The sequence below is a fragment of the Hippopotamus amphibius genome, chromosome 15 (genome assembly GCF_030028045.1).
Source record: "Hippopotamus amphibius kiboko isolate mHipAmp2 chromosome 15, mHipAmp2.hap2, whole genome shotgun sequence".
Taxonomy (NCBI): domain Eukaryota; kingdom Metazoa; phylum Chordata; class Mammalia; order Artiodactyla; family Hippopotamidae; genus Hippopotamus; species Hippopotamus amphibius.
The window spans coordinates 64220-132521 of NC_080200.1; the positions used below are offsets into that span (position 1 = coordinate 64220).

General features: G+C 58.6%; 3 protein-coding genes and 1 pseudogene across 26 annotated transcripts; 1 reads left to right on the forward strand and 3 right to left on the reverse strand.

Annotated features, from left to right (window-relative positions):
- Positions 1-6064: 6064 nt before the first annotated feature.
- PLPP2 (phospholipid phosphatase 2) lies at positions 6065-12180 on the reverse strand. Of its 11 annotated transcripts, none has more exons than XM_057709697.1 (7): positions 12032-12166; positions 9704-9765; positions 9114-9265; positions 8662-8936; positions 7189-7246; positions 6793-6969; positions 6065-6544 (listed from the first exon to the last, which is right to left on the reverse strand). In XM_057709697.1, the coding sequence occupies exons 3-7, from the start codon at positions 9147-9149 to the stop codon at positions 6392-6394; spliced, it is 699 nt and encodes a 232-aa protein (XP_057565680.1). In that variant the 5' UTR covers positions 9150-9265; positions 9704-9765; positions 12032-12166; the 3' UTR covers positions 6065-6391. The 11 variants fall into 11 exon arrangements, with proteins under 11 accessions (XP_057565680.1, XP_057565672.1, XP_057565670.1 ...); XM_057709689.1 differs by having other exon boundaries at positions 8716-8936; positions 12073-12098; XM_057709687.1 differs by having other exon boundaries at positions 12073-12098.
- A 4097-nt stretch (positions 12181-16277) lies between these two features.
- MIER2 (MIER family member 2) lies at positions 16278-42278 on the reverse strand. Of its 7 annotated transcripts, none has more exons than XM_057709051.1 (14): positions 42244-42278; positions 34994-35084; positions 34144-34286; positions 31158-31283; positions 30638-30761; positions 30022-30113; positions 29701-29770; positions 22286-22437; positions 22047-22128; positions 21886-21980; positions 20178-20218; positions 19981-20102; positions 18995-19427; positions 16278-18563 (listed from the first exon to the last, which is right to left on the reverse strand). In XM_057709051.1, the coding sequence occupies exons 1-14, from the start codon at positions 42250-42252 to the stop codon at positions 18542-18544; spliced, it is 1602 nt and encodes a 533-aa protein (XP_057565034.1). In that variant the 5' UTR covers positions 42253-42278; the 3' UTR covers positions 16278-18541. The 7 variants fall into 7 exon arrangements, with proteins under 7 accessions (XP_057565034.1, XP_057565032.1, XP_057565030.1 ...); XM_057709049.1 differs by having other exon boundaries at positions 20178-20302; XM_057709047.1 differs by adding an exon at positions 18767-18799 and having other exon boundaries at positions 20178-20302; positions 21886-22128.
- Positions 24906-26669, forward strand: LOC130836528 (60S ribosomal protein L26-like; annotated as a pseudogene).
- Positions 42279-48870: 6592 nt separating the features above from the next.
- On the reverse strand, positions 48871-58655 carry SPMAP2 (sperm microtubule associated protein 2). Of its 8 annotated transcripts, none has more exons than XM_057710455.1 (8): positions 58200-58655; positions 57218-57315; positions 57022-57093; positions 56520-56581; positions 55781-55850; positions 54850-54967; positions 52456-52615; positions 48871-49165 (listed from the first exon to the last, which is right to left on the reverse strand). In XM_057710455.1, exons 1-8 carry the CDS (start codon positions 58610-58612, stop codon positions 49034-49036), a joined length of 1125 nt encoding a protein of 374 aa, XP_057566438.1. In that variant the 5' UTR covers positions 58613-58655; the 3' UTR covers positions 48871-49033. The 8 variants fall into 8 exon arrangements, with proteins under 8 accessions (XP_057566438.1, XP_057566432.1, XP_057566430.1 ...); XM_057710449.1 differs by having other exon boundaries at positions 54850-55099; XM_057710447.1 differs by having other exon boundaries at positions 54850-55178.
- Positions 58656-68302: the final 9647 nt, after the last annotated feature.

Sequence of the window (68302 nt, forward strand, 5' to 3'; positions counted from 1 at the left end):
CAATGTGAGATTAATTTAGAAATTAAAGCCACAAATTTAAAACTTTCCCTTTTTTCAAAGCTTAAAATTTAGTCAGTATTCAACAATTAAAATCACCACAAATCTAGTAAAATCCTACAAAGTGTTAGGTACTTAGCTTACAGCTGAGGACCATAAAGTAAATAAAATATGATTCCTTCCCTCAAGAATAATCCCAAATCTATGGACTGGTCAACAGCCACACACACACATCACATCCCATGAACGCCAACAGTCTGGCTTCTAACAACTCACCATGTGCAGAAAAAGAAGTCAGTTTCCTTGCTGTTTTCCGATAGGCTAGGAAGTATTAGAATCCAACTGAGTTTACGACAGAATAGTACAGATACTATAGCACAGGGAACTATACCCAATATTTTGTAATAACCTATAAGGGGACAGAATCTGAAAAGGAATATGTGTGTGTGTGTGTGTGTGTGTGTGTGTGTGTGTGTGTGTGTGTAACTGACTCGAAACTAACACAATATTGTAAATCAACTATACTTCAATAAAAAATATATTTTTAATTTAAAAAAATGAGTATCACAGAGGTATTCTCTCGATTGCCTCCTTGGGAAAGAAAATGGCCATGCTTTGTTCCTTCCCGCTCAGGTCACCTAAGGTCCCTGTGGTCTTCTGCTGAGCGTCAAGGGTCGGGTGCCACGTGTGACCCAGGTGGCCTCCAGGAGTGCTCCTCTGGCCTCAGGCGTGGTGGCGCTGCTGCTGCACCGTGGCTGGGCCTGGGCGGGGCTGCTGGTCTGTGATGATGTGAGAGGTGAGTTCTCTGGAGGCCAAGAGAAGACACGCACAGGGGAGATCTGTGCACCCTTAAAGGGTGGATGCCTGTTGTCAAGTGATTCCAGCCTTTTTCCGACTGGAAATTCTTACTGAATACCCTAGATTCACCCAAAAATGTAGCTATCAATTGTATACACTGGGCTACGTGGATCCCAAAAGATCACACTGATAAAAATAAGGCCAACACAAAGATCCTGGAGCATGTTTATGGCAGATACGGGAAGTCAGCAGGCTGGCAGACCTAGGAGCTGTCCACCTTCTGAAAATACACTGAAAGAGGCTTGAGGAAAATCACAGGTTTTAAAAACCGCAGTAGAGCAGCACCGCCCGGCCACCCCGCAGCCACAAGAGGAGCTCGACGGCTGCCAGTGCTGGGGGGGCCGGACACGCGCTGATCTCCGGGAAGAGCGCGCAGGCCACACGGCCTCAGGCGGTGACCCTCCGCAAAGTCCCTGCCGACGGCCTGCGCACGGTCAGACAGACGCGAGCGTGAAGCCTGCCGCCGGGAACCGCGGAGCACAGCGTCTCCGTTAGGCTTTATGCTGTTACAGCTTAAACAGGGATTCGCTTGGTGAATAAGGAGTGAATACATTGTTTTTCAACTTCGGAAGATTTACTTAGGCAGAGCTTTCCTGTTTCGAATTAATGTAAAATCTTTCAAAATACAGTACAGAGAGTGACATAATGGATACCTGCACACAAACAGGCAGACCTCACAATCACTAAATGTTGCCACATTTTCATCCCATGTTTGTATTGTGAAATATTGTCGGTCACAGCCCTTACAGAATTTCACATCTGTACCCTTCAGCATGCACCTTGTAAAAAAGCAAGCAGGACTTTCTACAAAACCACAGCACCGCACTGCACAGGAATTCCTGCGTACGGTTCAATACTCAGTCAGGAGGGGTTTTCAGAAGCTGGTTAGCATTGGAAGGTGGGGGAACGTGGGGCGTCGAGAACAGGCCATGAGAAATTATGTTTACCTAGCTACGAATCTAGGAGTCTCCCACGAGAATCAGCTCAAGGAATACCACCCCCGCCCCCTCCACATAAAGAGAAAGGACTATTTGTGTCACAGAACCATAAGGAGTGTAAACCTCAAATTACACGAGACTTTCTTTGCAGCTCTGCCTGGGTGTATCAACATGTCTTAACCTGCACTGTGACCACACACTGATGCTCGAATGTGGAAGAATTACTGAACCTGAAACACTGCACTTTTGCTTTTCTCATCAGACACAGAGCAGTGTGTGCAGCGTCCTATACTCAAGCAGTAAGAGAGGACGCTGCCCTCCAACGGCCGTGACCTGCCCGGCTTCTGTGGACCCTCTGGGGATGGCTCTCTCCTCTGCTCTCACGCTGTGGTCCTTGGGGTCTTTGTTAAGCCCAAGACTCTCCCAGAGTCAAGGCCAAGAACCAGACTCTCAGCTACATCCTCATCTCCCTCTTGTTATGCCTCCTCTGCTCCTTACTCTTCACTGGCCGTCCCAGCACAGCCACCCGCACCCTCCAGCAGCCCACATCTGGCACGGCGTTTACTGGGCTGTTTCCATTGTTTGGGCCAAAACCACATCTGTGGCCTCGACTTTCACGGTCATTGCTCCTGAGAGGAGAGTTGGTTGGTGTCGGGGCACCTGACTTCACCCTTCTCATCTACTCCCCAATCCACCAGACTCTCCGTGGAATCTGGCTGGGAACCCCTCCCCTCTTCACTGACACAGGCGTGACTCCAAGCCTAGATGCGTCCTCCTCACATGCAACCAGGGCTCGGTCACTATCTCCTACTGGGTCCTGGGACACCTGGGCTCTCCGCCCTGCGGAGCTTCACTGGGGCTCTCCTGGCCCGGAACCTGCCCAGAACCTTCAAGGGAACCAAGCTCCTGACCCTCAGCACCCTGGTGACGTGCACCACAGCCCAAAGGGAAGGTCATCGTGGCCATGAAGGTCTTCTCCATCTTGGTCTCCAGTGCAGGCACCAGGCTGCACTGCTAAGACCAGACGGGAACACCCTGTGTGATAGGGAATAAGAAGGTCCTGGGTGCAGAGAAAGCGTAAACAGACACTTGAAGCTACATCACCCACTTTGCACAGAGAGCTGACGAAAGATGAGCCTTCCTACTTACACTCCAGTTGGACGGGTAAGCTCTGCGTGTCCTGCAAGTTTCGGGGACCCCAGCCATCAGCAATCGGGTCCAGAAGCTTCAGTCACCTCGGACGCCTTCCTGGCACACGGAGTCCATCCCCTATTGTCTGGGCCGCTTCCCGACCCCCTGCTCCAGCCTGGGCCCTGGCTTCCCTCTACTTCCCGTTCTCCGTTTTTCCCAATTACAAAAGTTTTCCCCACACTAAGGTTGTTTTTTTTTTTAACTTTTTATTTTTTTATTTTTTACAATAAACTGCATATATTTAGAGTGTACAATTTGGTATCCCAATCTCCCAATTCATTCCCCCCCAACCCTCCCCGCTTTCCCCACTTGGTGTCCATGTTTGTTCTCTACACCTGTGTCTCTATTTCTGCCTTGCAGACCAGTTGATTTGTACCACTTTTCTATAGTCCACATGTATGTGTTAATATACGATATTTGTTTTTCTCTTTCTGACTCACTTCACTCTGTATGACAGTCTCTAGGTCCATCCGTGTCTCTAAAAATGTCCCAGTTTTATTGCTTTTTACAGCTGAGTAATATTCCATTGTATGTATGTACCACATCTTCTTTATCCATTCATCTGTTGATGGACATTTAGGTTGCTTCCATGTCCTGGCTATTGTAAGTAGTGCTGCAGTGAACACTGGGGTGCATGTGTCTTTTTGAATGATGGTGTTCTCTGGGTATATGCCCAGCAGTGGGATTGCTGGGTCACATGGTAGTTCCATTTTTAGTTTTGCAAGGAACCTCCATCCTGTTCTCCATAGTGGCTGTATCAATTTACATTCCCACCAGCAGTGCAAGAGCGTTCCCTTTTCTCCACATCCTCTGCAGCATTTACTGTGTGTAGATTTTCTGATGATGCCCATTCTAACCGGTGTGAGGTGATACCTCATTGTCGTTTCGATTTGCATTTCTCTAATAATGAGTGATGTTGAGCAGCTTGTCATGTGCCTCTTGGGCATCCGTATGTCTTCTTTGGAGAAATGCCTATTTAGGTCTTCTGCCCATTTTTTGATTGGGTTGTTTGGTTTTTTTGATATTGAGCTGGATGAACTGTTTATATATTTTGGAGATTAATCCTTTGTCTGTTGATTCGTTTGCAAATATTTTCTCCCATTCGGAGGATTGTCTTTTCGTCTTGCTTATAGTTTCCTTTGCTGTGCAGAAGCTGTGAAGCTTCATTAGGTCCCACTTATTTATTTTTGTTTTTATTCCCATTATTCTAGGGGATGGATCAAAAAAGATCTTGCTGTTATTTACGTCAAAGAGTGTTCTTGCTATGTTTTCCTCTAGCAGTTTTATAGTGTCTGGCCTTACATTTAGGTCTTTTATCCATTTGGAGTTTATTTTTGTGTATGGTGTTAGGAAGTGTTCTAATTTCATTCTTTTACATGTAGCTGTCCAGTTTTCCCAGCACCACTCATTGAAGAGGCTGCCTTTTCTCCATTGTATATCCTTGGCTCCTTTGTCATAGACTAGTTGACCATAGTTTATCTCTGGGCTTTCTATCCTGTTCCGTTGATCTATCTTTCTGTTTTTGTGCCAGTACCACACTGTCTTGATCACTGTAGCCTTGTAGTATAGCCTGAAGTCGGGAAGCCTGATTCCACCAACTCCGTCTTTCCTTCTCAAGATTGCTTTGGTTATTCGGGGTCTTTTGCGTTTCCATACAAATCGTAAAATTTCTTGTTCTTGTTCTGTGAAAAATGCCATTGGTAATTTCATCGGGATTGCATTGAATCTGTAAATTGCTTTTGGTAATGTAGTCATTTTCACAATGTTGATTCTTCCAATCCAAGAACATGGTATGTCCCTCCATCTGTCTGTGTCGTCTTTGATTTCTTTCATGAGTGTCTTATAGTTTTCTGAGTACAGGTCTTTTACCTCCTTGGTTAGGTTTACTCCTAGGTATTTTATTCTTTTTGTTGCAATGGTGAATGGGATTGTTTCCTTAATTTCTCTTTCTGATCTTTCATTGTTGGTGTATAGAAATGCAAGAGATTTCTGTGTGTTAATTGTGTATCCTGCAACTTTACCAAATTCATTGATTAGCTCAAGCAGTTTTCTGGTGGCATCTTTAGGATTTTCTATGTATAGTATCATGTCATCTGCAAACAGTGACAGTCCCACACTAAGGTTTTGAACCTTTTTCCCTCTTTAAGGTTTGTTGATGGCCTTATCTGTGCTGCTTGCTTGACATTCACTTCTGTGGATGATGAGTAAGGGGTTCCCATTCCAGGGCAGAGGACATGGGGGCCCGTTTCTGAAGCCCCATGTGCACAGGGCCCCTGTAACTGGGTGGGGGGGGAGGTTGGTACTGGGGGAGTTTCAGCTTCAGTGAGTCCTCCAGGCACACAGGGAGCAGACAGGTGCAGGTGGGCACTGCTGAGATGGGACGATCTGAGGGCAGAGTCCTGGTCATTCGAGGGGAGGGACCCTGAGGCCTGGTGCAGGGAGGGTATATCCCTGGGCAGAAAGGGGACAAGGAGCCCACTCCAGGCTGAAACCCACGTGTGATCTTTCAGACTCAACAGCAGCCACTGAAAGGCTCCACCTGGCAGAGCCCAAGGGAGCTGCCCTCTCACTGGACCTGGCACAGCTCTGCACACAGCCAGTCTCTGGGGGTGCTGGTAAGGACCCAGCTCCTGCTCTTACCCACATCTGAACTGCTGCCCAAGCCCTTACATATGGGGCCTGCACAGGGACCCTCGCCAGAGGCCTCCTCGCCGGGAGGAGGGAAGAGCTGTAAAGACATGTCTCCCCCTGGCCTGGACTCATGGCTCTCCCAGCCTCCCCGGCCCCAGGGGCCAAACAACGCAGGCGTCGTGTGTTCAGGGCTCTCTCTGCAGGGTGACCCTCCGCTGCTCGTGCAGGTCCACCTGACGCCCAGCCTCAGCGCCAGGCCACGTGAGAGTGGAACGGGCAGATGGACTTTCCTCTGCTTACCTCCCGCCCACGTGACCAGAGCAGCAACCCAGACGTGGCTGACTCACCCAGCTACCCCCACACCTGAGCTCAGCTGAGCCCCTGACGAGAGGCGTCTCCCCCTCTGCTGTAGGAACAGTCCTCAGAACGGCCACAAGGAAAATAGGTGCTGAGAACATTTGTCAAGCAAATGCCCTATTTTACTAAAAATCCACACACACGTTACGTTTTACAAAAACTGCATCCATCGGGCTGTCTCGGTCCCTTCCCTAACCCAACAAGACAGTGTCCTGAAGAAAGGCCCCCTCACACGCCAGGGCTGCCCCAGGCACCCCCAGCTCCCTGGCCCAGTGCACAGAGGTGAGGTCAGCGGAAGCCACGCCAGGATCCAGCCTGGGGCCTGTGCGGGGCCCTCGCCACCATCCTAGTTGAGGGACTTGCCGGGACCACAGACACACTGCCCACAGCCCGCGCCCCAGCCGGACGCGGCTCAGGCCTCAGGAGGAGGCGACGGGGTACCCGCAGTGGTTGTGGCTGGCCTCGCCCAGGGTCAGGGTCAGGGACAGGCTGGGCTTCCGTTCCAGCTCCTCCTCCTCCTCCGGGCAGCGCTGCGGGGGCCGGGCTTTGAAGAAGTCGGAGATGTATCGGACCTGCCGGAGCAGAGGGAGGCAGGAGCTGACCGGGCGGGGAGGGGACGGCACAGGGGAGGACAGGGCAGGGAGGGGCAGGGGAACCCAGGAGGGGAGGGGAGGCGGCGGCAACGAGCGCAGCAGAGGGGGGACCTTCGGGGAAGGAGGAGAGAGGGGGCGGGGGTCCTGGAGAGGCAGAGAGCTGGCAGGAGGGTCCCGGGGGGGGGGGGTCTCTGATCAGGGCAGGGGGTCGGGGCCCGGGAGCTCACAGTGAGGCCGGCCACCAGTGCCCCCTGCAGCAGGCCAACGAGAACGTCACTCCAGTGGTGCTTGTGGTCAGACACGCGGGTGTAGCCCACGTAGAGGGCAAAGGCCACCAGGAAGAACTGCACGGTGGGCCGCAGCAGCCGTGCCCACTTCCAGCACAGCCGGGCCTGCACGTAGAGCTGCGGGCCGAGAGCAGCATCAGCACGGAGCCTGCCAGGCCCGCGCCTGCCTGACGCTGAGGCCAGGAGCCCGGAACCCACAGACCCAGGGCCTCCAGTTTTCATCAACGCACCCGAAGCCCATCCCCCACCCCCTGCACCCACCCCGCTCCACTGAGGCCCAGGGAAGGGCCCTGGCCACAGCCGCACAGCCAGCAAGTCACGGGGAAACAGACTCACCGCCAAGAACACCATGCAGTACATTCCAAAGGAGGAGTGTCCAGAGTAGAAAGACAACCTGAGAAAGGACAGGGCAGCAGCTTTCAGGAGGGCAGCCCCGCGGGCCCGCACTCGGCACCGCCGCCCGCAAACACCCCGGCCCCGGGCCCGTCCCGCCACGCCTCCCAGAGCCAGGGAGGGTTTCTGTAGGGACACAGCCAGCGCAGGCCACCGTCAACGCTCCCCTTTCCGTTCTTCTGACAACGTGATACAAAGTCTCATGGTCTTTAAAGCCTCCCCACAGAAATGCTGCAGGCCCTGGACCCAGAACCCAGGGCAGACAACGGTCCAGCCACCAGCTTCACTCTCACGGTGTTGCTTTTTTTTTTTTTTTTTTAAACTTATTTATTTGTTGGCTGTGCTGGGTCTTCGTTGCTGCACACAGGCGCTCTCTGGGTGCGGTGAGTGGGGACTGCTCTTTGTTGTGATGTGCAGGTTCCTCACTGCTGTGGCTTCTCTTGTTGCAGAGCTCAGGCTCTAGGCGTGGGGGCTTCAAAAGCTGCGGCACACGGGCTCAATAGGTGTGGCTCACGGGCTCCAGAGCACAGGTTCAGTAGTTGTGGCGCACTGGCTTCGTGGCTCCGCAGCATGTGGGAACTTCCGGGGGCAGGGATCTTTCAACAAGCTATTGGGGACGTCCCTGGTGGCGCAGTGGTTAAGAATCCGTCTGCCAATGCAGGGGACATGGGTTTGATCCCTGGTCCAGGAAGATCCCACATGCCATGGAGCAACTAAGCCCGTGCGCCACAACTACTGAGCCTGTGCTCTAGAGCCTGTGAGCCACACCTACTGAGTCCACGCACCACAACTACTGAAGCCCGCGCGCCCAGAGCCCGTGCTCTGCAACAAGGGAAGCCACCAAAATGAGGAGCCCGCGCACCACAATGAAGAGCAGCCCCCGCTCACCGCAGCTAGAGAAAGCCTGGGCACAGCCACAAAGACCCAATGCAGCCAGTATATAAATAAACTTATTTAAAAAAAAAAAAGAATATTCTGGAATAAGATAGTGTGGCTGGTTGCATAACACGAGGAACGTACTAAAAAACCAACAAATTGTACATACTAAGATGGTTAAATTGGTGAACTTTATGCTTTGTGAACTTTAATTTTTAAAGAAGGAAATAAGGACATCAATTAAATGCAAAACTCACCAGCAGAGATGGTGAGAGGACAGAGCAGAAGCGCGAGGATGGGCCCCGAAACGCAGGGGAGGTGAGCCATGCTGCCTGACACCCCTGGCCCCACCTCACCTCCCTGCCTGCAGGACGCGGGCCCACGGGCACCTCCAGGCCTGGCTCCCCCTGTTCTCTGCCCAGCGTGGGGCCTCTGTGCTTCCTGGACCCGACACCCCATCCCTCCACATCCAGCTCCCGAGGGCCCTTCTCCGGCCCCCACTCTCCTCCCCGGGCGGGGTGTCTGCGGCCGGGCGCCCACCTGGACTCGGTGACATTAGCAGGGCTCCCCCTGCACACCTCCACCTGCACATACACCGAGCAGTTGACGCGGCTCCAGTCAGGGTCACACACGGCCAGGAAGTTGGGCCGCAGCCGGCCGGTCATGTACTTGGCCAGGTCTGTCAGCGACTGGCTGACTGCAGCCCCGAACAGGAACGTCCCCAGAACCTTGTAGAGGGCGGCCAGGTAGTTGTTGAAGTCGGAGTGGGAGTAGAGGCGGTCTGTGTACACCAGGTAGGCCTCCCCGGCCGACACCTGCGGGGAGCAGCGGGGGGCTTCGAGGCCGCTGGAAGGGGTCAGGGTTCCCGGCCTCCCTGAGGTCACTGGGGATCCGGGGCCTCCAAGGAGGCCCCCTTCCCCACAAACAGCACCCCGGACAGGGCTCAACCCGCCGGCGGCCCCGCCCCGCCCTCCACGCCCCTCCTGCCTTACGAGGACGACGGTGGCTGCGGTGATGACCCCGGCCATGAGCCCGTTGGTGATGGTGTCTGGACGGTAGGGGTACCGGATGGAGTCATCCCCGCAGTAGAACCCTCGCCGGTACGGGGTGTTCACGAGTGTGAGGAGGACGAAAGGCAGAGAGGCTGGGGTGGGAGAGAGGAGCCGGTGGCCACACGGTTCCCCCGCGCTCCCAGCTGAGCGCCGGGCCACGCAGATGAGCCCGCGCCCCCGCCCGGCGCCTGGACACCGGCCTCGGCTGCCCGCTGGGGCTCCTCACCTCTGTGCCCACCCGACGGCTAGGAGGAGCCCTTCTCGTGGCAAACGGGAGGTCGCTGCCCCCACTGAACCCCACTCGTCCCCCCGCCCCCCCCCCAAACACGGCCCACCCCCTCCCCTCCCTCGCTTCCCTCCAGCCTCCTCTCTGCCCTTCGCCCAGAGCCTGCAGGCAGCCACCCAGGGCCCCTGCTCAGGTCCTCCTCGCTGCCCAGAACATCTCTGACGAACTCCCACCCGCTCTCCTGGCCGCCCCGCTCCTGGGATTCCTCTCACAGCAGGAAACGTCCGTCCTTCATGGTTCTTGCCTGGGTGCAGCTGTGCAGTCACGGTGTGACACCCGAATGACTCCCTGGGCACACACACCGCCCTGTGAGCACCGGGGGGGACCTGTCGTGTTCAAGGCTGAGTCTCTGGGGCCTGCCCGGGGCCCGGCCAAGGCCAGTGCTCCACGGGAGTCTGTGACGAGGAGGACGCCCTGCTTGCTGTTCCACGGCCGGCCAGCGATCAGGAACACACGACATCCACACCCCATTCCTGAGCAGGCCACAGGTGACCCGCCAGGCCCAGCCCAGGCCCTGGGAGCTCCGTCCAAAGGTGCTTTCAGGAGCCACACGTCATGACCGGCCCCGCCTGGCACGGCCGCAGCCCTGGCGTCCGGGGCCCCGCAGCCAAGGGTGACCGAGGGCGGCTGGGGCACAGGGCACCCTGCCCCCCAGGGTGGGTGCACAGAGACAAACCCAGGCAGGGTGCCCTTTGGCCTCGGCAGGGCAGGTGACACGAGGAAGAGGGTGTGGCTGCGCTGGGCCTGCATCCCAGAGCAGCGGGCAGGCAGCGCCAACTGCTCCCAATGGCCAAATTCAAGGGCCCCGGGACCGCCCCGCGCTGGCGCTGCTACAGGGAAAGAGGCGATGAAGGACGCAGAGGTCTGCCTCGTGCAGCAGCGAGCAGCCAGAAACAACAATAACAGGCACGCAGAGGCCTGGCATCGGGGAGGTGGCTTTCAGCAGGGTGTCGGGAAGGCCACACAGGGAAGGCGGCTTAAAGGAAGACGTTCAGGGGAGATCTGGGGAAGAGCACCCCCCCCCAGAGGGGTGGCCAGAGGTGGCCCTGAACCTGGAGAGCAGAGCGCTGGGGAGAGGGGCTGGCGGCAGGGGTGGGGGGGCTGCCTAGAAGAGGCTGAGAAACCAAGTCGAGCCCTATCCCCACAGCCTGAGCAGGGGAGGGGCTCCCACAGGGGCCTGGGCAGCCAGCCTGCCCCCCAACTCCTGTCCCCCAGGCCTTTACCCGAAGGGTCGGACGCTGCCGATCAGAACTGCAGCTGGGCTCTCCCCGGCCGCTGTGGCTCAGACGTCCCCCTCGGCAGACACCGCCAGAGCCTCCCTGCCTCTGCGTCAAGCCCTGGTCTCGGCCCCCGGTGTTTTCCCCAGGGCTCTTGTCACCATCTAAAACTGACCTGTTCGTCTACGGAAGCTTCTAGACTGGGAGCTGGTTCTGCCTGGGCCCCCAACACCTGGCACCTGGCACCTGGCAGTGGCACCCAACCTAACCTCAGCTCCGCAGCCCCCCCCACCCGCTACTGTGTGACCTCCACTGGGCAGCTGAACACTGCTGGGTCCAAGCTGGGGAGCACACCAGCACCTCCCTCACGGGCTGACGGCAGAAATCCTGGCACAGAGCAAGCACCGCACGCGTGCTTACACAAACAAGTGCTCGGGAAACGATGTCCAGGGTTGGCAGACGCCCCCTGGAGACCTCCATCTGCCCCCTGGCCCAGCCCCAAAGGGGTCTCTTCTGGGACCAGGGAGGAGCGCCTGGCCTCTGCCTGCAGCCTGGGCGCACCCCTCCTTCGCCGGAGGAGGAGCGGGAGCCCGGCTGGGGGGAGGCCACTCCAGGCTGGAGGGGCCCCTCCCTGCACCTGGGGCAGAATTCCGGGGCCATTGTCCTCGCAGCCCCGGAGCAAACACAGAGCCTTTGTCTCCAGGCCCCTGGAGGAGGCGGGGAGGCGGCCTCGGGCGGCCACCTCCCCCCGCCTGGCCCGCAAACCCGCCGGACAGGTTTGGAGGTTTGGTCCGCGCCGCCCCGAGGCCCCCAGTTCCACAACAGCCCGGGGCGCGGTGCAGCTCCCGACTCCCCTGCGCGCGAGCGAGGAGACGGCTGGCCGCAGGTTCGAATCCCACCACGGCCCGCGCGCCCCCGGCCGGGGCTCCGCCCTCTCAGCGCCCGCCGGACCGGCCGGCCCCGGCGCGGGGTGGAGGCCTCCCGGGGCGACCCGCCGCCGCCCGCGTGAATCAGCGGCCGGGCCGGGCCGCGCAGGGCGAGAGGGGGAGGCGCGAGCGGCCCCCCGCGGCGACGTCCTGCTGCCGCGGGCGGGGGACCCCGACCCCCTCGCACCCGGGATGCGCGGGGGAAACTGAGGCCTGCGAGGGCGCGCGCGGGGGCACGCGGGGCGGGGGCGCGCAGGTCGAGCCGCCGCCCGAGGGTCCGCCCCGCGCCACCCCCACCTCGGGGGGCCTCCGAGAGGCGGGGGCGCCGCGGCCCCCAGCCCGTCCGACCACACTCGGCGGGGCCGGGGATGGGCCCGCCTGGGCAAGAACCGCCCCCCCCCCACGCCCCCGGGTCCCCGCGGCTCTTACCGACCAGCACGCACAGCACGTCGAGCAGCACGAAGACCCACCTCCGCTCCATGCCGCCCCCGCCCCGGGCCGCGCCCCCGACCCCCGGCGCCCGTCCCGGCGCGTCCCGTCGCGTCCCGGCCCGGCCGCGGGGTCACATGGCCGCGCAGCCCGGCCCCACCCGGGAGGGGCGGGCAGGGCGGGGGAGCGGCGCGCGGGGCGGAGCCGCGAGGGAGGGGGGCGGGCTCCGGCCCCGCCCCGCCGGGCGCGCGCGGAGGGGGGGCGTGGGGGCGCGCGGGGTGGGGTCGGTACCTGACCCGCGGCGGGGATGCGGGGGCCGCGGGGCTCCGGGCTGGAGCGGTGGTCGGCGCCTGGCGTTGCGCCCGCCCCCGCCGGGGGGCCGCGGCTCAGGGACGGCCCGTCCGGGGTGACCCCCGAGGGTCCGCGTGCGGCCGCAGGCCCCGCTCACCCACGGACGGGGTCGGCTGCGCCTGGGGTCGGGAGGGCGAACGAAGAAGCGAAGGAAGGGGTGAGGGGTGGCCGGACAGGCCGGCAGGAGGGGGCGTGGAGGAGGACGGAGCTCGGGCTCCCCAGGACGCGCCCCCGCGGGGCCTCCTCTTTGCCTCGGTTTCCCCTGCGGGGCACTGAGCTCTTGTGTGCGCGTCTGAGTACGTCTGAATCAGGAAGTGCCTACACATCGATGGGGCCGTCACGGCTTTACTGCAGGGGTTTTTTTTCTTCCCTCCCGATGCTCAAAATCCTGGCGGCCCTTCCGTCGCTGGCATTGAGAGCAAGCTCCACATCGCCCACCCTGTCTGTGCCAGGCCCTGCTCCTGTGTGGCACCCTCCCACCCTTACAGGCAGCAGATCGCGCAGGCAGGTGGAACTCGCTTACACGCTGAAAAGGGTAGAGTTAGGGTCTGTGCCCTGCACCCCCGCCAGGTCCCAAGGCAGCCCTGAGCTGGGGGGGGGGGGGGACGGGGAGGGGGTGTCCACGACACCCACACTGGATCCTTTGGACTGGAACCATCTGCAAAGCCTTGGGGAGTGTCACCGCCTCCTGGAGAGCCTGCCTGGACCTGGCAGGACACAAAAGAGGTCGCGCCACTCTCTCAAGGTCACACAGTGGGAAAAGGCAGGGCTGCGGTTTGAACCCAAGCAGCCTGGCCCCAGCCCAAACCCCAAACCAGCTTCACCGGCCCACCCCCTCCAACAATCTTAAAACAGAAGATGTTTCCCGGCTTTTTTTTAGAGGTGAAGGAAGCCCCTTTCCCAAAGTCAAGCAGCTGAGACATGACGTCAGAGCCCCCGACCCCCCTGCCTGGAGGATGAACGGACACCTGCACGCAGAGGAAGTGGGGCTCAGGAGGGGCAGTGCACAGCTCCTCCACCGCTGGCCAGACGGTGGGGTTAAGGGGGTGTCTCTGGGCCAAGTACCCTGAACCCCAGAACAACTTTCTTTCAGCAGGCCAGCAGACACACACACACCCCCACACACACTGAAAATAACTCAGCCCACCCCCAGGACATGACGAGGTCCTGCATGGAAACTGCTGGACCTGGATTTTCCGTCTGCGGTGTGGCAGACACACAGTGTGGGAGGCACGTCCCAGCAACCCCCCCTTTCCAACCGCACACCGAGGACCTGAGAAGGCACGTCCTAAAAACGCAGCAGCCCCCCTCACCCCCAGACTTCCTCCGAGGCGTCCAGAAGGCTCAGATCACTTGCCCCGAGGGCTTTTCTCTGAGCAGGGGCGGGGCTGTGCCAAGGATGTTTCAGGCTCAGGGGGCTCCGGCAGTCCTGGACGCCTGCCAGTGCGGCCCGGCCGCAGGGAGGCTCCGGCTCTGCCCTCTGGCTCCCGCGGCACAGAGGGGGGCGGCCGGCACGCGTTCGCCCGTGCATCCACTCACACAGTGCCGTGACCTGACAAAACACAAGCGAAGGGGCCGGGCCCACAGCTTCGTGCGTGTGAGCTGGCATCCTCATGACAGGGCTTTTGTCCCTCCAGCCTTGCTGCAGTCGGGGGACTGCCCCTCTCTGTGTGGTCCTGACACTTCCCGTCAAGGTGCCAAAGGTGCAACGTGATAGTGGGATCAGTGAGATGCGGGTGGTCTTTACTGAGCACCTACGGCATGCTGGGTGGGGCCTGGACGGAGGCCGCAGGGTTGGACCCAGGAGGCTCCAGGGGAGGCTCCTGCGGGCAGAGACCGGGTGGGAAGGAGCAGCGCCTGTTCCTGCCTAGCTAGGAGGCCAGGTGGCTGCAGGGAGAGTGTGCGGCCGGAGCAGATGTGGCCGCCCTCACCTCCCTGCTGACCTGTCTCACCCTGTCCTTAAAGTACCTGCACAGGGTCAAGATTAAAATGTGGTGAGGGCAGCAGGGATTAGGATTAGGGCTAGCTGGGGAATCTGCCTTGGGCCAGGAAGGCCCGCCCTGGGGACAGAGCCCGGGCTGGGAGGCACTGATGTAAGCCCCTAGCTGGGTCCTAGGCCTCGCCCATGTCCCCTGGAGACGGGACCACGCTTCGTGCCTGGAAATCACCACTGCCTCGCTGCCTCACTCCACCTGAGGGACCCAGAACCCAGGCCTGTCTCAAGGAAGAGGTGCCCGGGGGTGAGCAGAAAGGCCCTGGCACACGACAGGTGCCACCCGAGTGCAGCCCCCAGCCCCGCCACTCTCTGTGCCCCTCTTGGGGCTCAGTCCCCTGGAGCGAGCGCCTCGACGCAGGCCTCACTCCCTGCGGAGGGTCCCGGAGCTCAGGCTGTACCCCAGATGGCCCCACCAGGAAGCACTAGGCAAAATGGTGGGAGTGGGCACCGGGGGTGGGCTTCCAGCAGATCCAAGCGTCCGTTCACCCAGAATCCCAGAACCGCATCCCTCCCAGGACGCGGCCACCCCTCAGGGCGCACGACCTTTCAGTCAGGGACAAGGCGACCTGCCCGGTTTAGCACTGAGTTCGCGTCCGGGAGCCCTGGCCCGGCGACACCGCCCCTCGTGCAGGTCACCCCGACGGCACAGCCCCCTCTCCACCCCTCCTGCGTTCTCAGTCCGTATCTGGCGGTCCCCAGCCTCGCGCTCCAGGAGGCGGGACATCACACACCAGGCGCTCGGGCGCCGCTTCTGAACGAAGGGCAGCCCACAAGCAACCAACGGCCCAGCAGCCGGAGCCCGAGCTCCCGCGGGACCACAGCCACCCAGGACGGGCGCGGAGCCGCCTCCACAAGACCTAGTCTCCACCTGCGTCCCAAGAAATGAGGGAAGACGGGGCAGGTCATGCCATCGAGCATGCAAACTCCCACTGCACCCCTGCATCCCTGTCCACAAAGCCAGGAGCACCCCCTGCAGACCTGGAACCACTGCAAAGCCTCACACCCAGGTCCTGCGGGGCAGGTTACAACCAGTGAGGACAAGTGACACGGGTGGCAAATGAGGGCCAGGGAATGCTCCAAACCTCAGAGGCTAAGAACCCCCTTTCTGTGACCCCACCCGTCCTGTGCGTTGCCCACAGGGACAGCGCTCCAGAGCAGGGGCTGAGTTCACTTTCCAAGCGCTCACCACGGACCCCGATTCCAAGTCTCCCCTGAGCTAAGGCTGCAGCTCCAGCGACGGGAGGGCTTGGGGGCTGTGTGAGCAGGAGCCCCGCAGACGCCTCCACACGCCGGCCCCGGAGCCACCCCTGCCCACCCTCGAGTTCTGCTGGGGGGGAGGAGGGTCACTCCAGGGGCCGGCTCGGCCAAGCCCCACCCACTGGACCCCCAAACTGGGGAGGCACTACAGGCGCCAGTCTGCCTCCAGGCTGGGGGGACAGGAGCGGCCTCTGCTGGACGGTGAGGCAAAGCCACAGCCCAGCCCTGGCCTCTGGACACGCACGGGGCACCCGACGTGCCAGGCACCAGGCTCCACGTCCTCACAGCAGCCCAGGGGTAGGGCGTCCAGGTTTAACAAGTGCAGACACAGGACCCGGTCACACTGGAATCCCAGGGGCTTCCCTGGTGGCGCAGTGGTGAGGAGGCCGCCTGCCAGGGCAGGGGACACGGGCTCAAGTCCCTGGTCCGGGAAGATCCCACGTGCCACGGAGCAACGAAGCCCGTGCGCCACAACTACTAAGCCTGCCCTCTAGAGCCCACGGAAGCCCGCACACCACAACAAAGAGTAGTCCCCACTCTTCGCAACCAGAGAAAGCCCACGCAGCAACGAAGACCCAATGCTGCCAAAGAACATATAAATAAATAGGTAAATTTATTTAAAAAAAAAAAACAAACCTAGGATCAAAACATACAGTGTACATGTCACAGACGCTGTTGGACGGGCCAGGTGGCAGCCTGGAGCAGTGGAAGGATGGCTAGCGAGCAAGGACGGCCCACACAGAGAGGACAGGACGACCCGCACAGGGTCTGCGGGCAACGTGCGGCTCTGCCGAGTACCCAGGGACACAGGAGCAGAGCCCAGAAGGGGCAGCAGAAATACCTGACAGGCAACGGCCAGGAAGCCCCCCCAGCGATGAAAGGCACCAACCCTTAGGTCCAAGTCGCTCCACGTAGGAACCACCACCAGGTGCATCACATCCAGACATACAGAGAAACTCACGGGAGCGACAAAAAGACATCGTGTTTAGGGAATACAGGCGAAAGTGGCACATTTCTCATCAGAAACAAGAGAACCCAAGAATAAACGGAACATCTTTAAAATGCCAAAAGAAGAAAAAAAGTAAACCTAGACTCTTACACCAAGTTAAAAAAAAAAAAAGTGCTTGAGAAACAAAGGAGGGGTGAGGACCTTTCCATCCAACGAGGGCCAAGAGCACATCACGCAGACTCACTTCCCACCGCGGCCTGGGGACCCGGGACCCTCAGGCGGGCGAACCTGCCTCTGTCGCTGGGGTGTTGCGGGAAACACCTATTACCACAGCCCCAACAACCCCAGCCCGAAAACCCCAAACGCTGCCAGGCCGGGCAGCCTCCCTGGAAGCAGCCCAGAGGGTCTCAAAAACTACACGTGAGACCACCGCGTGATCCGGCGCCTGGGTATTCACCACACACACACCCGCACACGGGTGCTTTCGGGTGCTGCGCCCATGACCGCCACACCTGGGAACACCACGGGGCCCTCGGGCAGGCAAGCAGATCAACGCCCCGGTCCACCCAGAAGGCGGAATGTCATTCCGTCTCGGCGCTAGGAAGGGAACGGCGAAGCCGTGAACGGCCACGGCAGAACCTTAAACACACAGACCAGGGCAAGAAGCCGGGCCGAAGAGGCCACGTCCCGAGAGGAGGGACCAGGAGGCCGGCACACACCTCGGGCACTGGCAGAGCTCGCCCCCGTCCCACCCGGACGCCGCCGTTCCCACGCGGGCACGGCCAGCTCTGCCGGGACTGGCCGCCTCCGCCCCGCCTCCCGCCCCGCCTCGGCCGGCGTCTCCCCCCACCTGCCCTCACAGGCAGGCCTGTCCCTGGCGGGTTCCAGCTTGAGAGTCGCCTCCACGTACCTGACCGCCCCCTCACACCGCCCCTGAGACACGGAGCACACTCCCCCACGACCCCGGGCCCCCAGGTCCCTGCAGGCGGCCCAGCACAGGGGTCCCCGGAGTGACCAGCAGCTCCTTGCACCCCACCCGCCTGACCCACCACGAGGCACCCACGGGCTTCAAATCAAGTTTAATAAATAAAACAAGGGGGTCAAGGCAGCTGTCACATCACAGTGTGGTCCTCGGTGGGCTGGGGGAGGTCGAGTCCGGCCCTGCAGACGGGCTCCAGCCCAAGCCCCCCTGGTGACAGCGGGGCCGGGAGCACGGCCCTGCCCCCCGGAGGACCCCACTCCCATTTGTAAACAGAAACATAAATAAAACGAGGGAGGCCGGGGAGAAGAAGGCCCAGGACCCCAGCCGTCTTGCTGGGAAGCCTCAACAGAAACACGACCTACAGGGTGAGGGAAACGGGCCGGAGCCGGGCCCCTCGGCGCGGAGACGGGACGACGGGACCTCGGTACCGGGGTGTGCGCCCCGTGTCCTCAGACCCACGCCCAAGGTGCCGGGGCCCCGGGTGAGGGTAGGGTGGAGGCTGTAAAGTGCGGCTTTTCCTGAAGTGGAGAGAGCGGGCGGGCGTCGGGGCGGGCGGGCCGGGCCACGTCGAGGTATATGGCTCTGTGCCCCACGGGGTCTGGCCCCGGCAGTCCGGCCCGGCGCAGGGAGACGGGCGAGCAGGTGCCGAGGGTGCCTGGCAGAGGCTGCTGGTGGGGGCGGCGTCCGGCCCCGTCTCCCTCTGTCCCTGGCAGGGCTGGGACGCCTTCCTCGCCTCTGCTGGCTGCCGCCCGGCGGGTCCCACGGTGGGAGCAGAGCCTGGAGCCAGGCGGCGGTGCTGGTCCACGTGTGGCGCGGGGAAGGGCCACGGCGAACCCTGGTCCTTGATGTGTTCTGAGCAGAGGAGGCGCTCCCCGAGGCCCGCGAGGAGGGGAAGGGTCGGGAAGACTGACAGGCAGGCCTCGCGGGGGGCCCCAAGTCCAGTCTGGGCCACACACGCCCGCCTGCGGCCAGGGATCAACAGGTCATCACGTTACAGCTGCAGGGGGTGAGACGAGAGACGGCAGGTCAGTCCAACCCCAGAGCGCAGGCCTGGACCGTGGCCCCGCCCCTGCCTCCCCGGCAGACCCGCCCCCACGGCCGACGGGCCTCCCCCTCCCAAGGCAGCACCGTCCTTGGCGCCTGGGGAGGGCTGGCGGCTCGGCAGGGCCGGGAGGGGCCTGGCACTGGCCCCGTGTGTACCTTTCTGGATTTTGAACCATATGAATGTACTACCTGGTCAGAAAGATAAATAAGCCAAATTAAAAGGCGAGAAGAAACCTAAAGAAACCAACAGCCTGCTCGGGGGCCACGCCATCCTCGGGCCCTGGGGGCAACCCTCCCGTGGCCTCAGCACGGCCTGGGGGCGGGGCACGGCGGCTGGGGGCGGGGCACGGCGGCCGGGGGCGGGAGGGGAGGGGCCTCACTCACTGTGACAGGGGCTCCGTGTGCAGCCCCGGGGCCGGGCACGCAGGGTGGGCAGCCAGGAAGGGATTCACGTCCCCGATGCCAATGAGTCCAAACTCAGCGACCGACAAGGCCACCTGCGCGGGGGCCACGGCCTCCTCAGGCTCTCCGTCCGTGTCCACGTGGCTGGAGACGAGGGGCAGCTCCTCAGGGAGGGCCCCAGGCAGGGCCACGTCCACGGCCGGCCTCGGGCTGGCACTGGGCTCCGGAGCTGCCGTGGGGGGGCGGTAGAAGGCCGGCTCGGCGAGGGACTGCCGAGGCAAGGGCGCAGCCGGGGGCGCGTCTTCGACCAGCGGCTGGAAGGAACGGGGCCCTGGCTCCAAAGACGGGGCTCCGTCGGGGGCCTCCTGGGGCGCGCTGAGGCTCCCAGACGTGCTGCTGCCCACGCTCAGGGGCTCTGCGGGGGGGAGAGACGGCTGTGGCCAGGCCCCGCCAGCACCCACGCCCAGCCGGGTCAAGGGCCGCCGCACGGCCCCCTCGCCCAAAAGCCACATTCACCTCAGGCTGTGACCGGTGCAGGGGTCCAACCTGCCAGGTCCAGCAAAGACAAGGACCCCCCTCAAAAAACGCTCTCACACACACGTAAGATGCGCGGGGACACAGGAGAGGCCTGTCCCGCTAGAAGGGCATGCTGGGGCTAAGGGCCCCGCCTGGGAAGGTCGTGACCCCCACCTCTTAGGGCAGGACAGGATGCCAAAGGGGGACCGACGCCCCCTGGGCTCACACCCAGGACTGCAGAGGGGCCCCCACCTGGGTCCCAGGCCACACAGGGCTCCCCCACGTGGAGAGCCAAGGCCCGAGGAAGACACGTGTGTGTGACGCCCCGAGCGCTGAGACCACGTGGGGGTGGAGGGACACCGGCCCCCAGACCCCGCCCCTCCGTGTCCACAAGCCCAGGTCGGGGTGCCAGGGAGAGGGGGCCCCTGAGAAGAAGGGCTGCCCCCACTCACCCACGTGCGTCCCAGCCAGGGGACCCTGCTCAGGGCCCGGGCCGTCGACAGCGGGGGGCGGGGAGGGGCGGGGGCGGCCGGGGCCGTCGGGGTCACCGCCGTCCAGGTCCTGGTCCGTGTCCCTGTGGGGAGGGGGGGGTGAGGGCGCCTGCCTCAGGCTGGGCCCCCCCCCCCCCCCACAGACGCCCTGCACGCACGTGGTCCCCGACAGGCCACACTTCCGGCGGCCCAGCCGCGTCTGCTGGGAAAAGTAGTCGTAGCGCTCGGACTTCTTCCACAGGTAGTAGTACTCCACACACTCGCCCACCGACCGCGTGCGCACCTGCGGGCAGCGCCAGGCAGCTGGGCCCCGGCCCCTTCCCACCGTGCCAACCCCACGCCCTCAGCTCAAAGCCCCCTCTCGCGGTGCCCGCTCCAGGCCTACCGTCTACCACCCCCTCCCGCACCCCGGACGCCCCAAGGACAGCCGCACCCACACCTGCCCCGTTCCTCACGGGCCCGGAGCAGGGGGAGGACGACCCCGGCCCAGAGAGCACGCAGAGTGAGCCCACGTCCCGCTGAGGGTGGGCGTCCCGGGTGCTCCAGGCAGCACCGTCTGCACGAGGGCACGCGGGACGCGTGAACCCACGTGAGGGCACGTCTGCAACGTGGCTCAAAAGGCCAAGGCCTGCAGCCCGGAAAGTCGAGGGTGGCCCCACGGGCTCACGTGCGGCGTGAGCGGTCGGGGCGTCTTCCCATCGCGGAGGATCGCCCACAGCTGACAGCCCCACCACGGACGGCAAGAAGCCACCGCTGCGCCCAGAGCGTGGGACCCAACGCCCAAGCCCGGGGAGCGTGGAGCCAGGCGGCGCTGTGGCACCCACGGACTGTCCGATCTTGGCAAAACCCCCTCACGCGTCACCCTCCCAGGAGGCAGGCCACAAGCCCTAAGCAGGGCGGGGGGGCGTGCGGCAGACAGCAGGTCAGAACACCAAGGCCGCAGCACAGGGGGTCCCGGAGCAAAAGCAAGCTCCGCCACGGGACAGGAGCGGTGGGAGCCGCGGCCACCAGTCCCACCAGGGGACCAAGAGCTGTCTGGACGCACGGGGCTCGGTCAGGGGAGCACCGTCCCTGTCCCACCCCAGCCCCGCGCAGGCCCCTCACCCGCTCCAACCTCCCAGGGAAGACGCCAAGGCCCCGAACGTGAGCCTGGTTCCGGCCAGGCCCTGCCCCCCACCTGCCGCAGCCCTGGGGGGAGTGGGGAGGGCCAGGGCTGCAGGCCCCCGGGGAGCAGGACAGCAGATGGGGAGGAGGGGCGGGAGCGAGAGCCGTGGGGAGAGCGCAGAGGGACCGTCGGGCTCCCAGACAAGCCGGGGGGCCGGCCAGGCAGACGTTCAGGGCTGCGGGGCAGGCCCACCGCCGTGCCAGAGGTCCGCGTGGGAGCTGTGACCAGGGAGCCAGGGGGGAAAGCACCCGAGCAGGCTGTGAGGAGAGCAGCCGTGACCCGGGTCTGGTGAGAGGGACGGGGCCTGGGGAGGATGAGGGGGACGAGGGTGCAGGGAGGACTGGGGGGGGCGTGGGGGCCTTGCAGCGCCCAACAGGCCGCCCCACGGTCACGCCTATCCGGCGCAAGGGCAAGAGACGGTGTGTCCCTGGGTGGAGTGAACGTGGAGACCCTCCGTCCCCATGGCAAGGGGGGGACGGGGGGTTGGCGCTGGGGGATGGGCAGGGGGCATGAGACCTTCCGCGCACCGCAGTCTTCCGGGGGAACCCAGAGTCAGATGAACCGGGAGCCGGGAAGCCGGCCGTGAGCCGGGGGGGTTCGCCCCGACCCCCCGCTGCGGGTGGAGGACGCCCGTGCCCGGCTCACGAGCCCTGCAGCCCCGGGGGGGCCCCCGGAGGCGCCCCCAGCGGGCAGGGCCTCACCTTGCTGGCCTGAATCAGGTGGAAGTTCTTGCCGTGCACACGGAAGCCGTGCTCGAAGTGGCGGCGCTCCTCCTCGCTCCAGGCGCACAGCCCATCTGCAAAGGCGGGGGGCCGGTCAGCGCCGCCAGCGCCGGGGGCGGGGCGGGAAGGGCTGCGCTCACCTCGGGTCACCTTCACGTTGAACCGCAGCCTCCGCAGGGCCTCCTCCGCGTTGAAGCTGCACTTCACCAGCTCGTACAGCGCCTGGGCGAGAGGGGCCAGTGACCCTGCTGCCTGCTGGGCGGGGGGGGGGGCGTCCACCCCTCTATGTCCCACGACACGCGGTTCTGAATCTGCCACGATCACAGGGCCGTGTGGGTCCCCCCCACCCCGCCCCGCAGCTCCCCCCCAGGCCACCCACCTGCTCACTGTCTTTCACGGCCTCTCCCTCTGGGAGCTGAGGCCCAGCCACCTCATGCCACCGCCGCTTCACCGCCCGGTACAGGAACTCCTCCACCTCCCTCTCGGGCAGGATGTTGGGGTCCCAGAGCAGCTGGTCTTCGTTCTCGTAGACTGTGCGGGGGGAGGGGCAAGGTCACATGTGGGCGCGCGGGCTGCACGTCCTCTGACCGCCTCCCCGGAAGCACGGCCAGCCGGCCAACCTGGCCCCTCCAGAGGACGGGGGCCCGTCTGGGAGCCTGGGCCTCCACCTCCACGCCCTCCAGGGCCAGCTTCGGGGTCCCGGGTGCTCACGGTGACGACGAGGCGGGAAGGGGTGGGAGGCCAGAGGGTGCCGTGCGGCCAGTTATCAGGGCTGGCCTCCCGGAGGAGGCAGCACCCAGCGCAGCCGGAAGGGGGACTCCTGAGTGCGGCCTGCGGGGCGGCTGCAGGACGAGCTCAGGGCGGCGACAGGCAGGGGCCCGTGGAGCAGCGAGAAGAGCCCAGACGCGAGCACGGCGGGAGACCTGGCTCCCAGCGGCCTTGCTCAGGCAAGAGCTCCTGCAACTGCCTCAGTCCCCGTGACCAACCACATCAGCGTCACAGGAGCCACGTGAGAGCAGACCTCCCAGGCAGCGGAGGGCAGGGGAGGAGGCAGATGCGTTACGGAAGGGTAAGACGTGGACTCTGGCTGCAGCGGGGCTTGGTGTGGGGGGCCGCCTCCCGTGGGGGAAGAACATGACGGGGAGGAGGCGGACGGAGAGCTCAGGGCCAGGCCTGGGGAGACCCCGGTGTCCGCATCTCTCAGTCACCCAGGGAAGAGCCACAGGGACCAAACACGAAACACCACACACAGCCAAACACCCAGTGACGTGACTGAAGGGTGGAACCGGCTCCGTGCTGGACTCTCTCCTGTGGGGGAACCGGCACCTCCGCGGCCGGCGCCCCTGTGGGCCCACGGCCACCTCTCTCCGTCTCCAAAGTCAACCCAGGTCCCAGCCTCGACTGAGGGGTCAGTCCAAGGGGAGGGCAGGCCCCTCTCCAGGAAAAGAGCGACACCTGCCACCACCGTCGTGCACCCACCTATGGCATAAGGCAAGAGGAAAACCACGGGACAACACATCCCTCCACAAAGAGCTGGACGTCAGAGTGAGCAGACGGGACTTCAAGATAACTATGATTAATGAGTGAGGGAAAACGACAAAATGAACGGAAAGCTGAAGAATTCCAGCAGAGAGCTGAAATCCATTCAAATGAGTCACTCGGACGTTGCGGGGCTGGAAAACGCAGTGTGTGAGCTATGAGCCAGCTGTGCAGCTCCGACAGCAGCAGAGCACACGGCCACGGAAGCCGCGAAGCACCTAACTGCACAAAAGCAAGAGAACGTAGTGTGCAACACGTGTAAGGCGTGCGTAACTGAATCACGCAGGAAGAACAGAGACGGGACCACGTCTGGAGACTCCACGGCCAAGGAGCCCTCAGCACGGACGACCCACCCCACAGAGCCAAGAAACACAGGGCGAGCAGCAGGAAAACCACAGCCAGGCACCTCACAGTCAAAACGCCAGAAAACAGAAGAAAAAGCAGGCAAGGAAGAACGTGAACAACTTCAAAGGAAACAACAGAGACCAAAAGACAACGGAATAACGTTGTTCACGTGTCGAAAGAATAAAACCTGCGAACCTGGACATCGACGCCCGCGAAAATATTCTTCAAACATGAAAGCAAAATCAACACTTTTCAGAATTCATCCACACCAGAATGGCACAAGAAGCAACGAAAGGGGAGTTCTCCATTTCCCCAAGCCATGGAGGTGGAGGGGCGGAGGGCAGCTCGAGGGCGCCGCGGGCAGACGCGCACGGCTGGGACCCTGTGACGCGCGTGATGCCTGCAGAGGCACCGAGGGCAGGAAGAGGTGGCATGAGTTACGCTGCCTGAAGGCTCCTGCACTGAAGGGCAACCAGGACGCACGTACTCAGAGTAAACCAGGGAACCACTGGAAAAACAACATAAAAATTAAACCTAGAGCCCAAAAAGGAGGAAAAAAGAGAACAAAACTACTTGATTAATCAAAAAGAAGACAAGACAAAATAAAGGAACACAGAACAGACGGAACTAGTAGAAAACGCACAGCACGGTGGCAGACGTCGCCCTCTGCTCCCACAGTGAAACGGACCGTAAGGCTTGGACTCAACACTGTGAACTGAAAAAAAACTAGATCCAAATACACGCCATTTACAAAAACTACACTTCAAACGCAAGGAGGCAGGAAGGCAGAAAGGGATGAACTGTGTGAACACGAGACGGACGGACCGCACGAGGAGCCTTCACCACGGCACCAGCTGCACAGCCCAGCTCCACTGACCCCAAAGCACTGGGATCAGACCACGGCCTCTGACCTCAGTGGCATCCAATTCGATATCGGTAACAGAAGGGTAACTAAAAAATCCCCAGGGCTGGAGATTAAACAGAATGCTTCTAAATAAGCAGAGTCAGAGAAGGCATCCCAATGGAAACTAGAGAATGACGAAATGAAATTAGAAGGAAAGAAGTAAAGATGGAAGTAAAAGTCAGTTAAACAGAAACAGACGAGTGAAATCGACATGCCAAAAGTGAGTCCCCTGTGGAGCCTAGTAACATTAATAAACCCCTAATAAGACTGACCAAGAGGAAATACAAAGCAAAAAATGCAAATTACCAATATGAGAACTCGATAAAGGGACCCCACTACAGGTCTTATTACACATTAAGAAGGGAATAAGAGGGTATTATAAACTTTCTGCAAAAAGTGAATAATTCAGGTGAATGTGATAAACTCCTCAGAAATACAATTTATCTCAACAGGAACAGAAATTCTAAATAGACTGATATTTATTAAATAAATTTAATTCATAATTTAGAATCTTCCACAAAGAAGAAAACTAAACCCCAAGCCCAGAGAGCATCACCGCAGAACCCTTCCAAACATCTAAAGAAGAAATAACGAGAGTCTTACACAAATTCTCCCAGGTATAAGAAAAAGGCACCTCCCAACATACTTCATGAGGACACACAACCTTGAAACCAAAGCCTCACAAGGACAAAAACAAAGAGAAACAACAGGCTAATATCTCCATCAACATACAAAAATGCTGAATATTCGCAAACCAAATTAAGGGAGGAATTAACGAGACCCGCCAACTGCCCTCCCTGGCGGTCGGGATGTCGCCAGCACTGGGCTGCGGAGCACGCACAGCGGCCCCTGGGGAAGCGCAGGTCAGGGTCCTGAGAGCCTCAGGTCGGAGCACACGCTCAGCTCATCCACACACGACCTTGTTTCACGTGAGTTTCTGTTTAAAGACTCCTCGTTTCATATAAATTGTGGGTTCAGTAACACTGAGTTCACGGCTAGAAATGACACCTGAACGAAGCTCACCTGACACGCATTTTCTCCAAAAGGAACATCACGGCCCTCTTGTGCTTGGGACCTGAGATGGCACCTCAGCACCACACCCGGGGCCATTTTAAACAGCAAAGTCACCAAAAAAGAGCAAAACATGAAAACCACAGCATTAAACATAAGCAAGTAAGACACGTGTTTATAGCTGAGAGCTGAACCAGAGAAGGAAGCATCTCTGGTTCAACCTCGGCTGGGAACGTGTTCCTCGAGCAACTCAATGTCTTCACCCTTCTGCACACGGGCGCGTCCACAAAGGTCCATGAAAGTACCGCAGGTGCTCACTTTAGCCACGCATGAACGTGCAAATATAGAATCCACAAACAACAAGGATTAACTGCACAGGCACACACACGGACCATAGAAGACAGTATTTTGTGACCTAGTACAGTTTACTCCAGAATGCAAGGTTGGTTTAATGTCTGAAAATCAACCAATATACTACATCAAAACAACAGAAGACCCTTTTGCGGCCATCGCTGGAGCGCCAGCGGCCAAAATGAAGTTATCCCTTTGTGACTTCTGACCGAAGCAAGAACTAGAAAAGGCATTTCAATGAGCCTTCCCACACGCGCAGTAAGACTGTCTTCCCCTCTTTCTAAAGAGCCGAGACAGACGCACAGCGTCCGACCCACGCCCGTCCGAGAGGGTGACGAAGCTCAGCCTGTGCGAGGGCGCTACAAAGGGCAGCGAACCGGCCCAGCAGCCCAGGTTTGCAGGAAGAAACGTCGCCTACACTGGGCGAGCGCAGCAGGAGAAGGCTAACGGCACGACTGTCCGTGCGGGCACTCACCCCAGCAAGACGGCCGTCACCAGACTAACGCTGGGCAGAGACCGCCAAGAGGTCCTCGAACATAAAGCCAAGTCTCGCCGGGCAGGAAAGGAAAAGGGCGAACATGAGGAAGAAACAACTGAGAAGACTCAGGAATAAAGTCATCGTGTATACAACTTTCACTAAAAACTGTTAAAATGAAAACAAAACAAAACAAAAATGACCATCTCAGTAGATGCAGAAAAAGTATTTGATAAAATCCATGGCAAAAATTGTCCACTACTAAGAACAGAAATGAACCTTCTCATCTGATAAGAGTATCTACAAGAATTTTGCAAACAATCTCACACTTGGTGGGAAAAGACTGAACACGTTCCCCCTGAGTTTGGGAACAAGACAAAGCATGTCCTCTGTCACCAGTTCTTTTCACTTCTGTACTGGAGGTCTAGTCAGTGCAGCAACACAAGAAAAAGAAATAAAACATACAAAGATCACAAAGAAATAAAGGTTTCACACACAAATGATATTATGACCGTGTACATTTAAAAATGCAGAAGAATCTACAAGGTATTAAAAATAGTAAATTAATGTAGCCAAGTCACTGTGTACAAGATGAATTAAAATAAACTGCATTTTTGCATGTCACAAGACTGCTGCAATGAAAATGCTAAAGCTGCTGAAAGTACAGAAGACCTAAAAAGAGAGGTTAGCCATGTGAACTGGAAGTATCAATATCATTAATGCATCAATCCCCCCACATTAATCTAAAGAGCCAATGCAACCCTAATCAAAATACTAGCAAGTGGGAAAACTGGACAGCTACATGAAAAAGAATGAAATTAGAACATGCCCTGACACCATACACAAAAATAAACTCCAAATGGATAAAAGACCTAAATGTAAGGCCAGACACTATAAAACTCCTAGAGGAAAACATAGCAAGAACACTCTGACGTAAATAACAGCAAGATCTTTTTTGATCCACCCCCTAGAATAATGGGAATAAAAACAAAAATAAATAAGTGGGACCTAATGAAGCTTCACAGCTTCTGCACAGCAAAGGAAACTATAAGCAAGACGAAAAGACAACCCTCCGAATGGGAGAAAATATTTGCAAACGAATCAACAGACAAAGGATTAATCTCCAAAATATATAAACAGTTCATCCAGCTCAATATCAAAAAAACCAACAACTCAATCAGAAAATGGGCAGAAGACCTAAATAGGCATTTCTCCGAAGAAGACATACAGATGGCCAAGAGGCACATAAAAAGCTGCTCCACATCACTAATTATTAGAGACATGCAAATCGAAATGACGATGAGCTATCACCTCACACCGGTTAGAATGGGCATCATCAGAAAATCTACACACAGTAAATGCTGCAGAGGGTGTGGAGAAACCGGAACACTCTTGCATTGCTGGTGGGAATGTAAATTGATACCGCCACTATGCAGAACAGGATGGAGGTTCCTTGCAAAACTAAAAATGGAACTACCATGTGACCCAGCAATCCCACTGCTGGGCATATACCCAGAGAACACCATCATTCAAAAAGACACATGCACCCCAGTGTTCACTGCAGCACTACTTACAATAGCCAGGACATGGAAGCAACCTAAATGTCCATCAACAGATGAATGGATAAAGAAGATGTGGTACATACATACAATGGAATATTACTCAGCTGTAAAAGGCAATAAAACTGGGACATTTTTAGAGACACGGATGGACCTAGAGACTGTCATACAGAGTGAAGTGAGTCAGAAAGAGAAAAACAAATATCGTATATTAACACATACATGTGGACTATAGAAAAATGGTACAAATCAACCGGTCTGCAAGGCAGAAATAGAGACACAGGTGTAGAAAACAAACATATGGACACCAAGTGGGGAAAGCGGAGAAGGTTGGGGGGGGAGTGAATTGGGAGACTGGGATTGCCATATACACATTACTAATAAGAAAATAAATACCAAATTGCACACTTTAAATATATGCAGTTTATTGTATGTCAACTGTATCTGAATAAAAGTTCTTAAAAAAAAAAAATCCTAGCAGGCATTTTTGAGACAAATGACAAGCTAATATGAAAACTTCTGTGGACATACAAACAAAAGTTACAAAGTTGGAGGGTTTGCACCATCTCAGACTTACTTCAAAGCTGTAATAATTAAGACAAAGTGGCGAACACCCAAGGTTAGACAAAAGAGCGCAATAGAAGAGAAGACCAAAAAAGCAGACATACACACGGACACTGGACTTCTGATAACAGCACCACTGAGTTCAGCGGGGGAAAGAATGGACTTTTCCACATGCAGTGCTGGGGGGGGGGGTCAACTCGGACCCATACTTCCAACCATACATTAAAATTAAAGTAGATCATAGACACCGATGTAAAAGGGAAACAAAAGAGCATGTCTTCAACGCCTGCAGGCTCCTCAGCACGCAGACGTGCTGTGGTTAAAATGAGGATCCGCTGGACTTCGCTGAAGTCAGACACCACAGCCGAGAAGATGCCTGCATCGCCCACAGCCACCCCAGGACGTGCACCCAGGACACAGAAAGGACCCCCCACGTCACACCAATTTAAAAGGGAAAAGGCCTCAGCAGGCACCTCACGAGAGATACCGAGTGGCCAGTACACGCAAATTAAAGCCACAGCGGGCCCCACCCCACACCCAGCACTGAGACCGACACAGCAAGCGTGGGCGAGGACGGCCAGCACCTGGGACTCCTGCGCTGCAGGCGGGGGCCCCACGCGGTGCATGCTGACACCCCAGGAGCAAGCACGTGTCCACTGAGAAAACCACACCGCAAACCACAGCCAACACGGACCCGCAGAAGGATGAGCCCACGTGGTGCCCGCGCATCAGGGACCCGACACGGCGGTGCACGTGACGCGCACACGTGCCAGCGGGACCGACAGACAGACGCATCACGTGAAGGGGAGCGAGCGCCGTGAAGAGCAGGGCGGGGCAGAGACACACGCCCCGCGGGCGGCGTGGGGGAGAGCCCGTCCACTCAGAAGGACGCGCCGGGCGGGGGGAGGGGGGCGCCTTCTCAGAGCACCCTGCGTGCTCGCCTGGAGGACGGGACCGGCTCCGCTGGACACGAGGGCCTGTCCTGGAGGAGCGGGGGTGGCGTGTCCCTGCTCCCTGCCCCCCCCCCCCCCCCCCAGCCCACTTACTCTTCTCACCATGGCGGCTCGAGTGCAGGTTGCTGAGGTCGGCTTGGAACTGAGGCCCAACCATGATCTCCTGCAAAGGCACAGGCCCAGGGGAGTCAGGGCAGGCAGGGCCCAGCCACGCGGGGCCAAGGAGGCCCGAGGTGTGCGGCGGGAGGCCGAGCCCGGGCCGTGGCCGTGCAAGGGACTGTGTGTCTGGTGCAGCCAGTCCTGCGGCGGCGGGGTGGGGAGCCCCAGACAGGGCTCCGGGGCCACAGCCCTCTCGGTCGGGGCCCAGCCCAGCAGAGGCCACACTGAGGGCGCCGCGGGGTCAGGGCCGCGCACCTTCTTACACTTGTTGGCGGGAAGCGGGTCCTCCTCGGTGTCTGACGAGGCGGAGGAGCCGGGCTCCTTGTCTGCATCATCCAGGAAGCGGGCTTTGGGAAAAGAGGAGCCGGTGAGGCACCCCGGTGGCCCTGCACGGCCACCCCGCCGGCAGACCCGGGGCCTCCCCCACCTCTCCATCCACCTGACCCCCAGATGTGCCCCTCCCGAGAAGCAGCTGGACCCAGGCGCTGGCCAGCTGACGGGGCACGATGGGCACAGGAGGGTGGACTCCAGAGACTGCCCTCTGCGGCGGTCCCGGACGAGGGGCCCGGACCCCCAGCACCTCACGCTGCCGGCACAACCTGCCGCTCGGGCCACAGAGACGCACGGGGCGTGAGGGGTGCACGGCCCCAGGACACGGCCCTGGACGTGACGGACTTTCAGCCACAGGAACGGACGTGTCCCTTCCTCGTGCAAACCAGCCTCAGCTCACCGGCAGGGCAGGGGAGACGGGTCCCTACAGGGACTCGAACGAGGGCAGGGCACCCCCGGGGGCCCGACGTCTTTGCCCCCAGCAGCCCGGGACCCCTCCTTGCCCCGCCGGCCCAGGGGCAGGAGCAGGTGGGACACCTACATCCACTCTGATTAGGGAAAAGGTCGGAGGCCTCGTGGGAGGTCACAGACGGGGTGAGGTCATCCGCCGAGGACTGTGTTTCTTCCTCTTCTTCCCCTGAAAGCAAATCCTTCGCTATCTGCTCCTTTTAACAAGAAAGTAAAGGACATTTTCGCAGTCTGCTTTAACAATCTCAAGCAGCCCTCACCCTAACAGCAGCGATGGCGCCAGCACGGGTGAGCCTCCCCCAGGGCTACTCTCCCCGCGCTGCGGACACAGCCCTGGCACGAGGCCCGCCCCACCAGGGCACCGGGTCAGGGAGGGGACACAGCCTCCGCCCGAGGCCGAGGACAGTCAGAGCCCTCCTCCCTCCTGACCCCGTCCACGCCCTGCTCAGGACGCAGAGCGTCCCTCCCTCCCTGTGGCCACCCTGACCCGGGCGGGCAGCCGCAGCCGCAGCCACGCCCAGCCACGCCCCGCACCTGCGGACCGCGTTCCCAGCTGTCCGAGGCTCCCTGCCACCCCCGAAGCCGCCCCTCACCTTGTCCAGGGTCATGTCCGGGAGGTTGGCTGGCGCGTCGCTGCCCTCGCTCTCGCGCTCCGAGATGGGGTCCGAGGCCTCGTAGCCGTAGAGGGCCAGCAGCTGGTCGAGGGGCATGTCGCTGCCCTGGGGGCACAGGGCTCTGTCCGCGGGGGCTGCTCGGGGGCTCCGGGCCCATCGGCCCCACGACCGGTCACCGTGACTCAGCCCGGCCAGACCCCAAGCCCAGCTCCTCGACGAAGGACCCTTCACAGCCCCAGGAGGGCACCGATGAGACGCCGGAGCCCGGAGGCGTCCGTGGTCTGTGCAGGTCCCCGGCGTGAAGGGCGGAGCCCGGCGGCCTCCAGCCCACAGCACAGCGCCTGCTACACGTGCTCACACAGGCCCGTGCCCGCTCCGCTGGAGACCACGGGGACACTCAGTGTCTGGAAATCGACGGTCACCACGCGTGACACGAATAAGCCAGAAAGGGACGCCCCGGCCCGTTAAGGAACGTAAAAGAGTCACCTGGCCAAACCAACGTCACTCCCGGTTTTTTAAAACCCTCAGGACACTAAGCAGAGAGAGGGGCGCCTCACCGACGCCCCGGACGGCCCCTGACCCTCACCGCGCCGACAACGCGCAGTCAGGACCGTCCGGTCACCGCACGACCAGAGGAGGCGCGAGGGCCCCCTGGGGACGAACGCTGCTGACACCTGGAGGCAACGCGACACGGCAGGAGACAGAAATGAGACCCTCAGGGACCGGGAAGGGAGAGACGGAAGCTTCCGTCACCTGCCACCCCGGTAGTGCCCTCCAACCCTCCTCCTGCAAACCTCACCTCCTCACGGCCCGACCCCTGCGGGTCGCCGTCTGCGTCCAGCCTCCCGGACGCGCCCTCTGGGTCACGGGCCGTCAACTCCCGCCCGGGGGCTCCGGAGCCCCGGGGAGACCTCCCCGCCACGCCCAGCGCCGCTCTCAGGCTCCCCGGCGGGGAGCACTCCCTGCCCCGTCTCTGACGGCGCTCCCGCAGCTGTGAGCCGGGGGCCCCGAGGGACCACCTGCGCGGTCGGGCCGGGGGCAGCCGCGTGCGTGCGCGTCAGCCTGGGTCCGCTCCGGCTTCAGAGACGCCCGCCTGCCTACAGAGCACCCTGCAGGTCCTGCGAGACGCTGGGCATTGTATGCACCCTCGCCCTGAGCAGGTGGCATTCTGCTTTCCCGTGGGAGGAGAGCGGAGGTAAGGGAGACGGCGCCCTGGGGCGCCTCCCGCCGGACCGAGGGAGCTGCTCCTCCGAGAGAAACCACTGACGGTGCTTGCTGCCAGAGCAAAACTCCGCGTAACAGCTTTCAAGCAGAACATTCCAATTCTGGAAACCCTGGACCTGACAGCACGAACGTGAGAAACCCCAAGGCCCCCGGGTAGGAGAACACGAAAGGCAGCTGTTTCCGACTTCGCTTTGGATATTAAGTTCTTTCTTTTCCTTAATCGGTTTACAAAAATTATATCTGAAGATTTTTTTTTTCCTGCGCTGCGTGCCTTGCGGGATCTCAGTTCCTCGATCAGGGACCGAACCCGGGTCACGACAGTGAAAGCGCAGAGTCCTAACCACTGAACCGCCAGGGAACGTCCCTGAAGAAAATTTAAATGAGGTATTTAGCTAACGAATAGCTGACTTTTTTTTTTTTTGGTTACTTTTGAGACGTTTTGAATTCAAATTAAGCTCTTTAAAACTGTTTTTTCTTTTCTGAGCAGAAGACATGTTTTGGTTATAAGACCATATTGGCACCAAGTGATACACAGCACCAAGCCAAACAAATGCCCTAGGACTACTCCTGAAAAAACACTCAGGTCTCAGTCCTTACAGGGCACCTAGTGCGATCCGTGTTGACATTTAATGGACTGAATATCTGTGTGTCTCCCCATTCCAAATTGATACGATGAAGCCCCAGTGTGACGGTGGACGTCATTTACGTTAAATGAGGCCACAAGGATGGAGCCCCAGTGCAACACGATCCGTGTCCTTACGCGAAGAGACCCCAGAGAGCTCGCTCTCTCCCCACAGGAGGGTGCAGGGAGAAGCAGCACCCGCAGCCAGAGAGCGGGCCCCCACCAGACGCAGCCCAGCCAAGGCCTTGGTCTGGGACGTCTCGCCCCCAAAACTGCCCAGAAATAAGCCTCTGCTGTTTAAGCAGCCCAGTCTGGTGTTAACACACACCTGCTTCCTAGATTTTGTGCAGCGACCTCTGTGGATATGTGTAAGACGTGTACATCAGGGAACCAACACTCAGCAAACATCTCATCCGCGCAGAAGGTGACAAAGTCACACGCAGGTCAAGATCACTCCAAGGTCAAGACCAGTGGATTTTAACACCAAGGACAGACAGTTCACCAGATGTGCTTACAGCATCCACTCCACAAAACTACCACCTGCTGCACGTTGGTGCAGCATCAAAAAACAGCCACAATTATCTGAAAAGACTGTGAAATACTCCTCTCTTTTCCAAGAACAGATCTGTATGAGGCTAGATTTACACGTCAACCAAAAGCACAAATCACAACAGACTAATATCTGCCTTAAAGACAGCATTCACAGAGATTTACAAAAATGTAAAACTATTCCACTCTTCCCCCAAATATTTTGTTTGGAAATAGTCATTTTTTCATTTTCATAAAAATGTGTTCCTTCTACCAACAATGGGTTTGTTGTATCACCTACATCAACAAGGCTCCTTGAGATCCTCAATCATTTTTAAGAGCACAAAAGAGGGTTCTGGGGCCAGAAAGTTTGAGAACAGTGCGTTCAATGTCCAGCCACCCGCTGGTCTGGAACCCAGCGCCCCACAAAGGCGGGACCGGCCCGGCCCCTCCCTCGACCTCAGCGCCCAACATGGCCTAGCCCCTGCAGACAGAGGGCCAGCGGCACCGGTCACCGTGGAGTCCACGGAGGTTGGAGACCGAGCTGACGGAGCAGCTGCGAGGCCGCCTGGACGCCCCGCCCGCCGGTACCTGGGAGACGAAGTCCTTCTCCAGCTCCTCCTGCGGCTTCTCCAGGCCCCGCGCGGCGCCCTCGAGCTCGTCCCGGACACCGTAGTTCTGCGACAGGATCTCCGCCAGGTGGCACTGATGGTCCGCAGAGCCCATGGACACCACTGCGGGGGGACAGCGGCCCGTGTGAGCTCCTCACTACCGTCCAAACCACTGTGCTTGCGCTGAGGACCCCTAGGCGGAGGAAGCCCTGGGGGCCCAGCTGCCACCACAGGGGCGTGTTGCATGTGTGTGTCTACGTGGCCCGGGGTTAGCACGCAGCAGCCCAACGAATGCCCAGTCCTCCTCTGGCCTCGGCCCAGCGGCTGGGGGACGTGACCAGATCTGGGGTTTTCCCAAAAGAACCAGTATGTGTTCTCTGCTATCCCTCCATGACTGGTCTTCAATAAGTTGATTTTTAAAAGAAACAAACAAAAAAGGAAATAGCTAAATCTCACTCGACCCCAGCCAGGGAGCAGTGAAGGCCAAGGCTGGACCTGCACACGGGTCCACAGCGCGGCGGGAGGAGGCAGAGCCGCAGGGAGCCGGACGGGAGAGGCAGGTGGCCAGCTCAGGGGAGGCACAGGGCCCCTGGGGACGGTGCCCACCCAGCACCCCTCCCTCCTGCAGCTCCTGCCCCCAGCTTGGGTGCAGGCCCGGCCAGGGGGGAGGCTCTCAGCCCGGAGAACAGGGAAAGCGTCCTGGCCACCCCACACACACACCCCATCCCTGGACGCCGGGGGCCAACGTGCCATCCCGGGCTCTGCCAGGCCAGGTGACACGCTGCCCCTCGCACCTGCCCAGGCCCTGACAGCCCCCAGGAGGAAGGTACCTGCTGTCGTCTGCAAGCCGGGCTCCCCGGGGCACAGGCTGTGCGAGAGGCAGGAAGCCACACCAGGGCTCTGCCTCTCCAGCGAAGAGGCCTGTGGAGGACAGGAGCAGGGTCAGGACCCTCGGCCAGACAGCACGGCAAGGGGCAGAGCCAGCCCCCTGGGGGACGTGGGGGCAACAGGTAACAGGAGGCCTCCGCGGGCTGGGGGGCACAGGGCGGGCCGGGCGTGCAGCCACGGCTGGAGTCCAAGCGCCCCTGCAGACACTCGCAGGGAGGGCATGGGGCCACGGCTACGGAGCCTCAGCGCCTCCTCCAGGCAGGAACGGCACCCACAAGCACCTGGGACAGACAGCCACCGCAGCGCTGACAACGGCCCAGGACACGGGGTCCGGGAGACCCAGGCCCACGCACAGCCCTGCTGCCACCCCGCAGCCACGTTCTGGCACAACAAACAACGCACAGGGACCAGCCTCTGCAGCTTCATCTTCAAAAGGCAAACAGCCGCTGTGGAGAAATCTGGCAATTCCCCCAAAAGTAAACAGTTACCAAGGGACCCAGCAATTAATTCTACTCCTAGGTACACACCAAAAGAACCAAAAACACATGCCCACACTACAAGGTGTACAGACGTGTTCGACTCCCAGCAGCCAAAAGGTGTAAACGCCCAACAACAGGTGAATGAAAAAACAAGACGTGATCCATGCTTATGTTGAAGCGTTACTCAGCCACGAAAACGAGAGAAGCTCTGACACGCGTTACCACACACACAGACCTCGAGGACAGGAGGCTCAGGGAGAGACGCAGACACAGGAGGACAGGCAGGGTGTGACTCCACTGATGGGAAACGTCCAGAACAGGCAGATGCAGAGACACAGAGAGTGGGTTCCTGGTTGTCAGGGGCTGGGGAGGGGGTGGGGTGACTGCTGATGGGATCAGGTGTTTTTCTGGGGCAATGGAATGTTCTCGATAAAGGTGAAGGTTTCAAAACTTTGTGAACACACTAAAAACCACTGAACTAAACATTTTAAATAAGTATATTTTGAAGCACATAAATTATACCTCAAATTTTTTAAAGGTACAAATGAAAGCATTGGAACAGCCACCACTGGGACTTCCCTGGTGGTCCAGTGGCTAAGACTTCTCGCTCCCAACATAGGGGTCCGGCTTCGATCCCTGGTCAGGGAACTAGATCCCACATGCTGCAACTAAGAGTTCACATGTTGCAACTAAAGATCCCACATGCCGTAACAAAGACCCAGTGCAGGCAAATAAATAAGTCAATTTTTAAAACTGTCTTTAAAAAAAATCACCATTATCACGATGTTCAACAAAAGTTTATTAAGAACAAGAAAACTAGACCAATATCTCTCACAAACAGAAACATGAAACTCCCCAACAAAACAGGAGCAAACTGACTTCAGTGAGATGCAGAGAAGAGCACGTGGCCGAGACGCCACTCAGTCAGCGCAGGGACGCAGCACCGGTGTGCACGCAGCTCATACTGAAAACACTCAGCACACGAAGGACGCGAGGGGACTTCCCGAAAAGGGCATCCATCCAAACCCCGGCTACTGCCGCCTCTGAGGCGAAGGGCTGGTGCCTCCCCCCGAGACCAGGGCACCAGCTCCACACAACCTCATCGTGGAGGAGGCTCCAGTCAGGGCAGGAAAGTGACATAAAAAGAATCCAAATTGGAAAGGCAAGTCATGAGCTGGGACACAAAAGATACTAAAGGATCCACTAAAGAAACTGGAACTAATAAATGAGTTCAGCAAGGCTGCAGGACACAAGACAACCTATGAAAGTCAATTTTATTTCTATATACTAGCAATGAACAAGCCAAAAAGAAAATAAGGAAAACAATTCCATTTACAGGAACACCAAAAAGAATAAAATACTTAGGAATACATGCAGCAAAAAAAGTTCAAAACTACTACTCTGAAAAGTGCAAAACAATGTTGAAAGAAACTAAAGACCCACGTAAGTGGAAAGACATGCTATAGTCACAGCTCAAAAGACTACTGCTGAGATGTCAATATTCCTCAATTCATCGACAGATTCAAAGAAACACCTATCAGAATCCCAGCTGGCTTCTACGTAGAAACTGACAGATTCCAAAAGTCATATAAAAACTCAGAGGACCCCAAAGAGCCAGAGCAATCTTGAAAGGGGAGAACACTCCCCCATCTCAAAAGCACTGCAGAGCCACAGTAATCGAGACAGGGTGGTGCTGCCCTAAGGCGAGCTGTTTCCATCAAATTCACAGAGTTGAGAATTCAGAAATAAACCCATACATTCACAGTCAAGAGAATTTTTTAAAGGGTGACTGAAAAATTCAATGCAGAATTAACAATCTTTTCAACAAACTGTGCTAGGACAATTGGATATCCACACGCAAAAGAATCATGTTCAACTCCTATCTCACAGCACACACAAAAATTCACTTAAGACAGCTCAAAGACCTCACATATAAGAGCTAACAGTATAAAACTCTTACAAGAAATCATAGCGCTAAGTCTTTCTTATCAGGCAATGGTTTCTTAGAAAAGATGCAAAAAAGCATAAGCAACAAAAGAAAAAATAGATAAACTGGACTTCATCAACATTAAAAATATTTGTGCTTCAAAGGACACCATCACCAAAGTGAAAAACTCACAGGCTGGTGAAAGATATCTGCCAATCATACAGCTAAAAGGGGCCTAGCAGGCTGTCTCTGAACAGACATTTCTCCAAAGAGACACACAAACAGCCAAGCAGCACGTGGGAACCATCCAGCATCAGGCGCAGCGACCGGGAGGACAGAGGGTAACACGTGCGGGGACACGCGAGGCGGCAGCGCAGGGAACACACCTGGGGGTCATGGGATGCCCCCCCACCACCACCAACACGCCCCCCCCGACACAGGGTGACCTGAGTGCGGGCAGGGACGAAAGCAGACCGGCCGAGGCGGAGCGCACACAGGCCGCTGAGCGGCCCCGCTCCCCTCCCCGCAGGGCACCGCCCCCGAGGGCAAGGCCTTCCCTCCGCACGGACCGCCCCGCCGTTCACGTGCTCCCGAGCCCTGACCGCCCCTCGGGGGGCTCCTCGCCAGGTTCCCCCGCGTGACACATGCCACCTGGTGACAAAGCTCCCTGTTTCTCTCTTGCAAACCTGCCCTCGTCAGCCCGAACCATGGGGCCCAGCCAGGGACCCAGGGGGGCAGAGGGCAAAATCAAGCCTCTCCTCCCCGAAACACCCGAGGGAGAAACACAGTCCCCCACGCTGAGGCCTACTCACGCGCGTGCTCAGCAGCACAGCTCACGACAGCCAAAGGAGGAAAGAGCCCCAGTGGCCACCAAATGGAATACTACTCAGTCAGGAAAAGGGGAGCAGCCCCGACGCGCTACCACGTGGAGGGACCCTGAGGACACGGGGCTCAGGGAGAGACGCAGACACAGGAGGACACACGGGGGGGGTGACTCCACGGACGGGAAACGTGCAGGCAGCTCCACAGGGACAGACAGTGGTTCCTGGTTGTCAGGGGCTGGGCAGGGGGTGGGGGAGGGATGACTGAGGCGTGCATGGCGTCTCTTGCGCGGGTGAAAATGTTCCAAAGCTGACTGGTGATGCCTGCACAACTCCGGGAAAATACTAAGAACCACTGACCCGTACCTGTTACAGTGAGTGAACTGTATGGAAAACGAATCATACCTCAGTAAAGCTGTTTACAATACACAAAAAAGAAAAAAAGATTAGAGTTAATTAATAAACTAAATTTTCAAAGTTTAGAAAAAAAAAATTTAGAAAGAATTTCCACACTGATTTCCTCCCTGGGTCCTCGAGAGGTTGCGTCATCATTCTCTTCATGAGAGAAACAAGGAACCCGACGCTCAGAGCGGTCAAGGCACTCCGCCTCCGCCCGAGCCCAAGGCCCCGTTCTGCCAGGCGGGAGAAGGAAACGCAGGAGGCGCGGGCTAAGGGCGTCCCGGGTTAGAAACGAGAAGAATTCCAGGGAGGGGGGACGAGAAGGAAGGAAAGACCGCCTCGCAGGGACCTGCTCCCAAAGGCCAGCCGGGTGGCGCAGGGCGCAGATGCGGGCGCTCGGGGGCGGCGGGCGGCCCCTGGCTCCTGCTCGCCCCCTCCAGCTTCACCCACGCACGAGGGCGCGCCCCCCGCCACCCGGCCCCCCGCCCCCGGGGCCCCCCCACAGGCCCCGCCCCCGCCCCCGCCCCGGGCACTGGGTGGGCCTGGGGCTCCGGCGGGAGGGGCTCCACGTGGCCCAGAGACGAGGCGCCGCCACGCCGCGAGGAAGCACAAGCCACGAGCAGAGGTCACGCCGGCCGGCCGACGCAGCCCCTCGCGGGACCGGTCAGCCCTCGAGGAAACGACGGCCGCTCTGAGGCGATGGCTGCCAGGCGGCCCCTCCGGCAGCCGCGTTAGCGGAGCCCCCGCCCAAACCCTCGCAGCGCTGGTGCGGTCCCGCGGGCGGCCGCCACCTCGTCCCTCTGTCTGACCGCCTGCCGGCCGAGCAGCGCTGGGCCGGCAGGCGGGAGGCACCAGGCGCACCGCCGTCCATCGGCAAACAGGTTCTGCCTGTCCAGCCCTGCCCAGTCACCAGGCTAGCTGGGCACACAGATGACAAACAGGCCGCCGTGCACGGCAGTGAGGAGAGAAAAGGGCGAGGGGCCTGCGCAGCGGCGGGTCGGGGGGGGGGGGGGGGGGGGGCCTGTGTGGCCGACTCCGGGCACAGGCCTGCAGGGCGGCGGGCCGGCACCACGCAGCGCGTGCCCCAAGGGTTCCGACCGCACAGGGAAACAGAAGGAGCCAATGGGGTAGAGGAGGGAGCAGGGCATATCCCGGGAGCCCACGCCACCGGGCCAAGGGTCACGGGGAGGAGAGGCACTTTCCCCTAAGGACAACAAAAAGCCCTGTCTTCTAAGCACAAGACAGAGATGGTGGGCTCAGGTTTTTTCAAGATTCAGCTGGGATCCACGAGGAAAACAAGATGACGCACCTGACCTCCTCTCACGATGCTGACGGCTCTTTTGCCGACAACAGAAATCAGGAAGCTAACCCTGATCTAGCACTCACTGCTTGGTTGCAAGTCACCATTTTTATATCAGTTCAAGACAGCGACTGGGGACTTCCTAGGTGGCGCAGTGGTTGGGAATCCGCCTGCCAATGCAGGAGACACGGGTTCAACCCCGGGCCCAGGAAGATCCCACATGCCACACAGCAACGAAGCCCGTGCGCCACAACTATTGAGCCTGAGCTCTAGAGCCTGTGAACCACAGCTATTGAGCCTGCGTGCCACAACTACTGAAGCCCATGCACCTTGAGCCCATGCTCTGCAACGAGAGGCCACCACAATGAGGAGCCCGCGCACCACAATGAGGAGTTGCCCACGCCTGCTGCAACTAGAGAAAGCCGGTGTGCAGCAACAAAGACCCAACACAGCCAATAAAATTAACTTTAAAAAAAAAAGGCAGCAACTGCACAAGGCTCAGCTTCTCTGTGCAAGCACGGAGCTGAGATCTCATGAGATGTCCCCACCTCAGAGTGACCAACCCAAGGTCCCACAGAGTGAGAGGCTCCGGAGGCAACGACGGGTCTCCTGGGCAGAGGCTGCCCAGGCCCACCACGACTGGCATTTGCACACCTGTTGTTGTCCTTCACTGCCAGGCCCTGAGGGCCTCCCACGGAGCCAGGCACACGGCCTGTCTTTTAGGAAACCAATCCCAATTCACTGAACAGGCACCACCCCAAACTGGACACAGAATAACAGGAGCACCCCGGACACCCGGCCGCCAAGGCACGGGACAGGGCAGAGCCAACAGCCAAAGCCCGCCGTGCTCAGGGCAGGCTGGCTGGAAGTCTGCCCCATCCACCTGTGTCACACACCGACCCGTCAGGCCAAACTGCTGGCCCCCGGGGCAGATGCACACAGAGACCGCCGGGCCCCTGCTGGGTGGTCGGGACACCTGGCTTCTGCCTCTGTCCCACAAGTCCAGCCACCACCCAGGAGGCCTGTTTCCCCAAACGCCCTCTAAGGTAGAACTACTCTGGAAAAGCCCTTTGGGTCCAGGCACCCAGCGGGAGGCAGGAAATGGCTGAGGAGGTCTGGCCTTGCACGGAGATGCCCACACCCTCTCTGGTGCAAACGCAGGGCCTGTTGCTGCCCCTAAGAAGGTCACCGGTGGGAGAGCATAGCCAGTCCCGCCTCCACAACATCCACCCACACCGCGCCAAGACATAAACACCCAGCGCGGCCCCGTGACCAGCCAAGCATCCGAGGATCCGGCGGCACCTCACGGGGTGGGGGCCTGGGTGGCGCCACCCACGGGGTGCGGATCGCTTGCTGAGTCCACGCACCTTCTGGGCACCCCGCCCCCCCCCCCCCCCCCCAGCTCAACGTCTGCGCTGAGAGCCGCGCTGCTCAGTTCCTAGCAGGTGTGTCACTTATTTCACCCTCACTGGAGCCCTACAAGGTGAGAGCAGGTTCGCACTGCTTTACCCGACACTCAAGAAAGCCCTCCAAGTGAAAGTTTTTCATCCCTGTTTGACCCGCCACGAAGCTATTCGGCGTCTCGATGCCGACGGTCCCACGCGAGTCTGCTCAAGCATCACAGCCCCGAGCCCCACACACGCTCACACCCGACGCGGAACTCCAGCCCCTCTGGCCGCGGGGACCGGGTGGCGGCAGAAAGGAGGCTCGGGAAAGTAACTTCCAGCCGCCGGGGAGGGCGGCCCCACGCCCCCCGCGGCCCCGGTCCGCGCCCCAGTCCCGCCGCGGGTCCGGCGGGCGCGCGACTCCGCGGGGTCCCCGCCGTGGCGGGAAGGGGGGTCAGCGGGCTGGGGGTCCAGCCGGGGGGCCCGGGGGCGGCCGGCGGGCGGGGTGCGGCGGGAGAGCGCGCTCCGCCAAGCGCACGGCCGCGGGGCTGCCGCCGGGGCGGGGGCGGGAAGCCGGGGGCGGGAAGCCGGGGGCGGGCAGCCGCGGGCACCCCCTCCCCGCCCCCCGCCCCCGCCCGCGCGCCCGACCCCGCGCCGCACATGCGCACTGCCGCCCGCGATGTGGCAGCGCGGGGGGGGGCCGGGGCCGGGGGCGGCCACCGAGGAGTCCCGCGCCCCTCGGGCCCCGACGGGAGCAGCGCCGCGGCCCGGCCCCGCGCCCCGGCCGGGGGTCTCGGCGCCCGGGACGCCCCCGCGGCCAGGCCGGGGCGGCGGGGACGCGGGCCGGGGCGGGGGCCGGCTCCCCCGGCCCGCTCACTCACCTCCGCCATGGCCGTGTGCGCGCGGGAGGCGGTGGCCGCGCCGGGATCCCCGGATGCGGGGCCGCGCGCTCATTGGCTGCGGCGCCCGGGCGGGCGGGGGCGCCGGGGCGGGGCCGGGGGCGGGGCGCGGGCGGGCGCGTAGTAGGTGTGCGGACGGGGACGCGCGGGCTGCGGGGTCCCGCGGCCCTTGGCCTCGGCCCCGGCCCCGGCCCCGGCCCCGGCCCCGGCCCGGGAGGTGGGGGTGCCGTGGAGGCAAGTGCCGGTTCTAACGAGCGCACCGTAAGCACGAGTCCCAGGTCCTCCTTCCAGTACCTGGTGACACCCGTGTCACGGATGAGGACCCCGAGCCCGGAGTGATGGGCCACCCCCGGGGAACAGGCGAGCCGCGGAGCCAGGACTGGAGTCTGGGCCGCGCGGTTCTAGAACTTTGCGCACGTTTGCACCGGCGATGACGGATCTCCCTGGGGGCTTGGAGCCCGAGTGCCCAGGGTGGGCAGGGGAGGAGGCGGCCCGCCCGGCCGCTGGCTCTGGCCCTGTGGGGGTCACGGCGTGTAAGGACTGGATGAAACGTGATGCGCCTGCGCTGGGCCCTCGGGGGGAGCGTGAACGAGGCGCTTCTGACGAGGTTCCCCCCGTCTCTCATCTTAGACGGAGACGTGCGGGAGCATCAGGGCAGAAGGTGTGCACAGCGCAGGTGGGCCAGTGTGGTGGCTGGAGCGGAAGCGGAGAGGAGGCCCCCCAGGCTTCTGGCTTGCACAAACTTGGAAGAGTGGAATGGGGGAGACCGGGGACTTAGGAGCCCCAGTCCTTTGCCATCTGTCGTTGATATCAGTGTCAGTAGGGTGCTGAGGAGGTGAGATGCACCTATCGCGATGCTTGATGTAAACACATTATCCCAGCGCTCAGAGACTCTGCCAGCCAGGAGAGAGAACCCCTGTTAGAAGGCCTGCCCTGCTGTCTGCATGAGTCACACGTTACACGAGTTGTGACCCCCCCCCCCCCCCCGCCCCGTTGACATACATCATCCACACTGAGGGTTCAGGCCCTTGTGAGGGACAGTCCTCGCTTAATTAATCGGTCAATCAACGGGGTGCTGGGCAGCCGGAGGTCCAGGGAGGCAGGGAGCTGCACCAACAAATGCAGTGACAGTGGGGCTCTGTGTCACCACACGTGGCAGGAACAAAGGGAAGGGGCTGGAGTCAGCCTGGGGCAACCAGAGGAGACCCTCAGATGAAGCTTTGACAAGAATCATCACAGAGCTGTGAAATGTGGGGGAGCAGGGGGATTCGGATGAAGAGAGGGACGTGTTCAAGGTCTGAAAGTCTCTTCCCCTGTGCGACAAAGCCACAGTCATCAAAAGAGCATGGTGTTGGCACAAAAACAGACATGAATCAATGGAGCAGAACAGAGAGCCCAGAGGTGCACCCACACACCTACGGTCAATAAACCATCTACAAAAGAGGCGAGAATATACTATGGAAGAAAAGTATCTTCAGCAAGTGGTGTTGGGAGACTTGGGCAGCTGCGTGTACATCCGTGAAGTTAGAACACACCCTCACACTATACACAAAAATAAACTCAACGTGGCTTAAAGACTTAAATATGAGACATGACACCATAAAACTCCTAAAAGAGCGCATAGGCAAGACATCCTTTGACCTAAAGATACCGATGTTTTCTTAGGTCAGTCTCCCAAGGCAACAGAAATAAAAGCAAAAATAAATAGGATCTAATCAAATTTACACGTTTTTGTACAGCAAAGGAAACCATAAACAAAACAAAAAGGCAACCTACAGACTGGGAGAAAATATTTGCAAATGATATGACCAACAAGGGCTTAATTTCCAAAATACACAAACAGCTCATACAACTCAACAACAAAGAAACAAACAGCCCAATCAAAAAGTGGGCAGAAAGCCTAAATAGCATATCTCCAAAGAAGACATACAGATTGTGAACAGGCACGTGAAAAAATGCTGAACATCGCTAGTTAATTATTAGAGAAATGCAAATCAAAGCTACAGTGAGGCACCACCTCACACCAGTCAGAACGGCCATCATTAAAACGTCTGCAAATTACAAATACTGGAGAGGGTGTGGAGAAAAGGCAACCCTCCTGCAACTGTTGGTAGGAATGTAAATTGGTGCAGCCACTATGGAAAACAGTATGGAGGTTCCTCAAGAAACTAAAAATAGGGTTGCTGTATGATCCAGCAATCCCACTCCAGGGCATACGTCTGAACAAAACTGTAATTCAAAAAGATACAAGCACCCCTATGTTCATAGCATCACTGTTCACAGTAGCCAAGACATGGAAACAACCTAAATGTCCACTGACAGAAGAATGAATCAAGAAGATGTGATATGTACACAGTGGACTCTTAGCCATAAAAATGAATGAAATAATTCCATTTGCAGCAACAAGGATGGGTCTAGAGATTTTCATACTAAGTGAAGTAAGCCAGACAGAGAAAGACAAATACCATATGATGTCACTTACATGTAGAATCTAAAATATGACACAAACGAATGTATCTACGAAACAGAAACAGACTCACAGACATAGAGAACAGACGTGTGGTTGCCAAGGGGGAGGGGGATGGGAGAGGGATGAAGTGGGAGGTTGGGATTCGCAGATGCAAACTGTTATATATGGGACGGATAAACAACAAGGTCCTACTGTCCAGCACAGGGAACTACAGTCAGTATCCTGTGATAAAGCAAAATGGAAAGGAACATGAAAAGAATATATATGTGTGTGTGTATAACTAAATCACTTTGCTGCATAGCAGAAATTAAACACATTGTAAATCAACTGTACTTCAATAAAATAAATTTTAGAAAATTTAAAAAGTGAAAGTCTCTTCCCTTTCACTAGAAAGGGAAATGAGGCAAACTTTCAGCCAGGCGAGAAAAATTAACGGCACAAGTGAGGGGCAGATGGGTGCCCAGAGAAAGGATCATTGACGCCCAGGAATGCATAACCTGTATCTATATTTTAGGAGCTTCACACAAACCCAAAATAAGGAACATGCTACTAACGAGGGGGGAAAAGACAGTATTCTTCAGAAATATTAAGGCCATAATAGACTGATCTGTGGAAATCTTCCAGGTGTGACAGGTAAACACAATGCCTGATGCCAGGCTGGCTCCGGCAGGGCAGACGGGATTTTTTTTTTTTATATTTATTGATTTTATTTATTTCTTTAGGCTGCACAGGGTCTTAGTTGTGGCAGGCGGGATGTAGTTCTCTGACCAGGGATCAAACCCAGGCCCCCTGTATTGGGGGAACGGAGTATTATTACCCACCGGAGTCCCAGGGAAGTCCCCAGGCAGAGGGCGGTTATTAGGTCAATTGACAAAAGTGAAATTCAGACGTAGATGGAGTAAACACATTGCATCAACGTTAAGTTTACTGGAATCAGTAGCTGTTCTGTGGTTATGTGAGAGAACATTCTTCTTCGAAAACTCACACTGACATATTTAGAGGCTACTACGGGCTAAATACCTGTGTACCCTAAAAGCTCGTATATTGAAACATAATCCCCGTGTGATGGTATTAGGAGGTGGGGCCCTGGGGAGGTGACGAGATCGTGAGGGCAGAGCCCCCAGGAATGGGATTTAGTGCCCTGATTAAAGAGAACCCAGAGGCCGCCTCGCCCCCCCTGCCCTGTGAGGACACGGCAAGCAGACGGCCTGTTGAACCGGGAAGCGAAGCCTCACCAGACCCCAGATCTGCTGGCACCTCGATCGTGAACGCCAGTCTCCAGAGCTGTGAGAAACACATTCCTGCTGTTTATAAGCCGCCAGGCGGTGGCCCTTCTGTGGGAGCCGCCCCAGCGGACGACGACGGGGTGCAGTGCCGCGATGGACGCAGCTCGCCCTCCGGTACTTCAGGAAAATATCTTTCCTGTCTGGAAAGCACAGTCGGGGAAAGAGAGCACATGATAAAGCAAGTGGGGCAAACGGTTAATAGCTGAATCTGGGGAAAGGTTCGCGGGGTTTTCTACTACACTTATTCTTGCAATTATTCTGTAAACCTGAATGACTTTCAAGTAAAGAGTACAAGAAATGAAACTAAGAAAATAAAAGCAGTGTCTTCAGCGGAGACGTCGGAGGGGGAAAGGAGAGGCTTCAGAGGGGTTCCTGGCAGCAGGAACGGCAAAGGTGTGGAGGATGGGCCATCGGGAGGGCGGCGGGCAGGGTGTCCCTGCGCCCCTCTCTCCTGGCGCTTCTCTGCCCAGTTTCGACGGCACGTGGGGTGCGGTCTGGAGCACCCCAGCAGCTAAGCATCTTGGCCCAGTGGAGGGAGAGCTGGGGGATGTGAGCGGTGGTGGCCGGGTGCAGCTCGGGGCAGCAGTGGGGCTGTGGTTCACCCACGTATCTTCCCATTGCAAGTTCTCCCCCGAAAAAAGAGGCCCAACGAGACCCTGGAGGGACCATTTCCAGGACAGGTCACCTGGAGCTGGGCAGTTCAGGGCTGGGCGGGGGGGGGGGGGTGTGGGCACCGTCCGCCCCCGAGCACACACAAGCAGTTTCCAGCTGCCGGGAGTGTCAGGGGATGAAGAGGGAGGTCACCTCTCGGTCGCAGAGGCTGCTGCGTCCAGGCCCAGCACCCGTGCCCAACAGGGGACAGCGGAGACGCTCCAGAGCGTCCCACGGGTCCTGTGGGCACGTCGTCATCTCCGCTGGGAATCCTGCGTCCTTCACCGACTGGCTGGTGGTGACCCCTCGTTTTCCTATCTCAGCCTCTGTCTCGCCGTCTGTTTCCTGTTTCCTAGCCTCTGACACGAAGCGCGAATCCTATATTGAAAGACAAGAAACAAACAAAAGAAGTAACACAAGTTGAAAGCGTACCATGAATAGGAAGAAATAAGCCCCGATGCTGATCCTATCAAGAGATATAAACAGGCCAAACTCAGCCGTGATCCTGGAGTGGATCACATGGCAAATCCCAACCCTGAGTGGTGAACCAGCATCACACCCGAGAGTGACAAGGTCACACGGCGTCTCCGCCACCCGCACACCTTCCCAATTTACCTGCGTCCTAGAAACTCCCGCCCATAGGGACAGATGCCAGCAGTGGTTACCAAGGCCCGGCGGAGAGGGCAGCCTGCGTGCGGGGCAGCCCGAGGGCTTTGGGCGAAGGTGAAGCCTGTGTGCGCTGGCTGCCTCATTGCTGGCAAAACCCGGGAAAGGGTAGCTTTCCCTCTCTGCTCCGTCTCAGCAGAGCGGACCACAGGTGCAGTGTGAAGTCTGATTCTGCTCAGCGTGAAGAAGAGGTCCCGTCACGAGAACGAGCGTGTCATTTTGGACATTCCACTGGTTTAAAGCTTCGTTTGGTTTTGTCTCGCAAGGTCCCTGAGGTTGAAGACCCCCTATTGGTGGACGGGCAGTGTCCGCCGAGTTGCGGTCACCGTGGGTCTAAAGACAGAGCCTCCAAGGTTCCTGATCGGCCCTGCTTTCCTCCTTCTGCGGAGACAGAGCACCACAGATTCAGGAGCTAAAACAACACGCCCATGATCTGGGGGTCCGAAGCGTCACTGGGCAGAAATCACAGTGTCAGCAGCGCCTCGCTCCCTCCGGAAGCCCCAGGAGGAGGCCAGGGGTCCTTTCAGGGCTGCATTCCTTCTTCTTCAAGCCAGAGCAGAACACGTGGCTTTGACGTCACACATTTCCTTGGCCTCCCTCTTAGAGGGATGTGTGATGATATTGGACCCACCCAGGGAATCCGAGATACCCTCCATATCTCAAAATCCTGGACCCCACCTGCAGAGCCCTTGTGCCGTCCAAAGTGCCACGCGCACAGGTGTCAGAGGTTGGGACCCCAGCTGTGCTCGGCGGAGTAACAGTCCCCAGAGATACCTGCATCCCGGTCCCGGGCCCTGCGGACGTGTCCCCTCTCGGGGCAGAGGGGACTTTGCAGGAGGGATGAAGCTGAGGCCCCGAGACCGGGACGACCCTGGATTCCCCGGGGGGCCCAGGGTCATCCCAGGGTCCTTAGAAGAGGGAGGCGGGAGGGTCCGAGGCAGAGAGAGACGGGAGAGGCTGCGCGGCTGGCTGGGAGGAGGGAGGAAGGGGCCGCGAGCCAGGGATGCGGGGCCTCGAGACGCTGGAAAAGGCGGGAGCCGATGCTCCCCTGGAGCTTCCGGAGGGACCAGCCCTGCCCGCGCCTGGGTTTAGCCCCGTGAGACCCAAGTAGGATTCCTGACCTCCAGGACTGTCAGAGAATCAGTCTGTGTGGTTTTAAAGCCCCAGTTCACGGTGACTTGTTCCCGCCACTGTAGGGGACTCGCATGCGGACTGTGGGTGTTTCACAAGCTCTGTGGCCCCCAGTCTCCGCCTGAGCACAGGGAAGACACTGATCCCCCCGTCGGGTCACTGCAACAGGCCTTAGCTGGTTCGTTACGGAGGTCGCTGAGCTTGAGGTGCTGGGGACACCAGAAGAGGTTCAGGGGTCGACGTCTGACGTGGGGGCGGGGCTGGCGACGGCAGAGGACCGTGACTGGGAAAAAGGGCTGCAGGACTCCAGGTTGGATGCAAACAGAAACGTTATTATTGCCGCCGCCTCCTCCTCCGCCCGCGGCCCTCCCACCTCCAGGCCGAAGCGCAGAGCCACGCGGAGGGTCAGGTTGCACTTGGGTGTTTACTGGGAACGGGCCCAGGGGCCAGGCCTGGGCTGCTCATGCTTTTTTGGTGATGCTCTTGGGGGTGGCGAGCGCGTACAGGCGAGGGGATGCCCGCGCCACCAGGGAGGCTGGGGAGATGTGGTAGGGGTCGTAGCCCTCGTTCAGGTCCCTCCGCACTTTGGGTTTGGCCAGGGAGACGATGCGGGGACTGGCCACCGCCTTCTTGGTGACCTCCAGCACCTCCCAGCGCGGGTCTCGGTCAGGAACACACTTGTCCGACTGGGCCTTGGGCGCTGGAGGGGGCGGGGGAGGGGGACAGTGTCAGGAGCCAGAGCCTGGGACGTGCATCCCCGCCCCACCAGCACCACAGGGACCAGCCTTCTGGGTCGGGGCTCCCAAGTTCGATGGCCTGCCCGTCAACAGATGATGGACAAACACATCCGTCCACACCCAGAGCGTCCCTCATCCAGAGAAGGAGAGCAGCCCCGACGTGCGCTACCACGTGGACAGACCCCGTGGACGGACCCCGAGGACACGAGGCTCAGGGAGAGACGCAGACACAGGAGGACACACAGGGGGTGGCTCCACGGATGGGAAACGTCCAGAACAGGCAGCTCCCCAGACACAGAGAGTGGGCTCCTGGTTGTCAGGGGCTGGGGGAGGGGATGGGGGTGACTGCTGATAGGGATGGGGCTTCCTTTCGGGGTGATGGAATGTTCTGGAATCAATTGTGTGGGACACAGAGAACAGACTTGCGGTTGTCAGAGGGGCAGGGGGTGGGGGAGGGAAGGACTGGGATTTGGGGGTGAGCAGATGTAAACTATTACACACAGGACGGATGGACCACAAGGTCCCACTGTCCAGCACAGGGAACTGTAGTCAACGCCCTGTGGTAAAGCATCACGGAAAAGAACATGAAAAGAACGTATATATATGTGTAAGTGAGTCACTTCTCTGTACAGCAGAAATTAACACAACATTGTAAATCAACTATACTTCAATAAAAAATAAATTTAAGGGGCTTCCCTGGTGGCGCAGTGGTTAAGAATCTGCCTGCCAACGCAGGGGACACGGGTTCCATCCCTGATTCAGGAAGAGCCCACATGCCGCGGAGCAACGAAGCCCGTGCACCACAACTGCTGAGCCTGCGCTCTAGAGCCTGCGAGCCACAACTGCTGAGCCCAAGTACCACAACCATTCGAGCTCTAGAGCCCACTCGCCACAACTCGAGAAAGCCCATGCACAGCAACGAAGACCCAACACAGCAATTAAGTAAATAATAAATTTAAAAAAGAACCAACTCCCCAAGTGCCATAAGAAATAAATAAATAAATTTTAAAAATAAATCAAATAACACACAATTTTTAAAAAATGAAATCAATAATATAAAACTGATTGTGGTGATGGACGCACAGCTCTGTGAATGTACCGGAAAGAATCGTACACTTTGAAAGGATAAATTGTAAAGAAAAAATATTTCAAATGGTCGTGGGTCCCAGATGGGGCCTCAGAGGAAGCAGAAACACGTGTCCTGGCGGCTGGGGGTGAGGAGGGGGCTCGGTCGCCCCCGCTGCCCGTGCACCTGCAGCCCCGGCCGGGCGCTCTCCACAGGGGCCCACCAGCCGCGTGTAACCATCACCTGACACGCACTGGACTTCTATCCTATCTAGCTGTGATCACATCCATTAATTGCCTCATGTCAACAGATCGACTGACGTTCATTCCACTTCTGTAGCGCACAGCCAGCTCCCAGAGCAGACGTGTGGCTCAGCCAGGCCCCCTCCACTCGCCGGCCGGGACCCCCGCCTCTTCTCCCTCGCCACCTCTCCACCACCCCTTCCTCCACAACGGGAGCCCCAGGGCACGGCCTGCGAGGGCCCCAGGAGAGAGGTGACCACTGGTGGCCACCGGTGACCACTGCCCTAGCTTCAGGCCCCTTGCTTTTGAGGGCTTCCTTTCCAAACCCCTTTTTGCTCCAACACTCGGCAAACGCAAAAAGGCCAACCCTGTACTCAGCAGACAAGCCGCTGTTCAGGGGAGAGGCCCCCGGTGAAAAGAGGGGGGCCCTTCCACAGCCTCAGGCTGGACTGCAGTTCCTGGGCAGCTGACCTGTGCTGGGTCCCCAGGAGGCCCTGCCCAGAGCCTGTCTTCTGGGAGTCCTCAGGGACACTCAGTGGCCTTCCCCTCAGTGAAACTTCTGGGCTCAGAAAACTGTTGGTCACAACCTGACGGTGAGACTGGTCCACGGCCACAGAGCACCCACAGATGCGACACAGTGTGGACCAGCACCTGCCCCACGGGCCCCTCACTGCACGCGTCCTCATTTCCCTTTTTAAATGCCGGTCACAACCATCAGCTGGTAGAAACACAGCCCTGGGACTTCCCTGGTCATCCGGCGGCAAAGAATCCATCCTGCAACGCAGGGGACAGAGGTCCGATCCCTGGGAACTGAGATCCCACATGCCACTGGGCAACCAGGCCTGAGTGCCGCAACTCCTGAGCCCATGCACCTCAACGAGAGAGCCCACGAGCCGCAATAAAGACCCAATGCCGCCACAATTAAAATAAATTTAAAAAAAAAGTCTGAGGGAAAATTATTCTCAAAAAAAAAGAAAAACACAGCCCTACACCAGTCTCACCCATACACACATAGATGTGCACTGACACACACTCCTGAAGCCTGGATGAATACACATGCATGCATGTGTACAAATGCACACGCGCTTATGCTCCAGACGTGTGTGTTCACGCATATGTGTGTGACACAGGCTGGTGTGACAGAAGTGCGTGTGTGGTTGTTTCTGTTCATTTAATCCATCTTTAACAAATTCAGCAAATACTTCAACAAATATTAAGGGAACCAACAAAAGACCCCATAAGCAAGCTCGAAAGAAAAAAAAACTTTGAAGAAGTTGTCTTGCACGGTGCTTGACAAAGGGTTCGTGATCACCTTATGTAAAGAGCTGCTGCAAATCAACACTCCCCACAAAAAAAAAAAAAAGGGAAATAGGAGACAGAGAAAATGACACAGCAGAGTGAACAGAAACGGCCCATGGAGCTCTCCGGCAACCTCGTGCCAGGGCCGGGGACACACAGCGTATTTTCCGAAGCGTCGGAGGACCTTTGGGTGGTAAGACCCCTTCTTCATGCTTTTCTGCGTTTTCCAAATTCTCTGCTACTAGTGCATTATTACTTTTCTTGTGGGGGAACCGGGTATTTCCTTTGCTTTAAAGGACAGGAAGAGAGTCAGGCCAACACCATGTAAAGCTCCTCTTGTGCCCAAGCTTGGCTCTCTCGGCCCTGGCCCTGCACCCAAGTTTCCCTCCTGTACCCACTTGCTGTGCTGGGAGACCCACAAACCTCCCCGCCGGAGGGGGCGATTCCCTCTGCCAGTCCCCTGGGAGCCCGTGAGGGACACAGTATGAGCTGCCCACAGGGTTTTGGACAGTTGGTCTGCAGTGCAGGGGGGGCTAGGGAAGCACAGCTCTGGCAGAAGCAGGTCCAAGGCAACTGGCTGCCCCCGCCTCCGCCCACAGTGGGGAAGGAGGCTTCATAGGCTGCGGGCCCCCAGGGACCCGCTTACTAGCCAGCTGAAGGAGGCGGTTATAGTCTGACACGTGTGGCTTGGGTTTCGGCATGGGGTCCCACTCTTCCAGCAGGGTGGCTGGAGCCCTGGGCTTTGCCAGTCGGATGATCCTCGGACTGGGGGTGGCCACCTGCGCTGCCCTGGACACGTGGGACACCTAGAAACAGAATTCGGAAGGAAAGAGTAACGCAGCCCGTGCTTCCTCACACACCTCTGGGTCAGAAAGACCCCGAAGGCAACACGGAAAGACAAAAGACTGACTCGGAAGAAGTTAGTTTGCAGTGTGTTCACCAAAGGATTCGCAGCCATCGTAAATAAAGAGCTCCTCTAAATCAATAACATGAAAAATCAACAGGAAACTGAGCTCATCGTGCAGGAAAGTAAACCCAAAGCATCAATAATCCTCTCTATGCACCAGGGAAATGTAAATTAAAATAGCAAAATATCATTCCATGCCAACAAATTTGGCAAAAGTGGAAAAGTCTGGCATTATCAAGCCCTGGCAGGAAGGTGGAAGGAGAGAAATCCCGATGCGTGGCTGGTAGGAGGGTAAATTGTACAAGCATTTGGTGTGTGTGTAACATTTAGTGTTTTACAAAAACTTTCTGCCGGGTGCACCTTGGGTAGGAGACTGCCCAGAGGCAGAGGATTGGCTGAAATGATCTCTAGGGTCACTGAAATTTGAGTCCCTTCCCTCCTGAAATTGTCCTGCCTAGAAATCACAGACGCTACTCGTATCAAAGACATCCTGGTGTTTACAATTTCATGTCCCTCTCCACCACCCATTCCGTCCCCCTCCCTTCTTCCCCTCCTTCTCTCACCATCCCACGGCCCCTGCAGCTGAGGAGGATGAATCAGCCCGTAGTCTTACCCTCAAGGGGCCCCCATCCCTGTCATCAAGGGATGACAGGCAGGGAAACAGTCCTTTGTCCACACATTCGCATAATACTGCTGGCCACTTCATGCCCTGCACAGGGCAAGCCCAGCTCTGCAGTAAGGCCACAGCAGACAAGGACACATGTCCTCGGGGAGCTCACATTCGGGGGAAGAATGACAGCCCATCCAGAGCGCGCATGAAGGGGACCGGGAAGGAGCAAGAAGGGATGTCGGCTGGGGGCCCCACCAGGCCGGGCAGAAACGGGAGGGCCGCACGTGCCGAGGCCCGGGGGCTTGTTGAGGGACCTGCGTTTAGTCCAACGGGGGGCACATGGGGGAGTAGGGGTGGAGAAGGCCCCCTCCTGCTGGCCTTCCCAGGGCACCGGGGAGCCAAAGAGGGTGCTGGAGCACAGAAGGGCTTGAAGGCTAAACTGGCAAAGGCAAGGCAGGGGCCGGCAAGCAGCAGGTGCGTCTCCAGGTAAGAGGTAGGGCCAGACCCGCCTCTGGACCCGAACACAACCGAGCTGACCGTGACACCTGCCTTGAGACAGCAGGGGAGACGGAGCACGGACTGGGCATTTGGACCCTAAGGTATTACTGGTAAATCCTCTCCGCGGCAGCAATGTTGTTACCGGTTTTAAACCATCCCCACCTATGAGAAACCCACACTGAAGAGTTTACAGGAGGAGCCGTTGACGACTAGATTTAGTTCTCAGTGTTCCAGTGGGGAGTCTGTCACACAACCGCACGAGAAGACATGGTACCCAGCGCACCCTGAACCCCAAGGCCGTCCCACGGCACACCTGTCAGAGGCCAGACACAACGGGATAAAGAGACAAACCAGCGAGCGGACCAACGGGGCCAGACGAGTGGCCCCCATGGGCGCAGGCGGTCAGTCTCCGATACAGGCGGACAAGCCTCCTGGCCGGGACCCCACTTCTGGGGGCTGATCCTGGAGATACGGCAGCGTGCGCCCCAGAGACCCAGATGTTCCCGGCAGCCGCGCGCCCGGGAGCCGAAACCCAGACACCGCCGCGCGCCCTTCAGTGCGCTTGCGCGGCCCCCACGGCGGCGCTCCCAGGCGAGCGCGCCTGCGCCGCGGGTCAGCGCGGGGCTGTGGCCGGGGGCGCGGGGGCCCCACGCCGGTGACGGGGCGGGGGGCGGCGCCGAGGGCCGCGGGGCATCAGGCCCGAGCAGGGGAAGGGGGAAGCCTCGACCCGACGAGCAGGAAGGCCAGACCCAGAATGGACCGCGCGCCGCTGTCGCCTCCGACCTGGGGTGTCACGGCCCCGTGGGAGCGGACGGCCCCGGGCGCCTCTCTGAGCCGCCGCGCAGGGGAGGGCGGGGCGGGGGGCAGGGGAACGTACGGCCTCTCCTCGAACCCACGCTGGTGACCTCCCAAGGGAAGCAGCCACACGTCTGTTGCCTCCGGTCCTTCCCGGCCCTCTGAGCCCCCGGGGGGCAGGCGGGGCCCCCGAGGGGAGCTGGGGGCAGGCGGGAGAGAAGGGCACCCACCTCAGACATGTGTATGCTCCAGATGTTATCCCGGACCTTCGGGGTGGCCAGGTCTCGCAGGCGGCGGGACGCTCGGTACTCCAGGGTGGACCGGGGAACGGGCCACGTGGGGGTGGTCCTGAGGGAGAGCCGGGCCTGAGCCCAGCCCCCCGGGGGCCGTGTGCCTGTGTGTGTGACTCCTCTCTGACTCTGGGGCTCAGGGACAGCCCAGCGCCGTGCACGGTTTCCAAAATATCTCCAAGAGGGGTTCCTAGAGCATCCCCAGCAGAGTCCCCTGTCCTCAAAGACGCGGCAGGCAACCCTCTTCCGGGTCGTCCCCTCCCGGCCACCTGCCCCCACCGCCACCGTCAGGCCGAGGTCAGGAGGTGGACCAAAGGGATGAAAGGGAGCCCAGCCGGGCCCCCGCCCCCCGCCCGAACTCGGGTCTCAGCTCTGCCGCTGCCTCTGCCCCGGAAACAGCTGCACGTCACCGACCCGACGAGCGGGCCGGGCCGTCCTTGCCTGGGTGTCCTCCAGGGAGCTGTTCACACAGAGGTCACCCCAGGTCACGCTCCGACCAGCGTTGAGGTGAGAGGTTGTCAAAGGCGGGCACGGGCACGGCGGCGGGAGCCTGTCCACGCGGCGGGGCGGGACTCTCGGGCACGGTCCCCGCGCCACGCACGTGCGAGATGGGAGAGCAGTCTGCGCTAGTCACTCCAGACCCCACGTTAAGCGTGGACTCGCCAGGAGCCCAGTCGTGCCAGCAGGCAGGCGCTGAAAACCCTCCGTCTCACAGCCGCCCGCTGCCCAGGGCGGGCCCAGCACCTGCCCCGCAGCCCTGAGGACCTCCTGCGTCCGGTGTGCCCGAGGCCCAGCAGGTCTCCCGGTCCCGGGCCCTGGACGCTGCCCTGCGACCCCGACGGGAAGGGGCCCCTGCCCGGCCTCCCCCTACCTGTTGCGGCTGTGATGCGCCGAGCAGAACCTCTTAGGTCGGGCCAGCTCCTCCACCCGGCGGGACACCTCTGCACAGAAGGGGAAACGGCTCCCCTGGAAGCCTGCCCCTCCCCCCCGGGGGGCTTCCTTCCCCCGAATCCCGCTCCCCACACCGCGACGGCGCACGCCAGACACCCCCACGCGGGGACCTCGGGGCACGCGGGGGTGGGGGCACGGGGGCTCAGGCCCCTCCGCTCCCCGGCAGGCCGTGGGTCTTGCCCTGAAGCGGGGACAGCCTGGGCTCCGTGCTCACAGCTGGGCGGGTGCGGGGGGCCCAAGCCCGAGAGAGAACGCGCCCTGAGCCGCGCCCCAGAAGTGAGCGTTCTCAAAACGTTTTATTCGACGGCCCTGGCCGCTCTTGGAAGGAAAGGGGTCTCTGGTGACGTGGCTACTGACCGCACTTCGGCTGAGACACAAACTGTGATTTTCCCTGGAGGGTCTGCTCCCCCTAGAACCGTCCTGCAGCTGCGGGCGGACTCCAGAGAGGAGAGCCCTGGAAGACGGGGGGCGGGGCGCTCCGAGGAGATGGGGCGGGGCCGGGCCTGCAGGGGCGCCTGGGCGGGCTGGGGCTGGGAGGCCCCCCGGTCTCCCCGAAGGGGCCAAGGTGAGATGGGGGTGACCCGGCCCCAGGCGCCAGGCCCGCTGCCCCCCCACGGACGGAGCCCCCGTAGAGAAGGGGGCGCAGATGGTCAGCCTACCAGGCACTGTGACGGCGAGGGTGGTGTCCTCAAGAAACCTCTCCGTCCAGTACACCGATGGCCTGGAACACACCCGGCCGGGCTCCGCGTGAGGGACGCCAGGGCCCCGCGGCCTGTGCCCCCGCGCAGCAGCAGACCTCGGGGGCCCACAGACACAGAGGCAGGGCCGCCGGAGGGGGAGCAGCGGGGAGCTTCCGGGGGGAAGAGAGGAGAGTCAGAGCCCGGGCGGCAGCGGCAGGGCAGAGCCGGACACGGGAGAAGCGTCCTAGAGGCGCGGGGAGGACAGATTATTCTGAGCAAGACTGGTGTTCAGAGAAGGAGAGAGCTGGAAGGAAAAGAGGCGCACCTGAGAAGGGGGCCCAGGCCGCACCCGGAGCTGGGAATCGGGGGCAGGGCCCCAGCACGGAGACCCCTCCAGCCCCGTCCCAGGAGAGGGAGGGTGGCTCCCGCGCCGGCCCCTGCTTCCCAGCAGGAGGCGGAGAGCAGGGCGCCCAGGACTCACCAATAGACACAGAACTGCAGGTCCCTCGTGTTGGGGGAGATCCAGGCGTAGCCCCTGCAGCAGCACCCCGTCCTGCGAGACACAGGGCCCCACCCGCCCCTGCGCTGGGCTCCGCTGGTTCAGCTGGCACCTGGGAGCCGCCACAGGCACCGGGTCCCCTCTCAGACCTCCCCGGCAAGGCCACCGGACGCCTCACCTGTCTTTCCAGACTTGCCAGTTGGTCTTGGGCTTCGCCAGTTGAAACAACCGCCTCCTCTTCCTTCTCTCCCGCCCCACGGGGGTGCCCGGGGTCCTCTGGGAGATGGACAGCCGGCTGGGAGAAGGCGGATGGGGAGGCTGGAGGCCCCGCTCCCCCGTCCTCCTGCATTCACCCCGCCCTCTGGGGGATAGTCCTGGCACCGCAGAGACCTGGTCTGAAATCCCAGCTCTGCCACCAGCCAGTCCCCTAGGTTCCCTCCTTAGTGAAATGCAACACGCCTGCTCCCGCCTGCCAGGCCGCAGAGGGGATGCTAAGCCATGGCGGGTGCCCCCAGGAAGCCCCCAGAAGCGCCCAGACATCCCATCTCCTCTCCCAGCTCGCGCCCAGTGCTGCCGTCTGCAGGGCACACGTCCCCCGCGCCCGCCAGCCACATCACACCCCATCTGTGCACGCAGCGCACCAGCCCCATCACGGGGCCAGGAGGGCAGAGGCCCCTCTGCAGCGCCTGAGGGGACGCCTGCTGACCCAGGAGTGGCGGCGAGGGCTTCCAGCCGAGGACACACACACCCTCGGGGGCGGGGTCCCTCCCACGATGCAGTGCCCGCCTTCTCCCTGGGTGTCCTCCTGGCCACCAGAAACATTCCTAGCAATTTATGGTACTTGGAATGGTTTCAGCTTTGGGAGTTGGGAGATTTTCCCCCATTTCTTTTTCTTTCCGTCTGATGGAGGGCTCGTGACCTCTCAACTCTGCCATCTGAACTCTGTCCAACTCCAAAGTTGGCGTTTACATAGGGTTTTCCACTGCAACTCACCTGCCACCTGCGCAGAGGCTATCTGCCGACTTCCTCCTCAGGGCAGCAAGGTGCTGACAGCTTCACCCCTAGAGTGAGGCCACGGCCCCAGGGCACCCAGGCCACTGCAGCCACCCCCAGGGCCACCCCCACCCGCCCCAGCCTGGATGCCCATGCCCCCTGCCCACCTCATCTCAGGCACACCGTCCTCCGCGTCTTTCTCCAGAACTCTCTCCAGCTCCAAGAGGGCCTCTTCTGGGTTCTGGGTGTCCACAGATTCTTCCCCCGTCACCACCTCAGGGAGCGTCTCCTCTTCTTGGTCTTCCAATCCCAGGTCCCCGTCACCCAGGTCCTGGTGTTTGGGGTCCCTAGACCCTCGGCTCTCATACACGGTGCCCTGGAGGCCCAGGGTGCCGCCATCCTGCGCCCGTTCTGGCCCGTCCTCGGCCTCCGGCGTGCGGTGGCTGTAGAGCGAGTTTTGCTGGCGGTCCCCCATAGGCTGGGCCCTTCCACGCCCTGCAGCCTTGCTCCCGCAACACCCAGATGTGTCTGTGGTCACCAGGCAACAGGAGAATGGCCCACCCCCATTCTCAGCCCACATTCCGGGCCCAGCGTGTCCGCAGGTGGCGGGCACCCCTCGGGGGCTGCCCACCCCACCGACCTCGGCCCGCCGGGTCCCCTCCCGCCCCTCCACCTTCCTGCTCCCTGAATGTGTACCCCCCTCAGGGTCTCTGCGCTCGCCACTCCCTCTGCCCGCACACGTCCTGGAGGCTCTTCCTCGGGAAGGCAGCCCCATTCCCACGTCTCTCTGCACCTCGGCACTGACTTGACTTCACAGCGTTTGGCGCAGCCTGCTAGAAAGTGGCCTTCCAAGGCCAGGGCCGAGAGCGCCCCATTCACCGGTGTCCCAGGGCCTGGAGGGCTCTTGGGGAAGGGCTGCTGAGTGAGTGGTTCCCCTGGGAGAAGGGCTCACCGCTGGGGCACACCCAGCTCTGCCCGACATTTCTTCTTAGCAGGGACCCCACTGTGCTCAGATGGGGGAGTCGGTGCCGGGGGGGATCGTTCACCGGGGTCCCACCCCCTCCCCAGGACTGGCTCAGGAAGAGGACCTGAGAGAGAGTCTACAGGGGCTCCGAGGGATGGCGTCCTCGCTCAAGACAGGAGGAAGAGACCCTGTCTCCTCTTCTTGGTCACTCCTGGGACTGTGGTGACGTCTAGAGCTCAGGCAGCCATCGCAGCACCAGACGCGCGTCCGCGTGCCCAACGCACAGTGAGGCCAAACGAACCGTCACATCAGAGTCTGCCGCAGAGAGGGGGCTACTGCAGGGCCGAGCAAGGAGACAGGCACTCGAGCCCCCAAACCCTAAGCTCCCCGAAGGGTTTCAGCAGAGCCTTTTGAAAGGCCAGGTGAGGAGGGGCGTGGTAGGTTGTTGCAAACGTCTTGGTGCTGGAATCCTTTGTTCTTTCAGCTGCCCACCAAGGTCAGGACAGGACGTTCCTGTAAACCTCCACCGAGACAAATGTTATTCTCTGTCCTACAACTTCTTATCTCCCTATGAATGAGCTCTTAAAGGTCAGCGCCCTGAGAATAGGCTCTCCTGTAGGTTTCAGGCTACAGGCAACATTCTTATACAAAAGGTGCGGAGCCAGCCTGACTAAGCACAGGTTAAAGGAAGAGAAACAGATCTAATAAGGAGTCCGATGTATTCTTCTCTGTTCCATCGTGACCATGAGACCTGCTAGTCTGAGGCCCTGAGCTGAAAAACCACCGTTGAGCCTCTGGACTTGGCAACCCTGAAGCCTTCTGTGTCTGGGCTTCCTGGCACCGGACACAATTAGTTCTCTTAAAGCGGAGTTGTTGTAGCTGGGCTTTCTGTTCCCTGCGGCCGAAAGCACCCTAACTGGTACGTACACGTCCAGCCCCAACATTTCATGGGAAATAACCCCAGCGACTGCCGGTGTGCAAAACAGGCTCTCTCACGTGGTCAGAAGAAGGAGCTTGTGGGGATTCCCCGGTGGTCCAGTGGTCAGGACGTGGCGCCTTCACCGTCAGGGCTGGGGAACTGAGATCCTGCAGGCCTCGCGGCCAAAAACAGGGAAAGAAGAAGGTGAGAAGGTTGACAGCTGTTCGGACAATTGCTTTGTCCTCAGCAACCAACCAACAGCCCCCACACCCCCGACCCTGGGCTCCAGCCTTCGGGAAACCCCCGCAGGGCATCACAGGACCACATCCCCACCCCGCCTGTGCGGAGACCCCACCCAGCACGACTCTCCCCCCTTTGCTTGGCGGTTCGCAGACTTTAAGACGCCCGTGCCCCTGATGCTCTGCCCGCGTGTGGCCCTGCCGTCACCTCTGTGAGGGGCTCAGACAGGAAGGCCTTGGAGAGCGTCCGGTCCAGTCTGGAAGAGCCTCGGGAAATCTCACTGTTGCCGAGTGTCGTAAACGCGCCCCGTGCACGCAGTGACTCACGAGGAAACAAGCTCTACGTTGCTGCAACCAGAGAGGTCTGTCATCACTGCAAGGTCCCATACGAAAGCTTTGTTCAAAAGCGAGGCCACTTGTGAAACAACAAGGTCCTGTATGTAAAACAGGTAACTAATAAGGACGGAGTGTATAGCACAGGAAGCTCTACTCCACACTCTGTAATAACCTATATGGGAAAAGAATCTAAAAAAGAGTGGATATACGTATGTGTGTAACTGAGTCACGCTGCTGTACGGCAGAAACTAACACACCACTGTAAGTCAATTGTACTCCAATAAAAAACATTTTTAAGAAGACACTAAAGAAAAGCGAGGCCACTTAGCGAAGAGATGGCTCACGAGACCCACTTCCCACAAGCTGACGCGCGGACGCCACCCCGCACACGGGGCCCATCAGGCAGCGCATTTGCTCCCTGACACCCTGGCAGAGAGGACTGGGCACGGCCCGGGTGCAGACTGGGCGCTGCGCTCCGGCAGGGCTGACACACCGCCCCCGGCCCCAGTCATGCAGGAGGAGCAAGGTGTGGATTCCCAGCAGCCAGGCACTCACGTGGGGCCAGGAGAGGGCGTTCCGGGGGCCAGAGCTCTGCCAGCCCTTGAAGGAGAGCCAGAGGGTCCACGTGGGCTGCTCGGACACGGGACGCAGCCGGGACGCTCACAGCCCAGGCGCTGGGGTTCGCCGCGCGGGACGTGAAGGGGCGCGGCACAGGCTGAGGGCTGCTCGGGATTTTGAAGGAGACGCGTGGGGCCGGCAGCTGGGGGGCACCTCCCTGCAGGCGCTGGGCCCAGGCTCCGCGGACGGCACAAAGCAAGACCGGATCCCTGCCGGATCCCACAAACGTAGAGGCTCGGACCCTAGGGATGCAACATCTGACGGTGCTGGAGGTTAGACGTCCGAGACGGGTCTCACTGGGCTCACATCAAGACCCGGGCGGGGGACGTCCCTGGGGGCCCCGTGGCTAAGACTCTGCGCTCCCCATGCAGGGGGCCCGGGTTCGATCCCTGGTCAGGAAACTAGATCCCACGTGCCACAGCGAAGACCCAGTGCAGCCAGAAAAAGAGAAGAAAAGACCCAGGTGGGGCTGGCTCCTTCCTGAGGCTCCAGACCACCCATCCCCTGCCCACCTGGGGGCGCGCAGAGCAGTTCCCACAGTGCCGGGCTAGGTCCCGCTTCCTCAGGGCCATCAGCGGGGGGCTGCTCCCGGTGTCCAGACCCCTTCCTGCAGCTTCAAGGCAAGGCCTGCCTCTCCCATGCTTAGACTCGCTTCTCACCTCTCTGGCCAGCTGGGAGAGGGCCTCAGCGTGCAGAGACCCCCAGGATGACGTTCTGCCACCAGGCCAGTCCGTGTGACACCGTGAGTCAGCTGTCAGTATGCATGTATCCCCACAGCCCCTCCCACCTGGGCCGCCAGGCCGGTCTGCCCACCTCAATGTCTGCATCCCGTTTGCCACACGAGGTGACAGGTTCCCAGGGTCCAGGGAGGAGGAGGCAGGTGTCTTCGGGGCCTGTTATTCTTTCCACCACACTCGCCTCACACCACACACAAAATCAACTCTAAATGAATTCAGGATTTGAAGACCAAAACAAAACTTCAAAACCTACAGAAAGAAATTAAGGTAGCCGTCTTTCTCCCCTTGGGGTAGGAAAGGAGCTTCTTTTTAAACAAGACATGAAAACGCTAATCAGAAACGACTGCACCAGCTCGATGCTTGGTGATGACCTCGAGGGGTGGGACGGGGAGGGTGGGAGGGGGCTCAAGAGGGAGGGGGTATGGGGAGGCCTGTGTACATATAGCTGGTTCATTCTGTCATACAGCAGAAATTAACACAATACTGTAAAGCAATTATACGCCAATACAGAAAAAAAATTATTTTAAATAAATGACTGTGCTAAATTTTAGTTCTTCTGATCATCCAAAGGTGATAAAATGAAAACTCTAGACACGTAACACAAAAACAGATACATAGATCAATGGAACAAGATAGAAAGCCCAGAAATAAACTCACACACCTACGTCCAATTCATCTATGACAAAGGAGGCAAGAATATACAGTGGGGAAAAGACAGGCTCTTCCAGAAGTGGTGCTGGGAGATTTGGAGAGCTACATGTAAAAGAATGAAATTAGGAGATTCTCTAACTCCATACACAAAAGCAAACTCAAAAGGAATTAAAGACCTTGGGACTTCCCTGGCAGTTGAGTGGTTGAGACCCTGCACTTCCACTGCAGGGGCGCAGGGAACAAAGATCCCACATGCCACACAGTACAGGCAGGAAAAAAGGGGGGGGGGGGTCGGGATTAAAGACCTAAATGCAAGGCCAGAAACCGTAAAACTCCTAGAGGAAAGCATAGGCAGGACAGTCTTTGACATAAATTACAACAATATTTTTTTGGATCTGTCTCCTAGAGCCAAGGAAATAACAGCAAAAACAAACAGATGGGACCTAATTAAACGTAAAAGCTTTCATACAGCAAAGGAAACCACCGACAAAATGAAAACACAGCCTACTAAATGCAAGAAAATATTTGCAAATGACATGACCGACAAGGGGTTAATACCCACCCTCACACACATGAGTCACCATCTAGCAGCACTATTGACAACAGCCAGGACATGGAAGCAACCTAAATGTCCATCAACAGATGACTGGATAAAGAAGGTGTGGCACATACATACAATGGCATACGACTCAGCCGTAAAGAATGAAATAATGCCGGTTTGCAGCAATGTGGATGGACCTGGAGATGATCATATCAAGGGAAGTCAGTCAGACAGAGACAAATATCATACGACATCACTTCTGTGTGGGACCTGAAAAGGAAGGTACAGGCCTCTCGCTTTCTGAGATGGCCCACACTCTGCCTGTGGAGTGGATTAAAAATTTTTTTTATTTAAAATAATTTTTAAAAATAAAATAAGGACTTCCCTGGCGGTCCAGTGGTTAAGACTCCGCGCTTCCACGGCAGGGGGCACAGATTTGATCCCTGGTTGGGGAACTAAGATCCCACATGCTGCGGGGTGTGGCCAAAACATTTTTTAAAAATAAATTAATTAAAATAAAATAAAAAATGAAAAACAATTTTAAATTAAAAAATGATACAGATGAACTTATTGGCCTTCCTGGTGGCGCAGTGGTTAAGAATCCACCTGCCAGTGCAGGGGACACAGGTTTGAGCCCTGGTCCAGGAAGATCCCACATGCCGTGGAGCAACTAAGCCCGTGCGCCACAGCTACTAAAGCCCGCACACCTGGAGCCCCTGCTCCACAACTAGAGAAGCCACCGCCATGAGAAGCCTGCACACCACCACGGAGAGTAGTCCCCGCTCAACACAACTAGAGAAAGGCCATGCGCAGCAACAAAGACCCAGTGCAGCCAATACATTAATTAATTAATTAATTTTTAAACAATGAACTTATTTACAAATCAGAAACAGACTCCCAGACCTGGAAGACAAACTCACGGTTACCAAAGGGGAAAGGGGTGGGGGAGGGGTGAATTGGGAGTTTGGGATGGGCAGACACACACCACTAAACATAACATCGATAAACAACAAGGACCTACTGCACAGCACAGGGAAGTGAAGGCAGAGACTACTGAGACCACATTTTATATCCATTCAACTGGCAAAAACTTTAAAGGCCGACCATTCCAATGTTGGAGAGGATGTAGCGCAATCGGCTGATCTGGTCCAGCTTTGGAAACCAGTTTGGCATCATCTCATCAAGCTGAGCCCTGGTCTGCCCTAACGCCCAGCAGTTTCACTCCTGGCTTTGTCCCCGTACATCCGTCAGGAGACCTGAGCAAGGCTGCTCACAGCAGCCCAGTGCGTAGCGGGAAAGAGTGGGAAACAGCCCAGGACCCTGCTCACGGGCAGGCGGACGGGAGGCGGGCGACCTGGGCAGCGGGGTCCTACACAGCAGGGGCCATGAGTGAGCCTCGGCCACAGGGCAGCACAGACACAGCTCAGGAGCACAGCCGAGGGGAGAGAGCACGTGCCTGCGGGCCCCTGCGCAGGTGCTGGACTCAACAGGAGGGAGAGAACGGCCATGGTGTAAAGGACTCAGGACGGCGCTGCCTGCGGGCGTTGCAGATGGGGAGTTACTGATGACGTTCCTATTCATGGGTGCTCTTTACAGGATAAATGAGTGGATGGTGGAATGGAGGGATGAATGGATGAGATGAGAGGGTCACATATACACAGATACACTTGTCTGTGAAACAGAAACAGACTCACAGACGTAGAGAACAGACCGGCGGTTGCCAAGGTCCGGGGAGTGAAGAACTGGAAGTTTGAGATTAGCAGATACAAACTGTTGTATGCCGGGTGGATAAAAAACAAGGTGCTACTGTACAGCACAGGGAACTACATTCAATACCCTGTGACATACCATAATTGAAAATATGAAAAAAAATATATATATATAGCTGTCACTTTGCTGTACAGAAGAAATTAACACGACATTGTAAAGTAACTATACTTCAATAAAGTTAATTTCTAAAAAGCAGCAATTGCTTGAAATATCCCTCAATTTAAAAAAAGAGAGAGGGGGACTTCCCTGGTGGCGCAGTGGTTAAGAATCCACCTGCCAGTGCAGAGGACACGGGTTCCATCCCTGATCTCGGAAGATCCCACATGCCGCGGAGCAACTGAGCCCGTGCGCCACAATTACTGAAGCCCACGCACCTAGAGCCTGTGCTCCACGAGAGACGCCACCGCAATGAGAAGCCCATTCACCCCAGCGAAGAGGAGCCCCCACCCGCCGCAACTAGAGAAAGCCCGCGCGCAGCAATGAAGACCCAATGCAGCCAATAAATAAAGTAAAAGAGAGGGTCACATAAGAAAAGGGGAGGGAGAAGGAGGGAGGAGGGGGAAGAAGGAGAGACGTGAGCAGTCGGGGAACTGCTCACCTGTCTCTCAAGTTTCCTCCCCCCAATTTACTTTTAAACACTCCAGATTCAGCGGGGCCCACAGAGAAAGGCACCCCTGATGGTGGGAAGCACCAAATACAGCCATTCATTTCCGAGTAAGGAAACTGAGAGAGCTCGGGGGTCGGGCAGCACCCACGGGTTCTGGTCCATAGTCCACCTCCCCGGGCCGGGAAGATCCCACATGCCACAGAGCAACTAAGCCGGTGCGCCACAGCTACTGAGCTCACGTGCCGCAACTACTGAAACCCGCGCACCTAGAGCCCGTGCTCCGCAACAAGAGAAGACACCGCTGTGAGAAGCCTGCACACGGCAACAAGAAGTAGCCCCCACCTTCGCAACTAGAGAAAGCCCCTGCGCAGCAACAAAGACCCAATGCAACTAAAACAAATAAATAGATAGATCATAGATAGATAGATAGATAGATAGATAGATAGATAGATAGATAGATAGATAGATAGATAGATATAGATAGATTATAGATAGATAGATGATAGATAGATAGATAGATACATAGATAGATAGATAGATAGATAGATAGATAGATAGATAGATAGATAGATAGATAGATAGATGATAGACAGACAGATAAATAGATGAATGTTTTAGAAAAAAGAACACGGGTTCCTCTGGAGCGGGCTGGTGCCTGGACCGCTGGCACCTGGAACAGAGCTCCGTGGGTGCAGAGAAGAGGCTGCAGTACCAAGTAGTGGACACAAGATGCCGCTGCTCTCAAGGGCATATTGGTCCCCTCGCTGGGCCTTTAATACTGGACCACGGGCTTCCCGGCAGCATCTCCTTGAAGCCAGACCTGCACACCCCACCCCATCCCTGCCCCAAACACACACACAGAGCCCCTCCTGTGAGGGAGGTTTCTTCATCATCGTCCCCATTTCCCTTTTGCCCAGGAGGAAACGGGCTCAGAGAGGCAAAGTCATTGCCCAAGATTGCACAGGACTTGAACCCACAGCCTTCAGCGCTAGGCTGCCTCCAGCGGTGCTTCCAGCTGGGGCTGCATTTGCAAACTTCAGTGCTGACGGGAAATGCCCTTGACCGAAGATCAAGGGTGAGCGGGGCCGTCCTGAGTCTAAATTAACCTCCCTGGAGTCCAGGCACATCTCTTCCGTAACTCAGCAGCCTTCTAAGGCTCCCACCCTCCACAAGAGTGTTTCCCAAAGCAGGGACACAGACTGCTGTCTTCAAGGTGCCACTTGTGGGACACAGTCCCACAATAAAAAACATCAAATATGGGCATGAGACATGACTCCCCTTTCCCTTCTACAGTCCTTCTGGGAAACCCAAGAGGAAAGCCTGAGCAAAAGTTGAACCTTCCCCAGTTCTGCTAATCCTTTTCAACCCAGGGAGGGCAGCCCCAAGCCCAGGGCAAGCTGCAAAAGCTGGAATTTAGGAACCTCGTTTTGTTCTCGCGGGTGTTAGTGTGCAGGCCTGGTTCCTGGTTGTTTTGTAGTTGTTTTGAAATCATCACAAACTTCCTAGAAACGTTGCAAGAGTCTCCTGAGAGCTCCCAGGGACCTGCACCCAGATGCACCAGCTGTGACGTTGTGCAGGCAGCTCCACCTCCTGTGTGTACTTTCTCCTGCACGGTTGAGGGTGAGCTGCAGGCGTCACGCCCCCTCACCCCTAAACACCCCGGTGTGTTTCCAAGAGCAAGAGTGTTCCCTTCTGTCACCTCAGCACGATTATCAAAGTCAGGAAAGCAGCAGCCCTGATACGACACCTTATCTAATGAGGAATCTTGTTCAGATTTCACAGGTTGTGCCAATACCATCCTTTACCGCTATTTTTCTCCCGGCCTGCAGGCCAGCCCCAGCGTGGCAGGATATTTGCCTCCTTGGTCTCCGCTAATCTAACGACCCTTCACTCCACCTTTCATGACCTGAGCGGTTCTGAGGCGTTTTGGCCAGTTATTTTATAGGAGCTCCTTCAGCCTGGGCTTCCTTCCTATCGTCTCACGATCCGTGAGAGGTTCTGTGTCATCAGGACTCCCGCAGCCGTGGTGCTGTGCTCTCCCGGGAGGGTGGTCTCCAAGCACAGGTGCCCCGTTGCGGGCGATGTGACCTCCATCCTCTGACTCAGGGGGTTGCTCCAGGCTTCTCCACAGTCCAGTAAATGCTTTTCCCTTGAAATTAAAAAGTCATCTTGAGTGGGCTACTTTGATACCAGACAAACACGCTTTTCCCTCAACAAATTTCATCCACTAGTTTTACACCTTCTTTCTTTTCTTTTCTCCCTTTCTTTCTTTCTTTCTTTCTTTCTTTCTTTCTTTCTTTCTTTCTTTCTTTCTTTCTTCTTTCTTTCTTTCTTCTTTCTTTCTTTCTTTCTTTCTTCTTTCTTTCTTTCTTCTTTCTTTCTAACATCTTCTTTCTCTTTATGGCAAGTTGTACTGCTTTTCCATTTACAGAGAAAACACACTCCTCTTTGCACACATTTATTCAGGTAAAAGAAATGGGCCGATGGTCTGATTTGAAAAAGGCCACAAGAGTACAGGTGAATATGGCCAAAATGATGACAGGGACTCAGAAATAAAAGGCTGTGTGTTCCCCTCTCCCGACACTGCTCCTGCTCTATGGTGACATCTCTCCCCAGACGTGAGCCTCTCGGTGGCAGTTCCCGTGCTGGGTTTGGAGATTCGAGCTGCGTGAGGGGAGTGATGGGTCCACCCAGAGCCTGGCACCTGGTGCATCGCGTGAGTCTTCTGCAGCTGCTGTAAAAAAAACAGCCCAAATGTAGTGGCTTTAAACCAGACACATTTATTCTCTTACAGATCTGGGGTCGGAAGCCTGACATGGGTCTCACCGGGCTAAAGCCGAAGTGTGGGCAGCACTGGTTCCCTCAAGAGGCTGCAGGGGAGAATCTGT

What these genes read in the sequence shown, in the direction of transcription:
- PLPP2 (XM_057709687.1), bottom strand. An exon ending in GACTGCACAGCTGCACCCAG is followed by an intron (nt 9,266 to 9,703) that starts GCAAGAACCATG and finishes CTCCCACCCCAG; the next exon opens with CCTCTCTGCCTTTCGTCCTC. An exon ending in CCGCAGCCACCGTCGTCCTC is followed by an intron (nt 8,937 to 9,113) that starts GTAAGGCAGGAG and finishes TGCTCCCCGCAG; the next exon opens with GTGTCGGCCGGGGAGGCCTA.
- MIER2 (XM_057709045.1), bottom strand. An exon ending in CGGACATGACCCTGGACAAG is followed by an intron (nt 30,762 to 31,157) that starts GTGAGGGGCGGC and finishes TCTTGTTAAAAG; the next exon opens with GAGCAGATAGCGAAGGATTT. An exon ending in CCTGGCTGGGACGCACGTGG is followed by an intron (nt 19,428 to 19,980) that starts GTGAGTGGGGGC and finishes TCCCCCCCGCAG; the next exon opens with AGCCCCTGAGCGTGGGCAGC.
- SPMAP2 (XM_057710447.1), bottom strand. Translation starts at nt 58,612, where the DNA reads ATGTGGGCTGAGAATGGGGGTGGGCCATTCTCCTGTTGCCTGGTGACC. An exon ending in CTGCAGTTCTGTGTCTATTG is followed by an intron (nt 56,582 to 57,021) that starts GTGAGTCCTGGG and finishes GGTGTGTTCCAG; the next exon opens with GCCATCGGTGTACTGGACGG. An exon ending in GCGCATCACAGCCGCAACAG is followed by an intron (nt 55,179 to 55,780) that starts GTAGGGGGAGGC and finishes CGGTGGGGGCAG; the next exon opens with GTGGCCGGGAGGGGACGACC.